The sequence below is a fragment of the Leucoraja erinacea genome, chromosome 1 (genome assembly GCF_028641065.1).
Source record: "Leucoraja erinacea ecotype New England chromosome 1, Leri_hhj_1, whole genome shotgun sequence".
Taxonomy (NCBI): Eukaryota; Metazoa; Chordata; class Chondrichthyes; order Rajiformes; family Rajidae; genus Leucoraja; species Leucoraja erinaceus.
The window spans coordinates 169,357,679-169,429,767 of record NC_073377.1 but is presented as its reverse complement, the minus strand read 5'-3'; the positions used below and the strand labels follow the sequence as shown (position 1 = coordinate 169,429,767).

Here is a 72,089-nt window from a genome sequence, read left to right as displayed (position 1 = left end):
TTCCCTCATGGTCTTATACCCCTCTGTAAGATCACCCCTCATCCTTCTGCACCACAAGGAATAAAGTTCTAGTCTGCTCAGCCTCTCCCTACAGCTCATGTCCTCAAGGGAGTCAACATCTCCAATGACCTCTCTTGGACCCACAATACCTCTACTCTGATCAAGAAGGCTCATCACCGTCTCTTCTTCCTGAGGAGACTGAAGAAGGTCCATCTGTCTCCTCAGATCCTGGTGAACATCTACCGCTGCACCATCGAGAGCATCCTTACTAACTGTATTACAGTATGGTACAGCAACTGCTCTGTCTCCGACCGGAAGGCATTGCAGAGGGTGGTGAAAATTGCCCAACGCATCACCGGTTCCTCACTCCCCTCCATTGAGTCTGTCCAAAGCAAGCGTTGTCTGCGGAGGGCGCTCAGCATCGCCAAGGACTGCTCTCACCCCAACCATGGACTGTTTACCCTCCTACCATCCGGGAGGCGCTACAGGTCTCTCCGTTGCCGGACCAGCAGGTCCAGGAACAGCTTCTTCCCGGTGGCTGTTACACTACTTAACTCTGCACCTTGGTGATTGCCAGTTTGGTGATTTTGACCACTCTATCTACCTGTGACGCCACTTTCAAGGAACTATGTACCTGCATTCTAAGATCCCTCTGCTCTACCACACTTGCTTTTGTGATCACCTCTTGTAATAATGAAACTCTTGAGCACTAATATCGCTAGAGAAATGTGCAAGGATGTTAAAGTTATGTCTATAAACTAAATGTGAAAGAGGTTTCTAATGCATTTAGAGAGTGGAACTGGAAGATCTCACTTCTGTCTCAAAGCCATTGCTTATTGAAAGGATAACCTTCATCACACAAGGCATCTTGGCCATTTGCAAATAAGATATTTATTGCATTAACACTTTTAAATTGGGTTGAGATGTGATCGTGGGGCTCCTGCTGTGAGGAAAAGTATTTTATCGAATAAATGAGAAGGTGAAAATGACCTGATTGCATTAAAGGATTAGCGTGTCAGATTAAATCTTGAAGAGCATTGTATCCTAATGTTCAACACCTTCTCATTGACATTTTCTGTGAATGATTGTAAGTGCTCAATTGTGTACATTGTAGAACCTGCAAAAGATGCAATGACAGACAAAAAGCAAATGAGACATGAAGCATCTGGCACAAATACCATGAAGAATGATACGCAGGGTACACTCACAGTGTTGAAAGATGAGTCCGTCAGTATACTTGTTTATTCGTTTAAAGAAAAAGCAACCGGTGAATTTTATCACCAACGTAGCGTAAATTATGTAGAAACAAAAAACTGCAGATTCTGGTTCATACAAAAGAGTGAGAAAGAGTGCTGTAGTAACTCAGCAGATCAGGTAGCATCTCTGGAGGAAAAATATATCCATTTCTTCAGTCTGAAGAAGGGTTTTGGCCCGAAACGTTGCCTATTTCCTTTGCTCCATGGATGCTGCTGCACCCGCTGAGTTTCTCCAGCATTTTTGTCTACATTCGATTTTCCCAGCATCTACAGTTCCTTCTTAAACATACTGCCTTATCTGTTGAGTTACTCCAGTATTTTTGTCTATCTGTGGAGTAGGTTACGCTGGTCCAACTATTGAGCTCAGGAGACCTTAGTGAGGCGGGATAATCATGCCATAAGAATTGTCTACCAGTAGCTGGAGAATGTTTGCGTGATTTGGATAGATCCCTAATTTCAGGAGTCTGATTTCATCTCACGCTGTGTAAAGTATTGAGCAGGCGTTTTGTGCTTTTAGTATATCACCAAAGTGCCACCTATTCATGTTTTCCTGAATTGCTGCCTGACCCACTGAGTTACACCAGCACCCTGTGTTTATTTGTGAATGAGCACCCTCAGTTCCTTGTGTCAATTATGAAATAGACAATAGGTGCAGGAGCAGGCCATTCGGCCCTTCGAGCCAGCAACACCATTCAATGTGATCATGGCTGATCATTCACAATCAGTATCCCGTTCTTGCCTTCTTCCCTGACTCCGCTATTTTTAATAGCCCTATCTAGCTCTATTGAAAGTATCCAGAGAACCGGCCTCCCCCGCTCTCTGAGGCAGAGAATTCCACAGACTCACAACTCTCTATGAGAAAAAGTGTTTCCTCATCTCTGTTCTAAATGGCTTACCTCTTATTCTTAAACAATGGCCCCTGGTTCTGGACTCCCTCAACATCGGGAACATCTTTCCTGCCTCTAGCGTGTCCAAACCCTTAATAATCTTATATATTTCAATAAGATCCCCTTTTATCCTTTTAAATTCTAGAATATACAAGCCCAGCCTCTCCATTCTCTCAACATATGACAGTCCCGCCATCCCGGGAATTAACCTGGTGAACCTATGCTGCACTCCCTCAATAGCAAGAATGTCCTTCCTCAAAATTGGAGACCAAAACTGCACACAATACTCCAGGTGTGGTCTCACTAGGGCTCTGTACAACTACAGAAGAACCTCTTTGCTCCGATACTCAACTCCTCTTGTTATGAAGGCCAACATGCCATTCGCTTTCTTCACTGCCTGCTATACCTGCATGCTTACTTTCATTGACTGATGAACAAGGACCTCCAGATCCCATTGTACTTCCCCTTTTCCCAACTTGACACCATTTAGATAGTAATCTGCTTCCTGTTTTTGCTACCAAAGTGGATAACCTCACATTTATCCACATTAAACTTCATCTGCCATGCATCTTCCCACTCCCCCAACCTGTCCAAGTCACCCTGCATTCTCATAGCATCCTCCTCACAGTTCACACTGCCACCCAGCTTTGTGTCATCTGCAAATTTGCTCATGTTACTTGTAATCCCTTCATCTAAATCATTGATGTATATTGTAAATAGCTGTGGTCCCAGCACCGAGCCTTGCGGTACCCCATGAGTCACTGCCTGCCATTCTGAAAGGGACCTGTTAATCCCTACTCTTTGTTTCCTGTCTGCCAACCAATTTTCTATCCATGTCAGCACTCTACCCCCAATACCATGTGCCCTAATTTTGCCCACTAATCTCCTATGTGGGACCTTATCAAATGCTTTCTGAAAGTCCAGGTACACTACATCCACTGGCTCTCCCTTGTCCATTCCAGACAGACAGCATCTCTGGAGAGATGAAATGGAATGATAATGTTCTCTACAATCAACAACCTTGCTTTGCACGAATCCACCAACTGAGTGTGTAGGAAGGAACTGCAGATGCTGGTTTACACCGAAGAAAGACACAAAATGTTGGAGTAACTCAGCGGGTCAGACGGCATCTCTGGAGAGAAGGAATGGGTGATGGTTCAGACTGCAATCTGAAGAAGGGTTCCGACCCGGAACGTCACCTAGTCCTTTTCTCCGGAGATGCGGTCTGACCCGCTGAGTTGCTCCAGCATTTTGTGTCTATTTTCACCAACTGTGCATGGGATTGGTCATGCTGTTGGCAGCGTGAGACACCTGATTGCCTTTAAAGGGGGTTATTTTGAAGGAGGTTAAAAAACTTTTCAGTCAGTCAGCGAACTATGATACGGCACTTGTCTTGTGCACGTCCCTGCCGAACAAAATAAATCATTTGACTCTCCTCTCAATGATCGTGACCAGACCTGTACATGGTATTCCAGACAGTGCCAGTGCACCCACTGCATTAATGTAATGAATCAGCTATGATCATATTGAATGTCGGTGCAGGCTCGAAGGGCCGAATGGCCTACTCCTGCACCTATTGTCTATTTTCTGGTGTTGCCTTCTTCTGAGCATGCACCCTAAGATACTGCCACAGAGGGTAGTTGAGGCCAGTTCATTGGCTATATTTAAGAGGGAGTTAGATGAGGCCCTTGTGGCTAAGGGGATCAGAGGGTATGGAGAGAAGGCAGGTACGGGATACTGAGTTGGATGATCAGCTATGATCATATTGAATGGCGGTGCAGGCTCGAAGGGCCGAATGGCCTACTCCTGCACCTAATTTCTATGTTTCTATTAGCGTTACTTCTTACTGCCAAATATTATATTAGTTTCCCCAGTAGTAATTCCTCTGTCTAACACCACTCCAATCCTTCTCCTATGCTGTGCCTTGGAGAATAATATATTTGTGTTGTCACTGTTCATTATCCTTTTTGAATCTCATAATTTTACTGCTGTCAACATTAAATTACAAATGTCACTCATCTGCCAAGCGCACCAATCTGTGACTCTCATTCTGAATTGAGTCGACCAATTCCCTGTTTATTACCATGTCTTCCACTTTGACGTTATCTGCAGAGTTCCTTGTCGCCCAGTGTCCAAGTCATTAACGTATGTTGTTATGAGCAACACCTCAACATCCCGAGGCACCTTACTGCCTCCATCCATGGCTGTTTGGTTCCACATACGGCCGCTCATTGTGATGTTCTGCTTAATTTATGATTTTATTTTGATGCCCTCTCTCCGATGTCTCCCAATTCTGTGGACTCTGTACCAATTTCCCCTGGCACGGTATCAAAAGCTTAGCAGGAATTTAAATAAACAACATCCACTGAGTTCCCCTTGTCACCACAGCTTGTTATAAGCACAAATTCAAAGAGCTCAGAGAGATTTGTCAGGCATGATCTTTGTCCCATAAGGCCAGGCTAGCTCCTTATTAATGACCTGCTTGTCACCTGATGATTATCCATTCATTCTTTCAGCATGCCCTCCAGCAATGGAAGCCAGCCTGCCATCCCCACTGCCTTGTTTTGCTGTGCATATATTTAATCTGAAAATCTCTTCAGATTATTGTGTATATTCTTATTTCTGTCTTGATATTGACTCAGCACATCTCCTCACAAGCTTCGTACAATCCCTGATCTTGCCTTGGCATCTCTCCACACCCTTTTACATCTGGCTGTTGTCTTTGTTTTTGTCCCATGTAGTATCTAGTTCTATCTAGCGTACATTACAATATTCTGTCAGAGCAGGTGCTGCCTTAACCTTTAAGAGGAAAGTAGGGAGGTCTAATATCCAATTTATACCTTGTTTAAGAGGGAACTGCAGATGCTGGAGAATCGAAGGTTACACAGAAAAGCTGGAGAAACTCAGCAGGTGCAGCAGCATCTATGGAGCGAAGGAAATAGGCGACGTTTCGGGCCGAAACCCTTCTTCAGACCTTGCTGCCTTACAGCACTTGCAGCCCCAGAGACCCAGGTTCAATCCCGACTACAGGTGCTGTCTGTACGGAGTTTGTACATTCAGTTGTACAGGGTCTTGGTGAGACCACTCCTGGAGTATTGCGTACAGTTTTTGTCTCCAAATCTGAGGAAAGACATTCTTGCCATAGAGGGAGTACAGAAAAGGCTCACCAGACTGATTCCCGGGATGTCAGGACTTTCATATGAAGACAGACTGGATAGACTCGGTTTGTACACGCTAGAATTTAGAAGATTGAGGGGGGATCTTATAGAAACTTACAAAATTATTAAGGAGTTGGACAGGCTAGATGCAGGAAGATTGTTCCCGATGTTGGGGAAGTCCAGGACAAGGGGTCAAAGTTTAAGGATAAGGGGGAAGTCCTTTAGGACCGAGATGAGAAAAACATTTTTCACACAGAGAGTGGTGAATCTGCGGAATTCTCTGCCACAGAAGGTAGTTGAGGCCAGTTCATTGGCTATATTTAAGAGGGAGTTACATGTGGCCCTTGTGGCTAAAGGGATCAGGGGGTATGGAGAGAAGGCAGGTACGGGATACTGAGTTGGATGATCAGCCATGATCATATTGAATGGCGAATGGTGCAGGCTCGAAGGGCCGAATGGCCTACTCCTGCACCTATTTTCTATGTTCTCCCCATTTCTGCAACTGCCTGTTCCTTAATGTGATTAAAGTGTCTGAAACCATTTCTCTACACTGGGTGACCTCCTTGTTGAAATACTGGGTAGCAAATTGAGAGACATAGAAACATAGAAACATAGAAATTAGGTGCAGGAGTAGGCCATTCGGCCCTTCGAGCCTGCACCGCCATTCAATATGATCATGGCTGATCATCCAACTCAGTATCCCGTACCTGCCTGCTCTCCATACCCCCTGATCCCCTTAGCCACAAGGGCCACATCTAACTCCCTCTTAAATATAGCCAATGAAGTGGCCTCAACTACCCTCAGACTCCGCAGAGATCTGCTCCAGCAATTGGATAGATCCCGCAACAAGTACGTTCACAGTTGAGTCCACCTAGATCTCCCTGAGGAGAGCAGTCCACACATGAGAGTACAACAAAGTCCTCACACTATCAATGACATGGCTAATTTTTCTTAGCAGAGCCCAGATAGGAAGTGGCCTGTATTCACACCCTGTGAGCACAAACAAAGAATAGATTAGAATAGAATAGTTTCTTTATTGTCATTGTAACATGAACCATGTACAACAAAATTTAAAAATGTCAGCCAGTCAGTGCACCATTCAAACATTTCTAAAAGCTAACGATACATACAAGATAAAATATTAAAAGATAAACAACTAAAATAAATATCACGAAAATAGCACGCATAAACACCCAACCCTCCATCCTTCTGTCGATTTCACAGTGTACCACAGTCCCTTAGTATGTATCGCCCCTGCGTTCCTTGGTGGCTACATTTAGTGCTTTAGTTTCAGTGCTTTAGTGCCTAGGCGGCTACATTTAGGGCAGTAGAGTATATATTCAACCAAGTATATCTCTGTGTAGGAAGGAACTGCAGCTGCTGGTTCAAACCGAAGATAGACACAATAAGCTGGAGTAACTCAGTGGGAGAGGCCACGTCTCTGGAGCGAAGGAATGGGTGACGTTTCGGGTGGAGACCCTTCTTCAGACTGGTGAATCTCTGTATATCTCTCTCGTCATCTGAAGTCCCTGAACAACCCTTAGTGCTCAGTCAGAGTCTTAATGAATCCCTGAGAGACGCCACTGCTGAGATTTAGGTTTAGGTTTAGTATTGTCACATGCATGGAGGTACAGTGACAAACTTTGTTTAGCTTGCTATCCCATCAGATCAGATAATACTATAGATAAAAACAATCAAATCAAACTCGAGGTCAAGGGCAGCTCAAAGGCACAGCAGTAGAGTTGTTGCCTTACAGGGGCAGAGACCTGATTTTCGATCCTGACTGCGGGTGCTGTCTATACAGAGTTTGCACATTCTCTCAGTGACCGCATGAGCTTTCTCCGGGTGCTCCGGTTTTCCCCAACACCCCAAAGACGTGCAAGTGTGTATATAACGGGAAAAAAGAGAAAATGTTAAATAAATAACAAATATAGTGCAGATAACAAATAATAATAGGAAGATTAAACGAGAACTTACCAGTTTGAAGTTTGATCTGTATTTTATGAGGAGTTATGATGAGGGATTACGTGAAGAGCCCGCTCAGCGCGCATGCGCGGCATACTTCAAAGCAGCGGTGTGGAATCACAGATAGACACAGTTATTGAAGTAAACATAGTAAAGAAAAGGAGACATCAGTTTATCAGCTTGACACATATTATTGAGGGTGGGAGCGGAGGGCACGTAATCCCTCATCGTAACTCCTCATAAAATACAGATCAAACTTCAAACTGGTAAGTTCTCATTTAATCTCACTACTTTACTTCGGAGTCACGTGAGTGACTACGTGAAGATTTCAAAGCTCTGTGATTTCAAACCGTGTAACAGTTATTTGTTCATCACTGCCGAAGTCTTTGAGGGAGGAAGTGCGTTATCGTAATCAACCAATGAATCTGTTCATGAAAAACAAAACGGTATTTATTAACAATAACAACAAAAAATAATTGCTCCCCTGGGCTTATGCAGACTGCAGTCTGCAATATTTGCAAACTGTAAAATTGTTTCTGCAAATAACACAGGTTTTGCCAACGGCTTGTGATAAAAAGTCCTGAACGTGGTTTCCTTCGCCCATCCTGCTGTAGCCAGGGTGTGGTCCATCGGCACGTTCATTCTTACCGCCGTTGACGTGGATGCTGCCCTGGTGGAGTGAGATTTATACAAGTTAGTGTCAATCCCCGCAGCTTTTAGCACCTGCTTGAGCCATCTCGAAATGGTTTTGCTCGTCACCCGACCATGAGGTTTTTTATGACTGACCCACAAGGCGTTTTCACTCCCTCGAATATTGTTAGTTGTGTCTATATAAGATAGTTGGTGGGTCATGACACATAACCGTGGTTCTGGTGGGTAAGCCCGGAATATCACGACTGGACTAGGCGTTCCTGGCCTGCTCTGTTTGATCAGTCCCTGGATCATAAACGAGATCTGGTCTGGAGCTGTAATCATGTGGTCCAGTCGTAACCGATGTAGAGACTGGACCCTCTGCGGATACAAACGCCATTAACATGAGCGTTTTGAGTGTCAATTGTTCCAGGCTGAGGGATCTGGCTGGTGGGCATCCCCTGAGGTAGGTCAGGACCTCACTGACATGCCATATATGGGTGTACCTTGGTCTAGGGGGGTTGGTATTGTAGATGCCTTTCATTAATTTTACCACCAGCAGGTGAGATCCCATGGCCTGTTGTCCTGGTGCTAGTGTTAAGTAGGCAGACGGGGCACTTCTCGCTCTGTTGATGGCACTGTAGCTGAGTCCTTCTTCGTAGTGAAGTTTGGCCAGGAATTCCAGTACGTTGGTGACTGATGCAGTCGTGTAGATGGTCCCTGTATCCAGGCAGTACTTTTCCCATTTTCTGATATTGGTCAAGTACTGTTTTTTGGTGGATGTTCGGAGGGATGCTGACATGGTGTTGACGGTTTGTTCTGATAATCCCAGTCCCAGAAGTGGTTTGTGCAGCATCTGCAACCCAGGAGTTTGATTTTTTCATGGCATGGGTGGCTTATGCCTGACACTGGGTGTTTTAATAATTCTGGGTCACTGGGAAATATCATCGGAGTTCCAACAACCATGTCATGGGGTATTGGGAACCATGGCTGCGTAGGCCAGTCGGGTACTATCAAAATACCTGAAGTAGAGTCCATTTGTATTTTGCGTAGTACCCGACTAATGAGGCAGAAGGGAGGAAATGCATAGAAGAAGAAATTTCCCCAATCCAATGCGAACGCATCTACCGCTGCTGCCTCAGGGTCTGGTTCCCAAGCGACATACATAGCTACCTGGTGATTTAGCCTTGATGCGAATAAATCGATATCTGGCGTGCCATATTGCTTGACAATTTTTGCAAATATTTTGGGGTTTAACATCCATTCGATGTTGTCATTAAATTTACGTGATCTGGTGTCTGCCACTGTATTTAGCTTACCTGGCAGGTAAGTTGCTGATAGCCAAATATGTCTTTCGACACACCATTGCAAAATTGTGTTAACCAACTTGTCGCATGATAACGATTTTATGCCGCCCATATGGTTAATGTAGGCCACCACCGTAGTATTATCTATTTGTAACCGAACATGCAAGTGATGCATATTTGATGCATATGCTTTTAAACCATAGAAGGCACCCAACATCTCTAGGTAATTTATGCCCAGTGTAAGTGGTAATGATGACTCTGGGTTAGTCCATCTACCACCTGTGCTGGATATGGCGTTAGTTGCTCCCCAGCCTTGAGCACTGGCATCTGTTTGGATAACTAACGTAGGGTTAGTGACGATAATAAGGCTGAAACTATGCCAAACGTTTTCTTCCCACCACTGTAGTTCTGACATTGCTTCAGTGGGTAACTTCATGACACTATCATAATGACCTGCATGTCGTTTTAGTGCCTGTACCTTTGCTCTTTGTAAGTTTTGATAGTGCAAAGGTCCGAATTGCATAGCCGGAAATGCTGCTAGCATTTTCCCAATTACTCTTGCTACTTGTCGAATAGTTGGTCGTTCATTGACCATTAGATTGTTGCATAATTGTGCCAATGCAACTGTTTTGTCTCTTGGCAAAGTTACAGTCATATGGACTGAATTAATTGTGAAGCCCACGTAGTCCATGATTGTGGATGGCTTCAACTTAGATTTATCTGGATGTAAGACAAAACCCAGGGTTTCGAACAACTGTGTGGTAGCTGATACAGCTGACATAGTCAATTCCATGGTTTTGCCTACTATTAAGATATCATCAAGATATGCCATGACAATATGTTTTTGTCTTCTTAATATTGCCAAGGCTGGTTTTAGTATCTTGGTGAATAATCTTGGGGCTGATGTTAAACCATTGGGTAACGCTTTAAACTGCCATTGTTGCCCCATCCAGGTAAACCTCAGGTATCTGCGACGATCCTTGTGAATAGGTACTGAATAGTAAGCATCTTTAAGATCAATGCTTGCCGTGTAGTATCCTTTGGAAATTAATTGTTTGGCAGTAACAAACGTTTCCATTTTGAAATTTATATACTTAACAAACATATTTAGTAAAGTTAAGTCAATGATGATGCGACATCCACCATCTTTTTTGGTTTTAGTGAATATATTTGATACAAATTCCAAGGGTTCATGTTTTGTTTTTTCAATGATACCCTTTGTAATTAGTCTCATCAGTTCAACTTGTCCCTCTCGTTTTTCTTTCACTGAGATGGAAAGTACCCTTTGGGGTAAATGTTGAACTGGTGGCAATTTACCTGTTATGAATTGTATTTTGTATCCACTAATGCCATTGAGTATATACTGATCACTCATGATAGACTGCCATGCTGCTTTAAAATGGTGTAATCTCCCTCCTGTTAGTATTAAGCCCCTTCTTTCTATATGCTGGTAGGAACCAGACCCACCTACCTCCATGGTTATTGGTATTTCCTCTGGTTCCCGCCGGTCCCACGAGGCTTGCGTGTTGTCTGATGTGGCGTTGACGTTGGGGGGTGGCGCATTTTCCATGGGGTCCGCTCTGGGCCCTGGTCTAAAAAAGACTTACGGTGATAAAATGCGGACCCCGAGCTTTCACCAATCCTATATGGTGGACGTCGACTGGTGGACGCGACGGGGTGCTGCCACTTGATGTTTAGTGCTCTAGGTTTGCTCGTCCCGTGCCCTGCCTTCATGAGACCGTGAGTTTTTGAGGCTTCGGCCATATCCTTCATTCGCTTAGGTAGGTCATTGCCAAAGAGCAGTATGTCTGGCTCAGAGGCTGGGGTTTTGCACAGCCCCGCAAATTTAGGATTGATGGCAGGTTTTATTATTTCTTTACGCAGGTTGTTAATCTCAAATTGCGTATTACACAACAGCGTGAGAGTATCCTGTTGAGTGGTGGTCATCTCGGTGTTGTCCACGGAACGAGCAAACGAAGTGATGGCCGACGTCAGGAGCCTGAGGATCCGCTGCAGTTTTAGCTCGTGGTGTCGGATGTTTGGCCCAACGTGCCCCCAGATTTGGCTGTTTACAGCTGGCACTTTGAGGGACTCACAGTTCTCCGGCGCTGTATAAGTTTCCAAAGCATCATTGACCACCTGCTCCTGTAGAGCCCTGTTGGGGAGGTGGTTGGGGAGGTGGTTGATGCTGGCCGCTAGTTTGGCTTCTAACGGTCTTCCTGCACGTGGGGTTGGCACGTAGCGGTCCACTACACCAAGCAGCTCTTCCTGTTCCTGCACCCCTTGCATACTCCCGAGATCTTCAGCCATCTAGCCCAGTCCTGGTCACCAAAGCTACCCTCGGGTAAGGAGGAAGCAATGGACAGTGGACAAGGCACTGTGGAGGGAGTGCCTGACCTCCCTCTGCGAGAGCGCCCCTCCTGGGGGGCACCTTGCTGGAGCATCTGCTCCAGGAGCCGCTCCACGTGGCTCAGGCGGCTGTCTCTCCCCGCCCGGGTGGAGAGACGTCCCCGTCCGACGTGTCGGAAACCACCGGCCGGACGCTCTTCCTGGTAGCTTTACCTCCAGCCCGATGCTCAGGCGCTAGCGGGGCTGGGCTCGGCACGGTGTCGGGAATAGTGGAGCGCTCGGTAAGCGTTCCTACCGCCTGTTGCTGCCCCCCCCTGATGGAACGCTCCTCTGGTGGAGTCGAATGGGGGACAGATTTCTTTGAGAGTCTTGTCTTTGGTATACTCATTCTGAAAGAAAAATCAGACGGCTCTCCTTTCGCAAGGAAAGCCGACCTCAGTTCAACTTACCTGACGGTCCGTCTTTTAAATAGCAGCGGGAGCGCCTGACTCCCGCTGTAGCCGCTGCTGCACTGCTGGCGTAATGCCGCGCATGCGCGCTGAGCGGGTTCTTCACGTAGTCACTCACGTGACTCCGAAGTACAATGCTGGAGAAAGCATCCAACTTATCATAGACTGAAAACACTCCCATGTTCAGTGATTCCTCAGTATCAATCAGCAAAACAGTCGCTCTGTAATCACCTCCACATTGCTGCAATATGTGCCATTTTACCTGGAATATTTAACTCAACAGTCAAACAAACGCACATTTCCAGGTTCACCTTCATGAGCCATGGCCAAGAATTGGCCCTCAGAATTCAAGTTTCCTGTTAGTTAACCGTGTCAGAGGCGGGAGTAGGGGGGTGGGACTGAGGATAGAACGCGGTGATTTGAGGAGGGAGACGTGCCCAGGTCATGGGGTCACAACAGCAGCCCTGGACACAGACCCTGGACACAGACCCTGGACACAGACCCTGGACACAGACCCTGGACACAGACCCGTGCCTCATCCACAGCCAGGATCGATCCCAGCCGGCTCTCCTGTGCTGCAATCGCTGCCGAACCGCCAGTGAACCATCCTTGTCCCCACCCGAGTGCCACACGCCCAGGGGTGGCCAGAGACGCCGGGAGTCAGACGGGCGCGGTGCCCCCAGGCCCACAGCCAGCGCAGAGAAGCAGTGCTAAACCCAGCTCAACTCTGTCTGGTTAACCTACAGCCCTGCCTGGACTCATGGGAAATATGGCCCAGGTTTACAGCCACCGCGGGGAAGCAGCGCTACATCCACGGCTCCGGACTGGTGTCCCGTCGGTCCAGGCAGGGCTGTAGGTTAACCTGGCGGGACAGGCAGAGTTGAGCTGCATTTAGCACTGGATTGAGCTGTAATCACCATTCACAGGACCCACGGCAGAAGCCTTCGAAGCCTCGCGTGTGTGTGCGTGTGTGTGTGTGTGTGGGTGTGTGTGTGCGTCCTCCGTGCGTCCTCCTGTCCCCGGTCCACTCCATATTTTGATAGCGATTTCCGTCACTGGTTACGGCTCTGTTATAGTCTGACTAAAGTCAGTGAGTGAGACAGTGTAAAGCTACTGCTGGCGTTCCATGGTGGTCTATCTTGACCCACTGGATGTTTACTTCGATTGAGAAAGGAACATCCTTTCCATGCTTTAGTCACTTGCTACAAGTGACACAATACTTCCCCACTAATCCACAGCCACTCTTGTTAGTTTCATTTGTGATAAACAGCTTCAGGAGCTCAATGGAAAGGACACATAAAGGGTTTTAATCCCACACAAAATAGTTGTTGTTAAAAAAAAAAGTCAAGAAATTAATACAATAAAATCACCCTAAAATCAGGCAGTCACTTTTAGAAGTGACAAGTCTAGCAGCAAGCAATGTAAACATCCACCTGTGATTGACAGTGAAAGAAATGTTATGTGATATTTATAACTGAATGCATAAATAATTGGTGAAACGTCTGACAATAATAAGCTGACATTTGATAGTCTTCTTTCAATGCACTCAGCGTACACCCATGAATTATCACCAAAACAATCTGAGATACTTTGAAAACTTTGTGACAACTGTGTTGTGATCTGCTGAATAGAACCAGGAATTGTGATCGTGGAAAGGAAAGAAATGAGAGTTAGACAAGCAGTTGGACATAATATGGGAGAGAAAAACTCAGCTGCTGATGTAATTGAAAGTAAGATTCCACCCCATTCACATTATTGGTTCCACAGCCCAGGTTCAACCCTGACCTCTGGTGTTGTCAGTGTGGGCTTTACATATTCTGCCTATGACCATGTGATTTCATTGTCATTTTCCTCCCACATCCCAAAGACTTGTAGCTCAGTAGATTAATTGCCATTGTAAATTACCCCACAGTGCAGGTGAATAGTATGTCGATGGGGGGACAGATAGTGAAAGGCCTGGATAGAGTGGATGTGGAGAAGATGTTTCCACTAGTGGGAGAGTCTAGGACTAGAGGTCACAGCCTCAGAATTAAAGGACGTTCCTTTAGGAAGGAGATGAGGAGGAATTTATTTAGTCAGAGTGGTGAATCTGTGGAATTCTTTGCCACAGAAAGCTGTGGAGGCCGTCAATAGATATTTTTAAGGCAGAGATAGATAGATTCTTTAGTATGGGGGGTAGGGCTATGGGGAGAAGGCAGGAGAATTGGGTTAGGAGGGAGAGATAGATCAGCCATGATTGAATGGCAGGATAGAATTGATGGGCCGAATGGCCTAATTCTGCTCCTATTACATGACATGATGCTGGAAATGTTAGGAAGACTAAATAGGGTTAGTGTAAGAGTGTAATGTGGGTGGTGGAGTAACCCAGCAGGTTAGGCAAGATCTCTGGAGAACATGGATAGGTGATGTTTCAGCTCAGGACCCCTTCTTCACACTCAATACAATACAATACAATACAACGGTTTATTTGTCACATTGCACAAAAAGTGCAAGTGAAATGATACATCAGCAGCGATACACTGATAAAGGGCACACACAAAAACACAATAAAATTGTAACATAAACATCCACCACAGCATTCATCACTGTGGTGGAAGGCACACAATTTGGCCAGTCCTCCTCCATTTCCCCCCGTGGTCGGGACCTCAACCCTCCGCAGCCGTTGCTGCGGGCGTCCAGATGGTAAGGACAAGGTACGAGTCCAGGTAAGTCCAGAGTCGGCTCTTCCCCACCGGAGACCGCGGCTTTTAGTTGGTGTAGGCCGCAGGCTGGCGGCCGAAGATTTAAAGTTCCCTCCACGCCGCAGCCATAAGCACCGCAGTCTGCAGGGCCGGCGGTCGAAGCTCCCCTCCAGGGGTGATGTTAAGTCCATACCGGACCCGCGGTAGAAGTTGGCCGCGGGCCGGCGGTGGAAGCTTCTTCTTCCCCCCGGGTCCCCCACGAGGGATCCCGGGCTGTAGACGCCACGCCAGCTGGAGCTGTGCAGACTGCTTCAGGCTGCCGTCTGCTGCGGGCCAACGGAACGGAGCGCTCCCCTCCAGCGAGCCCCAGCTCCATGCTGACAGTCCACGCTGCACCCGGAGCCCCGAGCCCCGGGCGCGTCTCCGGGAAAGGCCGCGCCGATCCTCGCTGTTAGGCCACGGGGGAGACGACCTGGAAAAAGTCGCCTCTCCTTGGAGGAGGCGGCCGAAACGGTTTCCCCCCTTTTACCCCCCCCCCCCCCACCACCCCCCACACAAAACACACGAAGGAACTCCTGAGTTATTCTAGCACCTTGTGCCCTTTTGTGTAAAACAGCATCTGCAGTTCTTTGTTTCTACTATAAAGTAGGTGTTTGATGGTCAGCAAAGATAGACACAAAATGCTGGAGTAGCTCAGTGGGACAGGCAGCATCTCTGGAGAGAAGGAATGGGTGATGATTCGGGTCGAGACCCTTCTTCAGATCAGTGGTTCCCTCCCAATGGGCCAATTTCCATTCTCTGACTTCTCTGGACCAGTTTCACTATCCTTCTTAATTTTAGATCTCCAGAATATACAGTTTCTTTATTTTCAATTGACTCTTTATAACTCTGTATAACACTGGACCAAACATATATAAAATATATGAGGAAAAAACTGAGATGAGATTTACCGCTCGTGATATCAAAGCAATACAGTGTACGACTAAAAGTGGCAATAAGATGATGGGAGTCAAGATTAACTCTTTTTGCTTACTGGCCAAAGGAAGATGACTTTTGGGGGTTTATAATCTCAAGACCAGAACATTGCTTGCTGTTCCTTGACACAATATCCAAGGCTCTGCCTCCGTTCTGCATCATCCATGGTCTTCCTTCTAACATAATATTTCATTACAACTTCCATTACAACTTCTCAGATGTTGAAACTGTGGTCACAGCATTATAACACAAGATCTGGACACTGTTCAAACTTGGCTTGAAAAGTAACAAAGCCACAGTCACACAAGTTAAATGCAAAGCCATGACAATCTTGAATTAAATAAGCTCAAACTATCTTGTGTTAACATTCAGTGGCATTAATAAGGTTAAAACTTTTACCATCAACATTCTGGAAAGTTGCCACTGATCAGAAACTTAACTGGGTCGCCCATATGAATTTTGCAGCAGTAAAACATGAACAAATGTTGGATAATCTGTTGCAACAAGCTGACCTCTCAACATCCCAAAGTGCCTTTGACCAGGAACAAGGCAGAAATTACTAGCCGGGAGTGTGATGGTGGAACTCCACATTTGCCTGGATGATTGAAGCTAAAAGATGACCAAGGAAACTCAACACCATCTAGAGAAAGCAACGTGCCTGACGTTGGTGTTCTATCCACTACCTTCAATGGTCACTCCTCCTTTAATCAGGACATGGGTACAGTTTGTACTCCAACAACTTGCCGAAATTCCTTCAACAGCATTCCCATATCCACAACTCCTTCTCCCTGGAAGGACAAGGGATTGGGAATAATTCAACTTCCATTGCCGTCCAAATCGGATACCATTTTAATAGACAATAGACAATAGATGCAGGAGTAGGCCATAAGGCCCTTCGAGCCAGCACCGCCATTCAATGTGATCATGGCTGATCATCCACAATCAGTACCCCGTTCCTGCCTTCAGTTTATTCCTTCACTATCTTTGTGTTGACAAACTGTAATTGCATATTCAACGGGGTCATGAAAAGAGCTTTAATTCATAACTTTAGATGAAGAGTAAACAAAAATGAAAACAATTGTTGCAATTTAATGTATCAAGAGATGAATTAATATAATTTGATAAGAGACTGAGGAAAAGCAAGTGAAAGTAAAGGCATAATGTTGAAGTGGGTAGCTGAATGGAAAGATCTGGGATATGTGTGGATAATGGAGATATGGGAGATTTAAAAAAAAAACATTTGGGGCCCTGGACTTTGTAAACTAAAGTATGAAAAAAAAATAAGTTTACTAAACCATTACAGTGGCGCAACAATAGAGCTGCTGCCTCATAGTGTCAGAGAACCAGGTTCAAGTCAAACGTCAAGAGTGTTTTATTGTATGTGTCCCAGATAGAACAATGACATTCTTATTTGCTACAGCACAACACAATACATAAACACAGTACACTGTAAACAATATGATAAACGAGAGAGAGAAAAAGGTTCAGTGCGTATATATACACACATACTCACAAGTACATATATATATATACATATACACATATACATATACATATTATATATATATACATATTATATACATATACATATTATATACATATACATTATATATACATATACATATATAATATATATATATATATATATATATATATATATACAAACATATATACACATATACATATACACACACACACATATATATATATATATATATACACACACACACATACTCAAAAAAAAGCAAACAATAGTAGTGACTTCAGGTGCTGTTTGTGTGGAGTTTGCACGTTCTCCCTGTCAATGCGTGCGTTTTTCTCCAGATGTTCCGGTTCCCTCCCACATCCCAAAGACGTGCAGGTTTGTAGGTTAATTGGGCGGTCACGGTGGCGCAGCGGAATTTGCTGCCTTACAACAAATGCTGCGCCGGAGACCCGGGTTCGATCCCGTCTACGGGCGCTGTCTGTACGGAGTTTCCACGTTCTCCCCGTGACTTGCGTGGGTTTTCTTTGAGATCTTTGGTTTCCTCCCGCACTCCAAAGACGTACAGGTTTGTGGGTTAATTTGGCTTGGTCTAAATGTACAAATTGCCCCAAGTGGGTGTAGGATAGTGTTAATGTGCGGGGATCGCTGGTCGGCGTGGACCCGGTGAGCCGAAGGGCCTGTTTCTGCTCTGTATCTCTAAACTAAATTGCCCCCAGAGCGTAGTATACGAAAGTGGAATAACATAGAACTAGAGTGAACTGATGATTGATGGATGGCATGAGCTTGATAGCCTGTTTCCACGGCGTTTCTCTAAACTAAAATTTGTTATTTGGGTCTCGGAAGCAGTTCAGGATATAATTCTGCCATCGGCACATCACCACTATTGTTGGAGAAGGGCATGCGGAATTCAATAGAACCGTATCAGGGATGAGGAATCTGAGCCATGTGCAAACATTATTCTCCTTAGAAGAGAGACGTTGAAAGGGAGATTGAATTGAATTGTACAAAATTACAGCAAACTTTGGTAGAACGTATAAAGGGAAAATATCTCCATAGCCAGCGGCATTACTTAAAAAATTAAAGCAATTGGTAAAAGATTCAGTAGCAAGAAAAGATTGATTTTTTAACATAGGAAGATGTTATGTTCGGAAATAGATTGCTGATGTGGAGGTTGAAGCTGGTTCAAGGGTAATTCTTGGCTATGTACTTGTAAAAGGAATAGAAGCTGAAGAGAAATAGAGAAAGAGCAGGATTGTAGTGAGTTATTTCAAAGATGAACCAAATGGCCTTCCTCTGTGCTTTAACAATTTGTTCCAACGTGTGTCTTTTAACAAGCAGAACATCTCAGCCGACTCGTGTTACTAATCCTTTCAGTGGCACCTTGAACTATATCAATATTCAGGTTAGCGAAGGCCTTTCTGAGCATGCCCAGTGCTGTGCCTGAGCGGAGATGGGCTTGATGTCCAATTGAAGTGTGTAGCTCAACTTCCCAAAGGTCTCTGTTGTAGTGCAGGAGAGTAGTTCCCAGCCAAATGGAGGTGGAGTACTGTGAGGGCAGCATCAAGTGGATATTACCTGCTGTTCCATTTGCCTCTCACTCGCTGAGAAAACCCTATGTGACTTCTTTACAAATAGCAGGTGGATTAATCTTATAATAAAATGGCCCAATAACAGAAAGCAAATCAGTAAAAGTACACAGATATAAATAAGAAGGGTCTCGACATGAAACGTCGCCTATTCCTTCTCTCCGTAGATTCTGCCTCACCCTGAGTTTCTCCAGCATTTTGTGTCTACCCTAGATATAAATAAAATGATTATTTCTTAAACAATTACAGACATTTCCAGCAGGGTCCTTTGTAGCTGTTGTAGCCGCAGATGTTTATATCGTTCAAGAGATTACTCCCTCTAGCCACTAAATGGACAGCATGGTTAAGGGGAACGTTTTTATATGCTTGCGAGCTCTCCGTCAAAGACCTTCAGAGCTTCTTCACAGACAAATCTTCCAAAAAAGTCTTTTGATTCATAAATTCTTTATTGTTGATGAAAAACAATAAGGTACATCCAAACTTCTTCCGACACGTTACTATAATCTTCATCTAACTCCAACTTATCGCTTTAAACGTTACAAAACTCCTCGTGTCTCCATTACACTTCGCTTGGTCAAAGTGTAAACCTCCTCCATGCTGGTCCGAAACTAAACTAATAACTAAGCTTCTGCGCAAGAAACTTAACTCAAACCACGCCTTAAAGTACGTCATAAATCCCACCCACAATATAACGGGCAGTCTAAATTTTAAAGACGCATGCCATCATTAATGACACACTAAAAAAGCCAAATGGCCACTACAGCTGTATTCAATGATTCAATGTGTAGGAAAGAACTGCAGATGCTGGTTTAAATCGAAGATAGACACAACATTTATTTAGTTGCTTCAGGTGTGATAGAATTGGAGGGGCAAGAGGTGGAGGTGTTGCATTGCTTATCAGGGAAGATATTACAGCAGTGCTTTGGCAGGATAGATTAGAGGGCTTGTCTAGGCAGGCTATTTGGGTGGAACTGAGAAATGGGAAAGGGGTAGAACACTTATAGGGGTGTATTATAGACCGCCAAATGGGGAGCGAGAATTGGAAGAGCAAATATGTAAGGAGATTGCAGATATTAGTAGTAAGCACAAGGTAGTGATTGTGGGAGATTTCAATTATCCACACATAGACTGGGAAACACATTCTGTAAATGGGCTGGATGGGTTGGAGTTTGTAAAATGTGTGCAGGATAGTTTTTTGCAACAATACATAGAAGTACCTACTAGAGAAGGGGCGGTACTGGACCTCCTGTTAGGAAATGAGATGGGTCAGGTGGCAGATGTATGCGTTGGGGAACAGTTCGGGTCCAGTGATCACAATACCATTAGTTTCAATATAATTATGGAGAGGGACAAAACTGGACCTACGGTTGAGAGGATTTTTGATTGGAGAAAGGCTAACTTTGAGGAGATGCGAAAGGATTTAAAAGGAGTAAATTGGGACAGTTTGTTTTATGGGAAAGATGTGGAAGAGAAATGGAATACATTTAAAGGTGAAATTTTAAGAGTACAGAATCTTTATCTTCCTGTTCGGTTGAAAGGAAATCGTAAAAATTGTAAAGAGCCATGGTTTTCAAGGGAAATTGGACACTTGGTTCGGAAAAGGAGGGAGATCTACAATAATTATAGGCAGCATGGAGTAAATGAGGTGCTTGAGGAGTATAAAGAATGTAAAAAGAATCTTAAGAAAGAAATTAGAAAAGCTAAAAGAAGATATGAGGTTGCTTTGGCAAGTAAGGTAAAAGTAAATCCGAAGGGTTTCTACCGCTATATTAATAGCAAAAGGATAACGAGGGATAAAATTGGTCCTTTAGAGAGTCAGAGTGGACAACTATCTGCAGAGCCAAAAGAGATGGGGGAGATATTGAACAGTTTCTTTTCTTCGGTATTCACCAAGGAGAAGGATATTGAATTATGTGAGGTAAGGGAAACAAGTAGAGTAGCTATGGAAACTATGAGGATCAAAGAAGAGGAAGTACTGACACTTTTGAGAAATATAAAAGTGGATAAGTCTCCAGGTCCGGACAGGATATTCCCTAGGACATTGAGGGAAGTTAGTGTAGAAATAGCAGGGGCTATGGCAGAAATATTTCAAATGTCATTAGAAACGGGAATAGTGCCGGAGGATTGGCGTACTGCGCATGTTGTTCCATTGTTTAAAAAGGGGTCTAAGAGTAAACCTAGCAATTATAGACCTGTTAGTTTGACGTCAGTGGTGGGCAAATTAATGGAAAGAATACTTAGAGATAATATATATATAAGCATCTGGATAAACAGGGTCTGATTAGGAACAGTCAACATGGATTTGTGCCTGGAAGGTCTTGTTTAACTAATCTTCTTGAATTTTTTGAAGATATTACTCGGGAAATTGATGAGGGTAAAGCAGTGGATGTTGTGTATATGGACTTCAGTAAGGCCTTTGACAAGGTTCCTCATGGAAGGTTGGTTAAGAAGGTTCAATGGTTGGGTATTAATGGTGGAGTAGCAAGATGGATTCAACAGTGGCTGAATGGGAGATGCCAGTGGGTAATGGTGGATGGTTGTTTGTCAGGTTGGAGGCCAGTGACGAGTGGGGTGCCACAGGGATCTGTGTTGGGTCCACTGTTGTTTGTCATGTACATCAATGATCTGGATGATGGTGTGGTAAATTGAATTAGTAAGTATGCAGATGATACTAAGATAGGTGGGGTTGCGGGTAATGAAGTAGAGTTTCAAAGTCTACAGAGAGATTTATGCCAGTTGGAAGAGTGGGCTGAAAGATGGCAGATGGAGTTTAATGCTGATAAGTGTGAGGTGCTACATCTTGGCAGGACAAATCAAAATAGGACGTACATGGTAAATGGTAGGCAATTGAAGAATGTAGGTGAACAGAGGGATCTGGGAATAACTGCACAGTTCCCTGAAAGTGGAATCTCATGTAGATAGGGTGGTAAAGAAAGCTTTTGGTGTGCTGGCCTTTATAAATCAGAGCATTGAGTATAGAAGTTGGGATGTAATGTTAAAATTGTACAAGGCATTGGTGAGGCCAATTCTGGAGTATGGTGTACAATTTTGGTCGCCTAATTATAGGAAGGATGTCAACAAAATAGAGAGAGTACAGAGGAGATTTACTAGAATGTTGCCTGGGTTTTCAGCAACTAAGTTACAGAGAAAGGTTGAACAAGTTAGGGCTTTATTCTTTGGAGCGCAGAATGTTAAGGGGGGACTTGGTAGAGGTTTTTAAAATGATGAGAGGGATAGACAGAGTTGACGTGGAAAAGCTTTTCCCACTGAGAGTAGGGAAGATTCAAACAAGGGGACATGACTTGAGAATTAAGGGACTGAAGTTTAGGGGTAACATGAGGGGGAACTTCTTTACTCAGAGAGTGGTAGCGGTGTGGAATGAGAGCTTCCAGTGAAGGTGGTGGAGGCAGGTTCGTTTTTATCATTTAAAAATAAATTGGATAGGCATATGGACGGGAAGGGAATGGAGGGTTATGGTCTGAGCGCAGGTATACGGGACTAGGGGAGACTATGTGTTCGGCACGGACTAGAAGGGTCGAGATGGCCTGTTTCCGTGCTGTAATTGTTATATGGTTATATGGTTATATGCTGGAGTAACTCAGCGGGTCAGGCAGCATCTCTGGAGAGAAGGAATGGGTGACGTTTTGGGTCTGAAGAAGGGTCTCAACCCGAAACGTCACCCATTCCTTCCCTCCAGGGACACTCCCTGTCCTGCTGAGTTACTTCAGCATTTTGTGTCTATCTTAGCGTTAAACCATCATCTGCAGTTTCTTCCCAGACACTCCTAAAGATTTTCCCTTGCTGGCTAGAGGCATGAAGCATGAGGAGAAAATGGAAATTCTTTCAAAAGGTCCTCAATGTAAACTCTGATTTGCAGGCTGTTCCCAGAGACACATTAGTAGATGGACATCAAGTGTTGCTGGAAGATCATCAACCCGGTGAAAGGTGCTCTTGGATCGCCCAACACGTTGGCCTCCAGCACAGCAACTCTTCTGTGAAGGAATGTTACTGACTGGTCCATTCCAGACTGCAGGTGTACATGCTGAGGGACTCACTGAAGCTTTGTGCTGCCAATGTCAAGTCAAGTCAAGAGAGTTTATTGCCATGTCTCCCAGATAGGACAATGACATTCTTGCTTGCTGCAGCACAACAGAATATTGTGGGCCAAAATACAGAACAGATCAGTGTGTCTATATACCATAGACCATATATATACATACACATAAATAAACAGATAAAGTGCAATAGGCTGTTATAGTTTAGAGTTTGTTTGTAGCTGTGTTTAATAGTCTGATGGCTGTGGGGAAGTGGCTATTCCTGAACCTGGATGTTGCAGATTTCAGGCTCCTGTACCTTCTACCTGAAGGCAGTGGGGAGATGAGTGTGTGGCCAGGATGGTGTGGGTCCTTGATGATACTGCCAGCCTTTTTGAGGCAGAGACTGCGATAGATCCCCTCGATGGTAGGGAGGTCAGAGCCGATGGGGACTGGGCAGTGTTTACTACTTTTTACATTCTTTTCCGCTCCATGGCGCTCAAGTTGCCAAACCAAGCCACGATGCAACCGGTCAGCATGCTCTCTACTGTGCACCTGTAGAAGTTAGAGAGAGTCTTCCTTGACAAACCGACTCTCCGTAATCTTCTCAGGAAGTAGAAGCTCTGTGGGGGAGGAGCACAGTCTAGGATCCTTCAGCTGCTGAACATTGAGGGGCTGTCTGATGGGGACACTCCTCTAATAAGGGAATGGATTCTTTATCCATTGTTTCAGCAGCCAAGCAATGCTGGTTAATAACTTTATACAGATATCCATAACGGCATTGTAAGGTCCAAGACTTCTGTATCTGGAAGCCTTTTAACATTATGTGGCCCTCACCAAAATGCATCTCATGGCACACACTCTGTGCAGTTTCAGTGGACTGGGCCTGCTCAGCTAACCAATTTTGAGCAATAATGGACTGAAAATCTATGCCAGTTTGTAAATACAAATACAGCTTCTCATTTTGTTTGCACTTACTCCTTGCTTCAAATTGCCCAGGATCTGTCTTAGCTATCTCATTAATCACAATGCATAAACCAGAACATATTTCAGCCACTAGAAGAGACTCCACCCAGATTTAAATGCAGATCACCAACAATGCAGTATTTTGTTATTTGAATGTGAACAGTTCTTATTGGAGGCAAGTGGATGAAATAAGCTTCTTAATCAGGTCGTCTCTTTTCATTCTCAGAATGTTAGCATTAGCAACAAGGTCAACATGTATTGGCCACTCTCTGATGTTTATCTGAAGCAAGCAATCAGATTGTGAACAATTCACAGGGAGGTACACAAAATTGCTGGAGAAACTCAGCGGGTGCAGCAGCATCTATGGAGCGAAGGAAATAGGCGACGTTTCGGGCCGAACCCCTTCTTCAGACTGATGGGGGTGGGGGGGGGGGAGAAGGAAGGGAAAGGGGAGGAGGAGGAGCCCGAGGGCGGGCGGATAGGAGGGTGTGAGGAGACAGCTAGAGGGTTAAGGAAGGGGAGGAGACAGCAAGGGCTAGCAAAATTGGGAGAATTCAATGTTCATGCCATCCGGACGCAAGGTCCCCAGGTGGAATATGAGGTGCTGTTCCTCCAATTTCCGCTGTTGCTCACTCTGGCCATGGAGGAGACCCAGGACAGAGAGGTCGGATTGGGAATGGGAGGGGGAGTTGAAGTGCTGAGCCACCGGGAGGTCAGGTAGGTTATTGCGGACCGAGCGGAGGTGTTTGGTGAAACGATCGCCCAACCTACGCTTAGTCTCCCCGATGTAAATCAGCTGACACCTAGAGCAGCGGATGCAGTAGATGAGGTTGGAGGAGGTGCAGGTGGACCTCTGTCGCACCTGGAACGACTGCTTGGGTCCTTGAATGGAGTTGAGGGGGGAGGTGAAGGGACAGGTGTTGCATTTCTTGCGGTTGCAACGGAAAGTGCCCGGGGAGGGGGTGGTGCGGGGGGGGGAAGGAAGAATTGACAAGGGAATTCACAGGGAGCTCTGTTGTTGTAACACAAAGCCACATATCCCCTGATCTGGACAAAAACAGTTGGCTTCCTGCTATAAAAACAAAATAGCAGCTGATGGCTTCTTATTAGCTTCACTGTAGAAAATATATTCACATATTGATCTGCAATATCAACCAATAAAGCCTTTCAGGACTCTGGGGCCAGATAGCATGAATTTCGGTCTCACGGACTATTGAATCCTGGTCAGGATACACTTTCCACAACCGTGCTGGAGTTGAGAGGGAGTCCAGCTTCATGGTGCTGGAAGGAGATGACATTCTGTCAATGAGGAGTAGATCCACACATCTCACTGACAGGGAAACGTCATTGACTGTGCCATCAATGGTGATGTCCGTACAATAACCAGGTAAACAAGAGGTTTCACCCCATTACCGTACCCGTACTGGTACACAGCTCAGTGGTGAACTTTATTGGGAAACTTATTTCTAAAATAATTTGATCCGGGATTGAGCACAGCCAGGTTTAGTTAGCTACATATCAAAGTTTGCCTTGAATAACAGTGTGGTAGATGAGTTAGTGCGTATAACATACTGTTGTTCGTAGAGGCATGAGAGGTCCTTTCTAAAGGTCCCCAGTGTAAACTCCGATTGACTCTGTTCTCAGAGTTCTCAGAACAAACTCTGTTCCCAGAGACACATTTGGAGATGGACATCAAGTGTAGCTGGAACATCATCAACTTGGTGAAAGACGCTCTTTGGTCTGCCCAACACGTTGGCCCCCCAGCACAACAATGAGGGAATGTTGCTGCCTGGCCCATTGCAGATGTACATGCTGAGGGTCACATTGAAGCTTGGTGCCGACATCACCAAGGCTTTGTAGGGGTGGACCACAGTCTAGGGTCTTCCCGCTGCTGAATTTGAGGGTCTGGGTCTGATGGGGGCTCCCCTCTAACACCCTAGCAAGGCACAAGGAGTGTCAAGGGTGTTTTGTTTTGCTTCAAGATCGGTATGAACATGACTGAGTACGGCTAAGTACTGTATGTATATACACTGAGAATTTCAGAAGAGTTTCTGCACAGTTTGTGTTTTGTACATATTTTATAGTTTGAGTAATGTTTATCTTTGGAAATCAAATAAAGTTCCCCATTGTAAACAGATTGCTTTGTCGTGGCTGGGTCTAAATTCTGGTGCTCCTTGTACAAAGGTCTGTGGGAATACCCTCACCAGCATTCAAGAGCGGGAAATATAGATGGACAATAAAGGCTGGTCTGGACTCTTGATGTAAGATGTGAGAATTGATGTACCTGATATGATCAACTCTGTCTCTTTTTGTCTGTAATTAATCGAGAGTAATATCAGCTACTTCCTGTCTCCACCAATAACCCATTTACTGTTGGGATCATATTGTCCACATTATTTTTGATGTGGGATAAATTGCAGTTTGAGTCAATGAAATAGAAATAGACATGTCCCCTTATTGTTCATCTTAAATTGTAAAATTAATTATGTGTGCTAGTTGGAATGAATACTAAAGTTAAAAAATCGTATGTGTTAATTACTACAATGTAACGTCAAAAAAAATGACCCCGTGGCAAACGTTACAGCTTATTTTAATAAAAATATAATTCAGCTAATGAGATTAAGTCTTCTACATGATAGTTTTAAAAAGTGTCTTTCAGAAACATTTTAAAACTAAAAGTCACTAAAATCTTCGTAATGGGTTTTACTTGTTCTATTGGAAACTATAAAAAGAATAGATATTTCCAATTTTATTCTGGAGAAGTGTCTGTTGTCATTTAATACTTAATTTTGGTGCTGGACCCTGCCGTAGCAATTAAGTACAAAGTATTAAATCTCTCGTAATAAAAATAGCTTTCCACCATGCTAGCGAATGCCCCTGTCCCACTTAGGAAACCTGAACGGAAACCTCTGGAGACTTTGTGCCCCACCCTAGGTTTCTGTGCGGTTCCCGGAGGTTGCAGGTGGTTGCCGGAGGTTGCAGGTAGTGGAAGCAGGTAAGGAGACTGACAAAAACCTCCGGGAACCGCACGGAAACCACACGGAAACCTTGGGTGGGGCGCAAAGTCTCCAGAGATTTCCTTTCAGGTTTCCTAAGTGGGACAGGGTCATTAGGGTAACTCTGCAGTGTCGGGTCAATGTTCTAGAAGAGGGCATGAACCTGCAAATAAACACAAAATAATGCGTTAGAACAAACTTTTCCATGCTTTGTGTTTTGAACCTGGCCTGAGAATTCCCTCTAAAATATCTTACTCAATCCAAGTGTTTGTGTCTGGTTGCTGATTGAGTAATGATCCTGCTGCCATGACGATGAGACTGTGGGAGTCATCACTAACTATTCATTAAATATCAGTGTGGCTGCATAATCATGAGTTTGAGCAATGTTTGGATGTTTGGTTTTAAGATCACCTACAGTATGTGAGTAAGAGCATATGATTGCATGATAGAAACACTGCAGTCAACTGAGTTGGAAACAAATCACCAAAGCGTTCTGGATTACTGTAATCCCGTGCCACTGATACTCTGCTATAATCTACTGGAGGATTCGACCAAAAATAATGCTGTGATGTGTGTAGCGATTTTCTTTGAGCAAAATCTCCAAGTAGCTTAGTGTATAATCAGGATGCAGTATGTCGCTAAGCAGTGCAGACCAAGTTCATTTCTGGATTTTCATTGAATTATCTCTACACCAGCTTTAGAGAGATGGCACGGGTAAATTTAACCTCAGTGCATAGACTTGCTGAAAAAGTAATACATGCAGAAAGAAGATCAAGGTAGAAATAGCCATGTTTCCTGCATTGCCCAGCTAGAATCATAAACTAACATCTCACAAGATTACTGTGTGATTGAGATATCAGGGTATCTATAGACATGGTGGAGTCAAATAAACATTGGGAATAGTACAGTAAAACTGTTGTGAAATCAGCAGCCTCATTTACATTGTACTTACTGGAAAGCAACATTGGACACCTAAAGTTATCATGGACACTTGATAATAGTGTTTTGGTAGCATGCTCTTGAGGTTGGCCTGATGATGTCCCTGACCACTATGAACCAGGGCTTAGAGTACTTCTCAATACCAGTGCCCCACAATGACATGCTCTCAGTCTCCTAATACACTCCCTACACACTCACGATTCTAATTCCATCTATAAGTTTGCAGATGACACCACTGTGGTGGGCCGGATCACAAACAATGACAAGACAGAGTACAGGAAGGAGATAGAGAACTTTGTAACATGGTGACAGGATTGTAACCTTTCCCTTCGCAAGACGATGGAGCAAGTTATTGACCTCAGGAAGCATGAGGAAGAGGTTATTGTGTTGAATGGGGTATCTATGGTGACAAAGTGGAAATGGTTGAGAGTTTGAAGTCCCTTGACGTTAATATTGCCAGAGACCAAATACATTGAAGCAATAGACAAGAAAGCTCAATGGTTCAATGGTATATATCATCACATATACCGAGGTACAGTGAAATAGTTTTTGCCGTACAGGTCAGCAAATTATTACCATACATAAATACAATCCCAGATTAATTACAAAGTGTATAGAAATAGCCATGTGAGACCATATACAAGAGTCGGCAGGTTTTGGTGCCAGTTTCAAGGTCCAAGCACCAGCTGGCCATAAAAGGCCATTATAGCTGCCGCCTTGATGTGGATCGTCAAGTGAACCAGCCTTCCCCTCCTCACCAATGCCACTACTGACCTAGGAGACCTGACCTAGAAATTCAGCATCTTCAATGACTCTTACAAACTTCTACAGAAAACATTGTCGGATTGCATCACAGGTTCATATGAGAACATCTCTGCCCAAGACCGCAGAGAATTGCAGAGAGTTGTGGATGTAGCCCAGACTGACCATCATTGACACTATCTATACTTTACTCTGCTTCAGAAAAGCAGTTAACATAATCAAAGACTTCATTCCATCTTCTCCCAACTCCCGTCAAACAGAGGCTTGAAAGTGAGTGCCACCAGACTCAGGAATAGCCCCTTCCCGTTACTAGGCTTCTGGATTCATTAGCTCGGGTGCTATCCAATTCACTTCTACTGTACTGCAGACATAGAAACATAGAAAATAGGTGCAGGAGGAGGCCATTCGGCCCTTCGATCCAGCACCGCCATTCATTGTGATCATGGCTGATCGTCCCCTATCAATAACCCGTGCCTGCCTTCTCCCCATATCCCTTGACCCCACTAGCCCCTAGAGCTCTATCTAACTCTCTCTTAAATCCATCCAGTGACTTGGCCTCCACTGTCCTCTGTGGCAGGGAATTCCATAAATTCACAACTCTCTGGGTGAAAACGTTTTTTCTCACCTCAGTCTTAAATGACCTCCACTTTATTCTCAGACTGTGGCCCCTGGTTCTGGACTCGCCCAACATTGGGAACATTTTTCTGCATCTAGCTTGTCCAGTCCTTTTATAATTTTATATGTTTCTATAAGATTCCCCCTCATCCTTTGGGACATTGGACTTTGTTATTGGAAGTGGTGCACTACAATGCTGGGACTATAGTCTGCACTCTGTACCATTCCCGTTGCTCTATCTATTGTACTATTTATCTGATTGGACAGCATACACAATAAACCTTTCACTGTACCTCAGTACATGTGAGAATTTTAAACCTAAATCTAAACCTAAACATAAACCGAGGTGGAACAAGCATTTATGAAGGTAAGTGATAAGTTGACCTTTTTGGTGAGGTAGTCAGTCAAAGAATAAAGACTGAATGCAGGGTTTGAGACCATATTTGTGAGTGCCCCATGCAGTCTTGGCCTCAAGTTGGTTTTAGTTTCAGTTTTAGTTTTTAGTTTTAAAGATTGAGCATGGTAACAGGCCCTTCAGCCCACGGAGTCCGCACCAACCAGCAATCCCTGCATATTAATACTATCCTTCACACACGAGAGACCATATAACATATAACCATATAACAATTACAGCACGGAAACAGGCCATCTCGGCCCTACAAGTCCGTGCCGAACAACTTTTTTTTCCCTTAGTCCCACCTGCCTGCACTCGTACCATAACCCTCCATTCCCTTCTCATCCATATGCCTATCCAATTTATTTTTAAATGATACCAATGAACCTGCCGACACCACTTCCACTGGAAGCTCATTCCACACCGCTACCACTCTCTGAGTAAAGAAGTTCCCCCTCATGTTACACCTAAACTTCTGTCCCGTAATTCTGAAGTCATGTCCTCTTGTTTGAACAATTTGCATGTATAGAAAGCCAATTAACCTACAAACCTGTACGTCTTTGGGTGTGGGTCGAGACCCTTCTTCTGAAGAAGGTCTGACCAGTCTGAAGAAGTGTCTCGACCTGAAACTCCACCCATTCCTTCTCTCCAGAGATGCTGCCTGTCCCGCTGACTTTCTCCAGCATTTTTAAAGGTTCAAAGGTTCTTTATTAGTCACATACACCAATAGGTGGAGTGAAATGCAGATTGCCATTGCTGCACATAAAAAAGAATACAACATAACAATAATAAAGAAATGTAAAACTAAAAACATCCCCCCCACAATGATTCCCACTGTGAGGGAAGGCACAATGTCCAGTTCCCATCTCATGTCCACCCATCGCCTTTATGGAGGCCCGATGTTCCAGGCTCTTCTTGCCAGACGCTGGTGCTCATTTTGTGTCTACCTTCGATTTAAACCAGTATCTGCAGTTCTTTCCTACACTAAAAACTTTTTCAAATTGTTCTTCAGATTCTATTTCATTACAGCGTGCCAACAGCTTTAAAAATATATTATTTCAAAATAGACTTAATTCAGGTAATAAATATATATACAATACATGAATCGTGCAAAAAAAAATCATCCAACATTTTTAGAGGCTGTACAAATTGTTCAATACAGTCTACATACATCGCACAAATTTGTCCCCCACCCTTGCCACTCATGTGGCCCACTGGCATGGAATCCCTTCCCTTATTTTGAGGTGCGTCTCCACCACACCCTGCCCCCCATGTCCAGCAGCATGCCAACAACATTAGCAACGCCAGCATTTGATTGTCTCTAAGTGAAGATTGGCTCAAAAGTTAACCACAATGGTCAGTCATGAGTAATATTTACATCGGACTGGGTAATGGAGGCAACTTTTGTTCTCTGAACCCGAATGGTATTTGCAACAATCCAGGAGTGGTTACACATTCTGAGACTATTTATTTAAATAATCAAAGTTAAAATCTCAATATGCTGCTGCAGGACCCAAACACTAGACTGCATCAGTAGTCCAGACTAGAATAGAATAGAATTACCTTTATTGTCATTCAGACCTTACGGTCTGAACGAAATTTCATGCCTGCAGTCATACATACAATAATACAAACTATAAACAACAGTAAACACAAATTAACATCCACCACAGTGAGTCCACCAAGCACCTCCTCACTGTGGTGGAGGCAAAAACCTTAGGGCTGCAGTCTCTTCACGCCTCTTCTCCCTCTGCGCTGAGGCGATTCCCCACCGGGCGATGGTACAAACAGTCCCGCGGCTCACCGAACCCCGCAAACGGGCCGGCTCAAACACCGCGGCCCAGGGGGTGGTCGAAGCCGCCGCACCTCCAGTCCAGTGGACGCAGCCGCTGGCCCGCGGCTGAACCCCAGACTCAGGTCACCGCCGCCAGAACACCGTCCCAGCCACCGGAGCACCGTTCCAGCCCCGAGCCGGATCACCCTCACGGGAGTGCCGTTCCTCCCTCGAGCTGGGCCGCTCCAATAGGAGCGCCACAGCCCCTCACGGGAGAGTCTCAGCCCCGCGCCAGGCCGCCCTCACGGGAGTGTCACGGCCCCTCACGGGAGCGCCGTTCCAGCCCTGAGCTGGACCGCCCTCACGGGAGCGAGCCCAAGGCAAGTCCTGACTGGCTCTGCCTCCGGAGTCTCGAGGTCGCCAGCTCCGCCATTGGGCCTCAGCGCAGACGGACGCAGAGAAGGGGGATACGACAAAAAAGTCGCATTCCCCCGAAGGGAGAGACAGCAAGCCCCGTTTCAACCCCCCCCCCCAAACAGACGGACTGCAGGCGAGCCGCTGCTGCCAGGGCAACGCCGCCACTTCCACTACTGCCTGCTATTGCTACCACTCACCACTGTACTACCATATTCCAGAATACTGGGTGAAATAAGAAAATAAGATTAATGTCTACCAAGTTCTTCTACATCACATAGGGCTTCGTAGACAAGATCTTGATTCAATAGCAAGTGATAGGAAAGAATGAATAAGAAATGAAAGAATGAATGATTTGGGAGGGAGCTGGGAATGCAAACATGGGATCCACAGCTGCTCTTTAAACGCAGCTTCAGGTAATGTTGCTGTCATTGTCCTCCATTTGAAAAGCCAGGAAGGAACCTGGCTGGTTAAATTCATTTATTGTAATTAGATTAGTATAAACTTTCACACAGACTTTTGTTTTCATATTTTGCATGAATACGTTTTTTAGCAGACATATTGGTCTGCCCCATGAAGGGCAGTACAGAAGCGCAGTGGTAGAGTTGCTGCCTTACAACACCAGAGACCCAGGTTCGATCCTGGCTATGGGTGCTGTCTGTACGGAATTTGTACGTTCTCCCCGTGACCACATGGGTGTCTCCGGGAACTCCGGTTTCCTCCCACATTCCAAAGACGTACAGGCATGTAGGTTATTTGGCTTTGGAAAAAAAATTAAATTGTCCCTTATGTGTGTGTGTGTAGGATAATAGACACTAGACAATAGGTGCAGGAGTAGGTCATTCGGCCCTTCGAGCCAGCACCGCCATTCAATGTGATCATGGCTGATCATCCCCAATCAGTACCACGTTCCTGCCTTCTCCCCATATCCCCTGGCTCCGCTATTTTTAAGAGCCCTATCTAGCTCTCTCTTGAAAGCATCCAGAGAACCTGCCTCCACCGCCCTCAGGCAGAGAATTCCACAGACTCACCACTCTCTGTGAGAAAAAGTGTTTCCTCGTCTCCGTTCTAAATGGCCGACCCCTTATTCTTAAACTGTGGCCCCTGGTTCTGGATTCCCCCAACATCGGGAACATGTTTCCTGCCTCTAGCGTGTCCAAGCCCTTAATAATCTTATATGTTTCAATGAGATCCCCTCTCGTCCTTCTAAACTCCAGAGTGTACAAGCCCAGCTGCTCCATTCTCTCAGTATATGACAGTCCCGGCATCCCGGGAATTAACGCTGTACTCCCTCAATAGCAAGAATGTCCTTCCTCAAATTAGGGGACCAAAACTGCACACAATACTCCAGGTGTGGTCTCACCAGGGCCCTGTACAACTGCAGAAGGACCTCTTTGCTCCTATATTCGATAGTGTGTAGTGTGCAAGGATCGCTGGTCAGTGCTGGCTCGGTGGGCCGAAGGGCCTGTTTCCGCACTGTATCTCTAAACTGAACTACATATTAAAAGGAACATGTCTAAAAGGAAATGCTGTGGAATTCCAGGCCTATCAGCGTGGGCATTTGTGCATGTTGCTGCACAAGCAGATGGTGATCAAAGCCCGAGCAGCAGAGAAAAGTTAAAACAAGCTAATGATGCAATGATGGGGATTGGGTATAGGGAAGGTAAAGCTGGGACACAGGCTGAAGCTTGAGAGAAACAAGCTGCCAGCGAGGCTTTACATCAGAAAAACTGCACAAAGGGCTGATTGATGAAAGAAATGCTTCAGACAATATGAGAGTGGCTGACATCAGCAAACACGCCCTGGCTTGTGACAGGGACTGGTAGTTGGAATCGATCTTGCTTTGCACACCTGCCCAGCCAGACCCACAACACTTTCTGTGTTGCTCAAACACTGACAGTATCGTATCAATTAATCTCCTTGATCCCTTCATTGCAAGAAAATGGATTTCAGTGTCCTAATAACTATCATCACATTCGGTGTAAAATTGTAATTTAAATGTTCGTCCTCCGATTGTTGTCTGGATTGGGAATGTAAGGGATTATACTACTTACATTTGCAGAATAAACCATTGGCTGGATTTAAGCGTATATCCAGATTCTGGGATAGTTTCTTCCCAGCTGTTGGAGAGCAATCCTGAGCTACCATCTACCTCAATGGAAACACTCTGACTATCTTCCATTGGACATTTCTGGACCTAATCTTGCACTAAGCGCTATTCCTTTTATCTTGTAGCTGTACACATGTTTATGGCTTGATTGTAATCATGTATTGTCTTTCCACTGACTGGATAGCACGCAACAAAAAGGCTTTTCACTGTACCTCGATACATGTGACAATAAACTAAACTAAACTAAAGATGGAGCTATATTTAAGAGGGAATTAGATGTGGTCCTTGTGGCTAAAGGGATCAGGGGGTATGGAGAGAAGGCAGGTACAGGATACTGAGTTGGATGATCAGCCATGATCATATTGAATGGCTCGACGGGCCGAATGGCCTACTCCTGCACCTATTTTCTATGTTTCTATGGGTCTTGCCCCAAAACGTCACCCATTCCTTCTATCCAGAACTGCTGCATGTTCTGCTGAGTTACTCCAGTTTTTTGTGTCTATCTTCGGTTTAAACCAGCATCTGCAGTTCCTTCTTAGACTTATTTTAAATTAGTTTCAGTTTGCCATTACAGCTTGAACCTGTTTCTAAATGGAGTTTCTGACCAAGTTTTTAGTGGTGGAGCAAGCGGGAGCAGCTCTGGCAAAATTCTGGCCTTAATTTAGTGTTTGGTTTAGTTCACACTGAAGTATGTGGTCTATTACACAACAGTGTGGTGGAGACAAGGTAGAACTCCTGATATTCTGCTAAACACAATGGACCAGATATAGTTTTCAGAATTAGAGCACACCACTAATGGAGCAAGGTGACTTCTGCCGCCACAAAGAAGTGGCTTTAATTTAATCCACATTGGTGGTCTCCGTACCAACTGCAGTAGTCTTGGTTGGATTCCTTCATGACCTCCACCTGCAATCTTGTCAGACGTTAATTGTAAATTATCCCATCAGCATCCTTGCTTCTCCAGTGTAAAGGTAAACTCATTCTTATCCAGGTGCTAATGCAAGTGCAATAGATTGCTGAGGATTTGTGTTGAAGTTTCAAGTGATTTCTCTACTGACAATAGGAAGGTTCAAAACCTAATGTCTGAAGTTGGTTACGCTACAGACAATGAAGTGCCTGCTTAGCTGGCATTTATAGAACTCCTTTAATAGAATATGACAGTCGTACAGTAGCAGAGTGTGAATAAACAAAATAGGATCACCTAACAGTGTTATTTGTACATGATTCCAATTCGCTTGTCTAAATCAGAGCAAATCGCTTGGAAGGGGGCAGGGAACCGGAGGATTGATTCAGCTTTTATGTACAACAGTTCCTGTCTGGTTCCTCCAGAAAATTGGCAGAAAGCGAAGGTTGGAGCCCTGACTTGACTGCATTGGCAATTCATTGAATGCTGACTTAGTCCTTCTTCTGGTAGATTATTGCAGGTGACAGGACTCGTCCAATAAACATGTTCATAAGGACAGATGGGGGTTCCACTCAGAGAAGACTGCAGGTCACTAAAATAATTTAACCAGGTGAGAACAATTAGTTCTCCTATTGAGTTGTTAAGCTCATTGTGTTTTAACTCTTTCGGGATCAAGATTATGACGTAATCATGTAACATTCCATCGTTTCAATTTGACATATTGTCTCCTGATGTTTGAAGTTAATAAGGAACAAATGTTTACCAAAATAGTCTCATTTCAAAATGCTTGTTCTTATTCAAATCCTTTCCTCTCTTTACCTTTCTCATAATATCCTCCAGGCCTATAACGTTTCTCAAACTCATTATGCCTTGTGTATCCCTCCCCCTTCTCCTGTCTCCCCACTCTTCATGACTGTGGACGTATAAGAATATCATCCTTAAACCCATTTACTGCTCCATCTCATTCTCTTTTATGATTCTTCTTAAAACCCTATATTTAGTCCCTTCCGTTCATCTCAATCATCAACTGTTGATGCTTTAAATTATGTTTTTATGAAACAATTTGGCACATTTTCTAGAAGATCCAAGACAGCCATCAATTTGAGTTAACAGAGGGAATGTCATTCTCTTCCTTGGATGAATTGATGAACTATTATGGAATTTCTCCCTCATCCAATCTTTCAAATTTTATTTTACATTCTACTGACATTTGAGTGTGCTCTCGAAGGGATGTAAAAATAGGAAGTATATGATATGTTCAGCAGGCCAAACAGCATGTGGAAATAGAAGCAAAGGTAATGTTTCAAGTCAAGAGTCCTTCATCAGAACTGAAGAAATGATAAATCAAGCACATAAATAATAGCAAAAGGATTTGAGTATAGGAGCAGGGAGGTTCTACTGCAGTTGTACATGATCTTGGTGAGACCACACCTGGAGTATTGCGTACAGTTTTGGCCTCCTAATCTGAGGAAAGACATTCTTGCCATAGAGGGAGTACAGAGAAGGTTCACCAGACTGATTCCTGGGATGTCAGGACTTTCATATGAAGAAAGACTGGATAGGCTCGGCTTGTACTCGCTAGAATTTAGAAGATTGAGGGGGAGATCTTATAGAAACTTAAAGTGTGATTGTGATTTTTTAAACACTAATAACTCTTTTATTTTTAATCGATGGGAAAAATCCACTGCACATGATGAGCGGTGGGGGATTCTGATTAAGATGGCCAAAAATCACAACCGGACGTGGTAGTGTTTTTTCTACCAGGAAGTGGTCAAGATTAGACTTTTAATTATATAGAAGGCAAGGCAACTTTAATAAGGCAAGGCAACTTTAATTAGGCAAGGCAACTTTAATTAGGCAAGGCAACTTTAATTAGGCAAGGCAACTTTAATTAGGCAAGGCAACTTTAATTAGGGAAGGCAAATTTAATCAGGCAAGGCAACTTTAATTAGGCAAGGCAACTTTAATTAGGCAACACAGTTTTAGAATTTCCAAACCAAAGGCAACACAGCTTTAGCATTTCTAAATCAAAGGCAACACAGCTTTTAGCATTTCCAAACTATATTTTCAAACCACATTAAAGGCACTGACAGGTCAGTAAAACCACTCGCAGTTTAGGAGACATGTGTTCAGTGTTATTCACAGCTCAGACTGGGAGACGTGACCCTCTCGCTCCCCCATCTTGCAGAGACTGACTGAGGCACTCAACACTTCCGGGTTTTATAGTCCCTCCGGAAGCGGCGTGGCCTTCAGGAGAGAGAATCTCAACATTTTTTAAACACTAATAACTCTTTTATTTTTCATTGATGTGAAAAATCCTCTTGTCCTGCGCAGCGGAGAAGGACTCTGAGTAAGATGGCCAAAAATCACAGCGGTTACGTGGCAGCGTTTTTTCTAAAATCAATATACAGAACAACAGGAAGTGGTCAAGATCAGACTTTTAGTAATATAGATGAGTGACGTTTCTATTGAATCTCGGGAGGAGCCAAACTGGAATATCTACAGATAATCTTGGTTGAAAGCATTTGGAAGTGCTCAGCCTTGTCTTTACACCTCACATCCATCCATAGTGGATTTGCTTACTTCAGCCATTCACATGCTGCTCTAACTTCAGCATATACGTAGCCATGTGCTGTAGCTTCACTGTGTTAGCACTTCATTTGTAGGAATACCAGATGCTGTCTCTGACATTTTTTTTTAAACACTTAATATGATGAAACACAAAGATATAAAATGACCTTTAAGTCCCTTTGGTGGGGTTGGGAAACAGAATAAACTATTCCAATACAGACAAATGTTTCTAAAATTATATAAAATTAAAACCTACCTCCCATCGTGGTAATCCTTTCTCCAGAGAGAAAATCTTTTCCCCTGGGTGGAAAATGTCAATACTGGTGGGTGGAGGTTGATGGAAAGAGGGGAAAGGATTAAAGGAGATTTGCAAGGCAAGTTTTTTCACACAGGTAGTGGTGAATGCCTGTGACACGCTGGCAGGTGAGGTGTTAGAAGCAGTCATGGAATAGAGGGATATGGACCATGTGCATGCAAATAGGATGGTTTAGATTGGCATCATGGTCAGCACATACATGGTGGGCCTGTTCCTGTGCTGCATATATGTTGTATATGCCTATGTTGTATAGACATATATGACTATGTTGTATAGTCTGAGGGCATCTATATGATTTTATAGTCAAGCAAATTCTAATTGAAGTGGATATCATTGTTAAAATCTAGGAAGAGTGGGATACATTTGACAAAAGGCAACTTCCCACCAATGGTAGTGTGACAATGACCCGTCTATATATTTCTACAACATCGCCCATTCCTTCTCCTCAGAGATGCTGCCTGTCCCACTGAGTTACTCCAGCATTTTATGTCTATCTTCGATTTAAAGCAACACCTGCAGTTCCTTCCTACATATTTATTTCTACATGTTGTTTGAGGGATTAACAAATTCCAATACAACATGAATAACCTCTCTCAGCTAAGTTGGTAGACTGGGTCTCAGTCTGCCATCTCATCTTTGATTGTTGCGTTAAAGTGACAGCCCAGAATATGGGCTTGGAAGTTTGGGGTGGGATGTGAGCTATCAACCTTCTGATTCAGGGGTAAGTGAATGACCAGCCGATGCTGGTATTTAAACCCTTAATACAGATTCCCAAGGAATTCTTTGGCGTTGCAGATGTGCGCAAATGATTTTCACCAAGTATTTGGAGCAGATTGCATGAGCTTGGGAAGACTCATGGCAAAGATGTTTCGGTTTCAGTTTAGTTTATTGTCACGTGTACCGAGGTACAGTGAAAAGCATTTTGTTGCGTCCGAACCAGTCAACAGAAAGACAATACATGTACACCAAAGGCTTGCCTGTGCCTAACCATACGAACAAGGTTGCCCTTCCACTAACCCCCACTAGTTCTGATGGGGTCAGTACAGAAGGATATATTGGAAGTGATCCCAGCTTCAGTATGTGGACTGCAACATATACTCTATTTATTACTTGGAGTTATTGTTTAAAAGAAGCCCACTCTATTCATAACAAACTAGATTTGCATTGAATTCAATATCTAATGGATTCAAGAACTAGTAAAAGTCCACTCTGTAAGTAACTCTTTGTTGATACATCAAATGGAAGAATTTGGAATTATAATTAGAACAAATTAATAATTAAGCAACAAACTCCTTTTGGAGAAGTAAAAATTACCATTCTGAATTGAGGGAACTCACTTGAACTGAACAGGGCCTTCAACCCACAAACCTACAGTGTCTGTGCTGAACATAATGCCAACCAACTCGTATCAGATTGAACATAATTCATATGCCTATCTCTTAAATGCCACTATCATACCTATATGCTTCAACTATCATCTCCAGCAATTCACCAAAAAAAAACAGTCCTGCACATCTCCTTTAAACTTTGCCCCTCTCACCTTAAAGCTATGTCCTCTAGTATATGATGTTTCCATCCTGGGACAAAGGTTCTGACTGTCTACCCTATCTCTGCATCTCATTATTTTATATACTTCCACCGGGTCTCTCCGGAACCCCCTGGCATTCCAGAGAAAACAATCCAAGTTTGTCCAACCTCTCCCTGTAATACTCCTTAATCTAGGCAATTTAATTTCATGTTTCATGTATATTGTTGTGTTTTATGACTTTTGGCAGACCAATTTCCCAATTATCATATCGTATTTCCTGGTAAAAATCCAGGCATCATTCTGGTAGCTCGAAGAGAAATCCTGTTCTATTGATGGTCTGGGATGAAGTTTAAACCATCAAGCACAACATCAAAACACCAGGTTCCAGGTTTGTGCTGACAAATTAATTTTCAGTTTTACCTCCTTGACATCCCCGTTTGTAAGGGAATTTGTGTGGAATCAGCAAACACTAATGCCCACTTGGTGAGACCAAGCGTAGGCTTGGCGATCGTTTCGCCGAACACCTCCGCTCAGTCTGCAATAACCAACCTGACCTCCCGGTGGCTCAGCACTTCAACTCCCCCTCCCATTCCCAATCCGACCTCTCTGTCCTGGGTCTCCTCCATGGCCAGGGCGAGCAACACCGGAAATTGGAGGAACAGCACCTCATATTCCCCTTGGGGAGTCTGCATCCTGCGGGCATGAACATTGAATTCTCCCAATTTTGTTAGTCCTTGCTGTCTCCTCCCCTTCCTCAGCCCTCAGGCTGTCTCCTCCCATCCCCCAGCCCTCAGGCTCCTCCTCCTCCTTTTTCCTTTCTTCTCCCTGCCACCCCCCACCAGTCTGAAGAAGGGTTTCGGCCCGAAAAGTTGCCTATTTCCTTCGCTCCATAGATGCTGCTGCACCCGCTGAGTTTCTCCAGCATTTTTGTCTACCTTCGATTTTCCAGCATCTGCAGTTCCTTCTTAAACACTAATGCCCACATGTACCGGTAAATGGAATGCTTAACCAACCCAGTCAGATAAATGACAGGCTGCACCATCTACAGCTACCAGTTGTACCATCTGGCAGAGAGACTGTATTTCCAATAGTGTGAGCGAGAAACATATCTTGATTGGGATTCTATGCCACAAAAGGCAGCAGTGCCACATCATTAGCACCACAATGCTGCAGCTGCAATCAGAATTGACATAGTAGGGACAGTGCTGTAAGGTAAATGTAGCATTAGACAATCTTATTTTTCACAAGGCCCATTAGGCCTGTGTTATCATTCTTCTTCCTAATTAGATTACACGGATCATTGAAAGGACACTGTACTGAATTGTGTTCGATCACTGTGTTTTGGTAGACGCAGCAATTTCAGCATCAATTTCTCAGCAATAACCACTTCATCAATGTTTTTAGGCACCAAAGCCACATCAGCAGTTTTGAATCTCTGCGTAATGATGAGAGTTTTGAAACCCCTGATGTGAGATGTACTCATTGATAATCGCCACTCAGTGATGGACACAAAGCTGGAAATACTTCAAACACTGATGAGCTGGAATGATGTGCTAAACTACCAATGTAAAAGGGAAAATGTCTATACATTTTTACAAGAAAAACAATCACTTTTTAACTCCTTGCAAATGTTACATCCATTTAAACAGGTTGGAGTCATTAAATATTGCTGCTGTTGCACTGTTCATTTTATAATGTGGTTGAGAAGAAACTCAATATTACATTTCATTTTTTAATTCATTTATTGATTTTATGAGTTTCAAGTATTCATTTCTTATTTTAGTTAATGTGCATGATGATGGTTATAAGTCTTTCTGATACTTTTTCTCTTACGATTTGAGTAACTTTGCAATGTAATTCTCTATAATGTTCTCTATATCTGTAATTACAGATTGTATTTACATGGTACTGTTAATGGGAACATTTCCCAAGGGCAGCACAGTGGAGCGGCTAGCTCATGGCACCAGAGACCCACCTCAGGTGCTGCCTGTGTGAAGTTTACATGTTCTCCATGTAATCACGTGGGTTTCCTCCTGGTGCCCAGGTTTCAATCCACATCCCAAAGACGTGCGGGTTTGCTAGTTAATTGGCCTCTGAAAATTGCCCCTTAGTATGAGAGGTGTGGATGAGAAAGCAGGGATAACAGAACAGCTGTGAATGGATGATCGATGGTCAGCTTAGACTTGATGGGCCGATGGGGCTGTTTCCATGCTGTATCTCTAAACTAAACCAAACATTTAGGTCTGTAAACATAGTATTCATAGATAACATAGTAAAACAAAAAAAAAATGTTTTAAAAGCAATGTTAATGCAGAACAAAAGCAGAACGACCCTGCTGCGACCAAGGTTGCTCATGGCTGGTAGTACAGTTGGTGTTTGTAGTGTTCAAGAGCCGGATGGTTGTTGGGAAGAAGCAATTCTGAGGCAAAGTATTTATTTATCTGCATAAACTGATAAATATGCTGCAGGCACTGAAAATCTGAAGCAAAAACTGACAATGCTAGAATTATTCAGAGTCCGGCAGCATCGAGAATGACAACAGGCAAATGTTTTTGATGTTGACCCCTCCTTATAGTTTAGCTATCTGTTAATATTGCTCTACTGCTGCTCCTCCACCTGGGCCATCTTTACAAATGGAGGGTCTTCAAATGGCTGGGAATGGAAAAGTTGACTCTTGCACTGACTGTGATGCGATGGCAGTTAATAGACTGACTGAGCAGTGAAAATAGGAAATATATTGTCCTAGATAGACACAAAATGCTGGAGTAACTCAGCAGGACAGGCAGCATTTCTGGAGAGAAGGAATGGGTGACGTTTCGGGTTGAGACCCTTCTTCAGACATTGTCCCATTCATATCAGGAACTCACCATTTTCCATTCTGCAGCAGAAAGACAAGAGATTCGGCCACTGGGAAATAGTGGGCACTTCCAGAATAAGTTCAATGGGGCACTTCTACATCACATAGATTCTGGTCACGGTTTTAAGAGTTGGGTCAGGAGTTTAATTAAGCAATGAACTCATTGATTACATTTCACAAACTGACTTATAAGATTGGAAATTGCATTTAAAAGGGAACTCACCTGTAGGTGATGATGTTTCGATGCTATTTAGAATTGCCCGTTTTCCGATGAGTATTGTGCTTTCAGCTTCTGATTTATTTTTGGCTTTCCCAACTCTCGTTGAACACTTACTGATTAGTGTGTGTACTGATTCAGCTTCTTCCCTTTGGAAAGCAAGAGGATTAGCAGGGAAAACCTGAAGAATGAGGCTTAATTGGTCAGGCTTGATCAGAGCGGTTGGATCAGCAGACAGCATGTGTCACTGCAATTTTGAAACAAACTTCCAGATTCCTTAAACATAGAACGTAGAACAAGACTGGGCCCTACGGCCCACAATATTAGCGCCGAACAAGGTCAAGACATTGATCTCATCTGTCTGTGCATGATCCATATCCCTCGATTCCTTGCACTTCCATGTGCCTATCTAAAAGCTTCTTAAACACCACTATTATATCTGCCTCTTCCACCAAACTTGCAATGTGTTCCAGGATCCCACAACCCTCTGTATAAAAGAATGTGCCATGCACATCTCTATTAAACCTTTCCCCTCTCACCTTAAAAGACACCTTAAAACACTCACCTATAGTCCAATTAGCCCTCTGAGCCGACTTGGTCTATGGAACTGATACACTAAAATGTGCTACAATGCTGAGAATTATATATTCCACACTGTATCTTGCTGTTTGTTCCATCCATTGTACATGAGTTTGACGACTGTATTTTTGCATGGTATATCTGATTTGTTTGGATAGCATGCAAAATAACGCTTATTTATCTTGCTGAACCTGTACCACGATGTACATGCCAATAATAAATCTAAATCTAAACCCGAACCTACATCTAAAACAAATCCACCATTCAATTAGATCACAATGAATCAATACCACATTTACTTGTTTAAGAAGGAACTGCAGATGCTGGAAAATCGAAGATAGACAAAAATGCTGGAGAAACTCAGTGGGTGAGGCAGCAACTATGGAGTGAAGGAAATAGGCAAGGGGCAGAGTCCCCCTTGTCCTCACCTTCCACCCGACCAGCCGTCACATACAACAAATAATCATCCGACATTTTCGCCACCTCCAAAGTGATCCCACCACTGGCCACATCGTCCCATCACCTCTCCCGTCTGCTTTCCGCAGAGACCGCTCCCTCCGTAACTCCCTGGTCAATTCGTCTCTTCCCACCCGAACCACCCACTCTCCGGGCACTTTCCCTTGCAGCCCCAAGAAATGCTACACTTGTTGCTTCACCTCCCCCCTCGACTCCATCCAAGGACCCAAGCAGTCTTTCCAGGTGCGGCAGAGGTTCACCTGCATCTCCTCCAATCTCATCTACTGCATCCGCTGCTCTAGATGTCAGCTGCTCTACATCGGTGAGACCAAGTGTAGGCTTGGCGATCGCTTCACCCAACACCTCCGCTCGGTCCGCAATAACCAACCTGACCTCCTGGTGGCTCAGCACTTCAACTCCCCCTCCCATTCCGAATCCGACCTTTCTGTCCTGTTTCTGAGCAGCAGCTCATATTTTGCTTGGGCAGTTTGCACCCCAGTGGTATGAACATTGACTTCTCTAATTTCAGGTAGTTCCTACTTTCTCCTCACCTTCTCAGCTCTCCCTCAGCCCACTAGCTCCATCCTTTCTTCTTCCCCCCCCCCCCCCCCCCTTCCTCCCCACCCTCACATCAGTCTGAAGAAGGTTTTCAACCTGTAACGTTGCCTATTTCCTTCGCTCCATAGATGCTGCCGCACCCGCTGAGTTTCTCCAGCAATTTTGTCTGCCACATTTACTTGGTTTTCATTAATCTGCCTTGGTGCACCTAATTGATAACAAACTATCAACTTAAATGTTGAAAGCTCAAATTATATATTGCCCTTGTGAGAGAATGTTGTTCATTTATTTTAACCTCTGTGTAAAGAAGTGCCTCCTGATTTCACTCTGAAAGGCTTGGAAAATAATTCTTAAACATATTGCCCTTTTACTCATCATCTCCCAATGACAAATGCTTTCTCTATGTTTTTACCTTATTAATTGTTTTTAAATTATCTATATTACTAAAACTCTGATCTTGACCGCTTTTGGCCCACTGTGCTGCGATTTCCGACAGAACGCCGCCACCTACGACCGTCATTTTTCGGAGGATTTTTCCCATCGATGACAAATCAGAGAGATATTAATGTTTTTAAAAAATTCACCATTCTCTCTGCTGTCCCTGCTGGAGGGAGGGGGAGGGACTATAAATCCAGGAAGTGGTGTGCCTCACTCAGTCTCTGCAAGATGGATGAAGCCAAGGGTCACGTCTCTCTGAGTTCTGAATAACACTGAACAAATGTCTACACAACTGTGAGTCCCCTTAATGTGGCTTGAAAATGAAAATATGGTTTGTTTGAAGTAAAAAGGCACTGCCTGCAAATGGTTGTTTGGGTGCTTTGGCTTGAAGTTGAAAAGCACTACTTACTGCAAATGGTGGCTTGGGTGCTTTGGCTTGAAGTTGAAAGGCACTACTTACTGCAAATTGTGGCTTGGGTGCTTTGGCTTGAAGTTGAAAGGCACTACTTACTGCAAATGGTAGCTTGGGTGCTTTGGCTTGAGGTTGAAAGGCACTACTTATGGCAAATGGTGGCGTGGGTGCATTGGCTTGAAGTTGAAAGGCACTACTTACTGCAAATGGTTGTTTGGGTGCTTTGGCTTGAAGTTGAAAGGCACTACTTACTGCAAATGGTGGCGGGTGATTTGGCTTGAAGTTGAAAGGAACTTCTAACTGCAAATGGTGGCTTGGGTGCTTTGGCTTGAAGTGTAAGGAACTACTTACTGCAAATGGTGGCATGAAGTTGAAAGGCACTACTTACTGCAAATGGTGGCTTGGGTGCTTTGGCTTGAAGTTAAAAGGCACTACTGCAAATGCACTTACTTCCTGTTTGCACTCTATATTGATTTTAGATAAAACGCTACCACTTACGGCTGTGAGTTTTGGCCATCTTACTCAGTGCCCCCCTCCGCTGAGCAGGTGCAGAGAATTCTTCCCATCAATGAAAAATAAAAGTGTTATTATTGTTTTAAAAATGCTGAGAATCTCTCTCTCCTGTCAATCATGCCATGAAAGCCACACCTTTTCCGGTGGGAGGGGGAGGGGTTATAAAACCCGGAGGTGTGGGTGTGGCGCAGTCTCTGCATGATGGGGGAGGGAGAGGTCATGACTCTGTCTGAGCTGTGAATCAGCTGAACACACTGAATGTCTACTGAACTGTGGGTTTGGTGTTTTGTGTGGTTTTATGGTGGTTTCACCCTGCATGAAATGGTATGAAGTTGCATTTGAATTTGGTGGCCTTAGACCCTGCTTGAAGTGGAATGAAACTGCACTTGAATTTGGTGGCCTTGCACCCCCCTTGAAATGGTAGGAACATGGATTTTAATTTGGTGGCCTTGCACCCTGCTTGAAATTGAATTTCAAGGAATAGTCATGAGTCAACTGCCAGCCCACCAGCCATGAGTGAGCTGACAGCAGATCAGGCTTGAGGAACTGAGCTGCCACCCCAAGAACCTATACCAGCACTCCAGAAAGCCCCCCCACTGACCACCAATATTGGAATTGGTGGAGAGGTGGAATATTGCGTCGGGGGACCAGCCCTCCCATGTGAACATGGGACCCAACGGGTCCCACTTAGTCTAGTAAATACTATAATCAGATTACTCCACAACAGAATACAACATAAATCCTAAACTCATAGGTTCCAGGAGCAGAATTAGGCCATTTGACCCATCATGTCTACTTTGTCGTTCAACCATGGCTGATCTATCTTTCCCTCACAACCCCATATTCCTGCCTTCTCCCCATAACCACTGACACCCGCACTAATCAAGAATCTGTTAATCTCCACCGTAAACATATCCATTGACTTGGCCTCCAAAGCCGCATGCTGCAATGAATTCCACAGATTCACCACACTCTGACTAAAGAAATTCCTCCTCATCTCCTTTCTAAAGGTACGTCCTTTTATTCTGAGGCTGTGGTCTCTGGTCCTGGACTCTCTCACTAGTGAAAGCATCCTCTCCACATTCACTCCATCCAGGCCCTTCACTAGCTGGTGAATTTCAGAGGTCCCCCCTGTCCTAAACTCCAGTGAGTACAGGCCCAATGCCTTCAAATGCTCATCATATGTTAACACAATCATTATTGGGATTATTCTCGTAAACCTCCTCTGGACCCTCTCTAACACCAGCACATCCTTCCTCAGATATGGGGCCCAAAACTGCTCACAATACTCCAAATGCGGTCTGACCAGTGCCTTATAAAGCCTCCGATTTCCGAATTCACTCCCCATTTAGAAAATAGTCCATGATTTTATTCTTATTAACAAAATGCGGTCTAACTCCAAACTTTGCTATGCTGTTCATTATTCTTATTCATAATCTAACACAGCAACCCTGATATAATTTTGGAGAATTTGTGGTGCATTTTCTCCAAAGCCAATCTCTCCTTTACTGAAGTGAATGTAGCATTGTCAGATCGTTCAGGAACCAAGAACATAGAACACAGAAGAGGCCTTTAGCTTACAATGTCTGTGCCGAACCTGATGCCAAGATCAACTCTTTTCTGCCTGCATATAATCCACATCCCTCCATTCCCTGCGCCAATCTAAACGTCTCTTAAATGCATTATCATATCTGCCTCGCCCACCGACAGCCAGTCACAGGCACTCACCACTCTGTGTAAGAAACTTGCTCCAATACATTAAAGGAGATGCTGGCACCATAAAGCTATGCCCTCTAGTTGGGACAAAAATTCTGACTCTTCCCAGAGAAACGATCCTAGTCCATCCAACCTGTCCCTATGGCTAATATCCGCTAATCAAGACGTCTGTCAAAAGTCTAAAGTGTTTAATTGTCATGTGCACCACAACCAGAAAAATGAAATTCTTACTTGTGTGAACTTTACAGTCACGGTAAATGTAGTGTGTGTGTGTGTGTGTGTGTGTGTGTGTGTGTGTGTGTGTGTGTGTGTGTGTGTGTGTGTGTGTGTGTGTGTGTGTGTGTGTGTGTGTGTGTGTGTGTGTGTGTGTGTGTGTGTGTGTACGTGCTCGTGTGTGGTAGCTCAGTGCTGAGGTACAATTGTTGTTCGGGTTGTGTACAACTCTGAACTCAGTGAAGTTTAGGAGAATACTCTTTGACATGCGAATCCCCATAATCTTCTTAGGAAGTAGAGTGGCTGATGTGCCTTCTCTATAATTGCATCAGTGTGCTGGGTCCAGGAAAGATCTTTGGAAATGTGCACGCCCAGGAATTTGAAGTTTTTGACCCTCTCTTTGGGGTTGAGAAGGAGTTTCTTCCCAGAGGCCATTCGGACTGTAAACGTAAACGCCTATCTCACCAGGGACTAACTCTACTGCACGTTTTTCCTTCCATTATTTATTATGTAAAAGAATATGTGTGTTATGATTGTGTTTATAGTTTGTTTGGTTGTTTGTCTTTTGCACAAAAGTCTGCGAGCATTGCCACTTTCATTTCACTGCACATCTCGTATGTGTATGTGACAAATAAACTTGACTTGACTTGACTTGAGAGGGAGAGAGAGAAATATGTTCTTCCTATAAGGGGAATTCAGAGGTGCGTTTTGTGCAAAGTGAGAAGAAATAAGAATTGAATTGCCGATTTTAAATTACATGTGTGAGGTGAAGAAGGTGCTCTGAGAGATGGTTCCGACCTGTAACATCTTACATAAAGGAATCCGTCGTATGAAGATAAGCTTTCCTGTGACCTGTTCGATAGTTTGGTCCAGAAATAATTCTGCAATATTCCCTATAAATAATGAATTGTTTGGGAAATATGATGGTGATCTTATAATGTGGCACTGGAATTAAAATGTCCTAATACCACAGCAAGTGAATTGAAACTCACCTGCAAAACATTAACCAGGGATTAAAATTAGGGCACAATGGTATCTTCTGATTTTTCGATAGTATCTACTGACACCTTCTGTTCTATACAAGTAATTACACAATCATGTCATCATACAAAACTATTTAATCTGTATAATCTCAAATGTAATTGATTTTTTTTTTGGTTTGCATAAAACTAGAAAAGTAGCAATATGCTAATCTCAAAAAAGTAATTTGGAATTGGCAAACTCAATTTGAGCATATATTAAAAGCAAGTACAGAACACTTAGTGTTATATTTTCATACAAATGTTGCTATACCTATCACTGTGCTAGGTTGTTCATTTCCAATGTGTAACGTTTATCTAGGCATGCCAGTATGAAAGCTTAGTCCAAATGTCTTCATTAATCATAGGAACGCCTTCATAACAAGACTATAAGAGCAAAGAGGTCCTTCTGCAGTTGTACAGGGCCCTGGTGAGCCACACACGGAGTATTGTGTGCAGTTTTGGTCTCCTAATTTGAGGAAGGACATTCTTGCTATTGAGGGAGTGCAGCGTAGGTTCATGAGGTTAATTACCGGGATGGCGGGACTGTCATATGCTGAGAGAATGGAATGACTGTGCTTGTATTCACTGGAATTTATGAGAGGATATCTTACAGAAACATATAAAATTATTAAGGGACTGGACACGCTGGAGGCAGGAAACATGTTCCCGATGTTGGGGGAGTCCATAACCAGGGGCCACAGTTTAAGAATAAGTGGTAAACCGGATTTTGAACTGAAAGATGAGGAAAAGCTTTTCAAGAACCCAGAGAGTTGTGAATTTCAGTGATCAATTCTCTGGCTCAGAAGGGCAGCGGAGGCCAATTTTCCATGTATCTATGTACAGTTTCAAAGGATAGAGTAGTTTAGATAGAGGTGTACTTGGGTCAGTGCAGCTAGTGGATACATCAAAAGATAACAACTGGGCACGCATAAACAGGAACCCTCCATCGGGTCCCTTAGTATGATGCGTGTGGATGATCAGCAAAAACTGATTTTTAGTCTATTTGTCATCTGACCGTTGCCTGACGGCAACAGTGGGAGTGTCCGGGGTGGGAAATCGAATTTCTGGGATTTTTTGGTGCGAATGTGTAAGTCCTCCTAAGCGCAGCAACAATTTGGGCGTTGTCCATGTACTTTCCTATGTGCAGCTGGTGTACAGTATATAGGAGCACCGATAAAAGGAGACAGGAGTGATGTTAAGAGCACCCTAGGAACAACCTTTTTCAGACCAAGCACGTGTTTATGCGTGCCATTCACACAAGAACATGTGTACCGATCCAATATTAGGATGAACAGCATCTTCCTTCTTTCTTTATACACCTTGAATTACACTGCCAGTTGTAATCCCCACTCCCACAAAAACACTGCAACATGGCATTCTCTGCAGAGTGACTTCATTGTGTGTTATGCCAGAACAACGATTTGTGGGCACATTCTGAAGGGAAGACCAAGAAAGCATGATTCCCAGAGCCAACGCTTCTCTGAAACAATAAGCTGGGAGAAATGTTTTAGTGGGAAGGAAGAGGAGAGGCAATATTAATTACCACTGCATGATATTGAAGAGAGTGCAGGATCTGATATACCTCATGGCGTGTGGAACTTTGAGTATCGTAAAGTAAATACTTGGTGCCACGGTGGTGCAGCTAGTAAAGGCATTGCTTGACAAGGCCAGAGACCTGGCTTCAATCCTGTATATGTGGACTTTGTGCATTCCCCCTGTGACCACTGGGGTCCTCTGGGTGCTCCATGTTCCTCCCACATCCCAAACAGGGACGTGCGGTCAGGGGAGGCAGGGAGAGGCAGAGCCTCACCTGTCATTATTCCCAATGAAAACGGCTGTTAAGAAAAGTAAAGAAAGATAATAATACAATAAATATAAAGATTTTTCCACTGATCTGATGTATAAGAGTCCACATCTTGACAACCAGGCACAGTAGATGAGGTTAGAGGAAGTGCAAGTGAACCTCTACCTAACCTGAAAGGACTGTCGGGGTCCCTTGACAGAGTTGAGAGATTAGGTACAGCGACAGGTGCTGCATCTTCTGCGGTTGCAGGGGGAGGTACCAGGGGAAGGAGTGGTTTGGGTGGGGAGGGATCAGTTAATCAGGGGGTTGAGGAGGGAACAAAGGCGGAAGGTGGGAAAAAAAATGTGGCTAGTGGAGGGAACCCATTGGAGGTGTGGGAAATTTCAGAGGATTATGTGTTGTATGCGACGGCTGATTTGGTGGAAAGTAAGGGCTAGGGGGACTCCGTCTCTGCTACAACTAGGGGGAGGGGAAGAAGGGCAGAGCTGCAGGGTACTGAGGGGCACAAGTGAGGGCCTCACCTATGATGGGAGAGGGGAACACACGTTCCCTAAAGAATGAGGACATCTCGGATTTTCTAGTATGGAACACCTCATCTTGGGCGCAGATGTGGCGTAGACGGAAGCATTGGGAGTAGGGGATAGAGTCTTTGCAGGAAGCATGTTGGGAAGAAGTGTAGTCAAGATAGTTGTGGGAGTCAGTGGGTTTGTAATGGACATCAGTCAATAGTCTATTTCTTGTGATGGAGACTGTGAGATCAAGGAAGGGGAGGGAGGTGTCGGAGATGGTCCAAGTAAATTTGAGTGCAGGATGAAAATTGGTGGTGAAGTTGACGTAGTCCATGAGTTCTGCATGTAGTACTGATGCAGTCATCAATGTAATGGGGTTAGAGTTTGGGGATAGGGCCTGTGTAGGCCTGGAACAGAGATTGTTCAACATACCCCACAAAGAGGCAGGCACACACACACAAACACGCAGCGAATGCCATACCCATGCTTCAAGTCACACGACAAAGGCCATAGACAAGAACCCAAATTGACACGAGGAGATCGTTTTTTTACGTGGCAACGTTTTCATGATGTGGATTTTTTGTTGGTGCAAGCAGATTAATTAATAATATTCAGAAGAGAATTGGATGAATAGTTGAAGGGAATAAATTTATAAGGCCACAGGGAAAGAGCAGGATATTTTCATTAATGTAATAACTGTACAAAAGAGCTGGCACAAGCACAATGGGATAAGTGTACTTTCTTCTGTCAACCTCTGATCCCATGATCTTAAATTTAATATGGAAGTGATGACAATATATATTTGCCTCTTAGCAACGCTCAGCATATGTTCTGATTAAACACCCCCCAAACCTACAAATTGAAATCCAACAAAAGTTGATCCATTTTTAAATGACCTGAAGCGATTGGTTGTGTGTGGTTCCTCCCAGTCACTGTCAAAGGTCGAGGCTGGCAAATCTGTCAAAATTGTTTAATTGACATTAAAACCAGTTATTGGTCAGAGATGAATCCTTGAGATCATATAACCATATAACAATTACAGCACGGAAACAGGCCATCTCGGCCCTACAAGTCCGTGCCGAACAACTTTTTTCCTTCAGTCCCACCTGCCTGCACTCATACCATAACCCTCCATTCCCTTCTCATCCATATGCCTATCCAATTTATTTTTAAATGATACCAATGAACCTGCCTCCACCACTTCCACTGGAAGCTCATTCCACACCGCTACCACTCTCTGAGTAAAGAAGTTCCCCCTCATGTTACCCCTAAACTTCTGTCCCTTAATTCTGAAGTCATGTCCTCTTGTTTGAATCTTCCCTATTCTCAAAGGGAAAAGCTTGTCGACATCAACTCTGTCTATCCCTCTCATCATTTTAAAGACCTCTATCAAGTCCCCCCTTAACCTTCTGCGCTCAAGAGAATAAAGACCTAACTTATTCAACCTATCTCTGTAACTTAGTTGTTGAAACCCAGGCAACATTCTAGTAAATCTCCTCTGTACTCTCTCTATTTTGTTGACATCCTTCCTATAACTGGGCGACCAAAATTGTACACCATACTCCAGATTTGGTCTCACCAATGCCTTGTACAATTTTAACATTACATCCCAGCTTCTATACTCAAAAGATGGAACTCTGTCTCCAGATTATTCCCCTTGGTTTCATTGGTGAGCCAAGGTACTTGTGACAATAAGGAATCGATCATTCATTCATTTATTCATTTTCCAAAGATAAATCATTTACTGCTTTCAAAGGCTTTTCAGCCTGTCCGATGTGGACATACACCTGCTGCCAGATCATCTCCAGTCAGGCCATTTCAGTATTCCGTCTTCAGTCCCCTAATGTGTAAAAACTGGAAGGTAGCATGGACACAAAAAACAAACACAAATCAATCTGCTGGTAATTCTAAAAGATGTGAAGAATAATTCCATGTTTATCTCTAATTGCGTTATTGTTGGAGTAACTCAGGCAACATTTCTGTAGAACATGGATAGGTGGTCTAGACTTTTCATAAGAAGGGTCCCGACCCAAAACATCACTTATCCATGTTCTCCAGAGAATGTTACCTGGTCTGCTGTTACTCCAGCAGTTTCCTCCTTTTTTTGTAAAAAGTTAATCCATTTTCAAATTACCTGAAGCCATTGTTGTACTTGGTTGCTCCCAGTTATGCTCAAACATTGGGGGTGAGGAATCTGCAAAATTATTTAATTGACATTAAATTATCACCTATCCACATTCTCCAGAGAATGCTAAAGGGCCTGTCCCACGAGCATGCGACCTGCATGCGGCAAGCGCGACCAAACCGGAAGCGGGGGCCGCGCGGAGGTCAAGTGAGTGACGTGAAGTTCGAGCGAAGTTCGCGCGTGACGTACGGTGTCAAGACGTGCGTACGGCATCGAGACACTGCACACGCCCGTCGAGGCGGTGCGTATGCCCGTCTAGGCAGCTGCGGGCCGGCAGGCCGTTGGCGCGCGGAATTTTTGAACACGGTCTGTTTGTCGTAACCCCGCTCGATGTCGGGACCAGCTGCGCACAACTCCATACGGCTCCGGTGATCGAAGTGGGACCAGCCCCGCGAGGCCGTACTGCTCAAGCGACCACGTTAGGTCGCGCTTGCCGCATGGAGTCGCATGCTCGTGAGACAGGCCCTTAAGGAACTATGTGGGAAGGAATTGCAGATGGTGGTTTAAACCGAAGATAGACCGAAAATGCTGGAGTTACTCAGCGGGACAGGCAGCATCTCTGGAGAAAAAGGAATGGGTGATGTTTCTGGTCGAGACCCTTCTTCAGACCCGAAAAGTCACCAATTCCTTCTCTCCGGAGATGCTGCCTGTCCTGCTGAGTTACTCCACCATTTTGTGGCTATCTCTAACTAAATTCTGCCGGATCCGCTGAGTTACTCCAGCACTTTGTATCCTTTATTGTAAACCAGCATCTGCAGTTCCTTACTTCTAAGTACAGGAGAGCTAGTATAGGGAGGTTTCACGGCATTCGGGTCATGACCCATGACACATACTGTTGCTATGCTACGCCAACTGGAGTACACGGGATGAACTGCAGGTAGGCACTTGCCATTGTTTCCAGCGGGCCCGTTAAAACCCGCCGAAATGTTCAATTTTTGCACTGTAAATAATTATGGAAATCGGGATAAGCATGAGAGACATTTTTCCTACGTCAGAATTCCAAAAGTGAGGAGAAATGACGGTAGATAGAAGCGAGAGCTGAAGGGGCAACAACAGCCAAAGCGCTTGGCGAACATTGGCCGTGCAGATATAGAGATTGAAAATATTGGGAATTATCGCGTTTGCTCACTGCATTTCATCAACAGCAAGGCATTATTTGTGTTTTTCTGTTCCTTTGGCATCTAAAAAGTTTCAGAAGTGATAAATCTGGCTGTAAAATGTTTAAATCGCCCATGGTTCTCAAGTGGGTTTTTACATACAAAAAGAAAATGCCTCTGAAGCAAAATTTATTTCACGTGCAACCCGTCATATATTGTTACTGTCCAGAATAAAAATATCACTGGACTATCTAGGCATTTAGCCTACCATGTCCTATTAATTCAATGCATTAAATTTAACTTTGCTCTTCCTTACAAAATAGTAGCTTTAGAGTGAGCAAAACTGTTCAAAAGGAACACTAGTACATGAATTTTAAATTATTCTTACCAATTATGGTGCAATTTAATGACAAGGAAACGGAAGTACAAAGCTTTTTCTATTTAACTCATTTTACTCAGCCATTAGTTGTAACCTTTAACCAGTTTGCTGAAGAGGAGAAGATCAAGTATCAAGGTAGCAGGTACAGTTTTAATTATTCATTGCTGAGCATCCTATTCAGTTTAACTCAGATCCACAGCAGCTCACTTTGAGCTCGTGTTTGATGGTTAGGACCAACTTAGAAAGCAAATCATGGATCACGCTGAAAATCTAGAAGAGGACAACACCTTCACAACTATTTCTCTGGCTGATGACTCAGGTAAAGTGTAGTTAATGGGTAACCAGTAACTCAAAGTACAGGGAATTGACAAGCATTGGTCCTTGTTTTCAATTCCTCTCAAAGCACACACATTGAACCTTGTGCACCCAGGACTTAAGATCCACCCAGGAATTAGTATGTGGGGCATTGTTAGGATGCTGTGCTATTGTATCAAGAACCATATGAGACACATCAAATGTATGTGCATTGGGGAAAATACTTTTTTTTTTCATAGCCACAAACCTCTGTAACTATTTTGATGTGGAAAATGTTTTTTTCACACTAAGCTCCCATTCAAAAGCTCTGTCGTATCACAAAGATAGACTCCTTGATCCCATATCTTCATTACAGCCCCATTCAGCTGCTCTTGATTCATGACTGTGAAGCTGTATTCTAGCCTTTTATTACGCCACATTTTTAGGATTGAAGAGATGGGTGGAAAATTATTTGCTCGGACATTCTCAAACGTTTAAAACCCGTGGCGCGATGGTGACGTGGCAATAACATTGTGTAGTATGATTGCCCACTATAGCTGGCTTGAGTTGGCTTGCTGATGAAAATAAGTTTTTAATTCAAAGAAAAAGTTGTGGAAAAGAGGGGTAAGATTAGATTTTTAACTTGATGCTGCTGTATGTTTGTAATTGCAGTGAATAGTAAGGAGAGAATGAGTGCGTGTGAGAGAGAGAATGAGTGTGTGAGAGAGAATGAGTGTGTGAGAGAGAATGAGTGTGTGTGAGAGAGAATGAGAGAGAGAGAATGAGTGTGAGAGAGAATGAGTGTGTGTGTGAGAATGAGAGTGTGTGTGAGAGAGAGAATGAGTGTGAGAGAGAGTGAGTGTGTGTGAGAGTGAGTGTGTGTGAGAGAGAGAGTGAGTGTGAGAGAGAGTGAGTGTGAGAGAATGAGTGTGAGAGAGAATGAGTGCGTGTGAGAGAATGAGTGTGAGAGAGAGAGAATGAGTGTGAGAGAGAGAGAATGAGTGTGAGAGAGAATGTGTGTGAGAGAGAATGTGAGTGTGAGAGAGAATGAGTGTGTGTGAGAGAGAGTGAGAGTGTGAGAGTGAGTGTGTGTGTGAGAATGAGTGTGTGTGTGAGAATGAGTGTGTGTGTGTGAGAGAGAGAATGTGTGTGTGAGAGAATAAGTGTGTGTGGGAGAATGAGTGTGGGTGAGAATGAGTGTGTGTGTGAGAATGAGTGTGTGTGAATGAATGAGTGTGTGTGTGTGAGAGATGAGTGTGTGTGTGAGAATGAGTGTGTGTGTGTAATGAGTGAGTGTGTGTGTGAGAGAATGAGTGTGAGAGAGAATGAGTGTGTGTGTGAATGAATGAGTGTGTGTGTGTGTGTGAGAATTGGAGTGTGAGAGAATGAGTGTGTGTGTGAGAGAGAGCAAAGAGGTTGAGAGGGTGAGGGGCCTGTGTGTGTGTGTGTCTGTGTGCGGGGCCCAGCGCCTCCCTCCACTCTCTCCCTGTGTGTTGTGTTGTGTTGTGTGGGCCGGGCCGGGCCTCCCTCCCTCCCTCTACCGGCCGCCTGGGTGATGGCAGCTCCTTACCTCCCTCCCTCCTCCCCCTCATTGGGAGCCGCTCGTTGGTCCTTGCACCCGGAGACACGGCTCGGGCAGCGGCGGCCGGTGGTGGCGGCGGCGGCGGCGGGGAGGTGAGTGGATGGATGGGCCGGGGTAGGCAGGGAGGGAGGCGCTGGGCCCCGCACACACACACACACACACACACACAGACAGAGGCGGCCACGTGTCGGCGGGGACGGGACGGGAAGGCCCGGCCAGACCAGACCAGACCAGGCCCGCAGGCCGGCACCGGACACTGGACACCGGGGATAGAGGGAGGGAGGTGGAGGAGGTGGTGAACCGGGATACAAGGCCTGGATCCTGGATCCTGGATCAACCCCTGACCAGCGACTCCCTAACCCCATCCCCAGGCCCAGTTTCCATCCACCAGACCATAGTGACCTGTCCGGATTTAACAAACCCCCTTCAGTGGAGGAGCAACAACAGTGCATATTTGGAGTTTAGATTTGCACAGCGAGATATTTAGATTGCACATTGATTTACACCACTCTTTTCTTCAGCAAATTGTGAAGAATATTCCATTTGTACCTGCCCAAGAGTACACACCTACACCATGCCTCACTTCTGGAACTGTTCAGCATCGTTGATGGCATTTGGATTGTAGATTTGTGAAGTCAAGTCATAGTGTAGCATCATGCTCCAGCAACATCCACGTAAGGTGCAAGATTCAAGGCTGGCAACTGGCTGGATTGACATCCACAGAAAGAGCAGGTCACCATATCTTGGTTTCTTGGCCCTCCAAAATATTCCAAATTGAATTTAAACTGGAGGTGGTGGAGAAGCCAGAAAGGGTTATTGGGAAGAATGAGCTACTTTACAATTTAGTTGCATCTGGTTGGGTAACTATTCCATGCTTTAATTGTGCGGGGGAAGAACAAATTGCTGTACACATCTGTCTTTGTAGCTGGGATCACAAATTGGATCGAATGCCCTCATCTGCTCCTAATTGGTTTGGGTTTGGTGTAGGTCTTGTAATCTATGTCGAGCTGACCATTTAACATTTTGTAAAAACATGTCAAACGGTGAGCTTCACGTCTGTCTTGGAGAGGGTTCCACCCCAGTGAATTCAGAAGTTTGGTAACAATCATTTGGGTCCCACTGGAATGGCTGTTTGATGGCACTCATCTGCTTGCAGCCACTTTTGAATGTTGTTGGAAGCTCTGCTTGCACAATATCAATAGTTCAGCAGAGACTTCATATAATCCTACATCATGGAAACAGGCCCTGCAACAGCCCACCAAATCCAATCAACACCTAATTCTACACAAATTCTACATTAACTCAATTTCTTTATACTCCCAACATTCCCACAATTTCCCCCAGATCCCACCATTCACTTGTATAGCATGGGCAATATACAGTGGCCCATTAAATAATCAACTGACATGTTTTGGGGACGTGGGAATAAAGCAGAACACTAGGAGTAAGCACATAAGCTAACAGAGAATGTAAAAATTCCACACAAGCCATATCTGAGGTCAAAACTGAACTCGGGACTCTGGCACTGTGAGGCAGCATCTCTACTAGCTGTGCAACTGTGTCATCTTATTTCACCCTATTTAAGCTTAGTTTAAACACAAATTTTTAGTAGATATTTACCATGATCATACCACTGGCAGTGGTTTTTGATTTAGAACTTTTCTAGGAGCATTGCATCTGTAGTTTTAGGCTTATCAGACCAGAAATCACTGAGGTATTTGACAGCATCTACGCCTGTACTTTCTAACAATGGGTCATGACCCTACCCCAGTAGTATTTCAGGCTTCTGTGTTATGCATCAGTTTGCGGCTCACTGGTGGTAAAGAGATGACTGATGTATAAAATAAATAGCAGTGTATTTTGGACAGAATGCAGCAATGTATATCTGTGGATCTGCTACCTTAACCAAAGTACACGCTGTCAATGGCAGTGCTTCCCTGATTAAGCAGTAGATGCCATGGCCAGTAAACTCAGTTTGATGTAATGAGTAACCGGAATAATACCCAGATTAGGGGCCTTTAACTACAGGGAGGGAGAGGATGGACAGACAAATTGTTTTCTCTGCAACGCCAGAGATTGAGGGAAATCTGATAGAAGCATTTAACATTATGAGATGCATAGATATGGTGGACAGGAGAGCTAGTCTATTGTTACTGTGCAGAATAATAAGAATCAGTGGACTGGCTTGAGATTTTACCAATACTGTTATTTCAATGCAAACTTTAACTTTGCCTTTCCTTACTAAAATGTAGCTTCAGAGTGAGCAGTGGACAATCTAGAATTGTTTTCTCTGGAAAAGCAGAGGTTGAGAGGAATGTAATAGAAGTACATAAAAGTATCAGAGGCATAGATAGGGTAGACAGTCAAAACCTTTTCCCCAAGGTGGAAATAGCCGATACTAGAGGATATAGCTTTAAGAGAGGGGCAAGGTTTGAAGGAGATGTGCAGGATAAGTATTTTTACACAGAAGGTGGGTAGCGTCTGGACCACACAGCTAGGGTTGGTGGTGGAGGCAGAAAAGTGTTATTTAAGGGATTTTTTTATGGGCACATGGATATGCAGGGAATGGAGGGATATGGATTATGTGGAGGCAGATAAGAGTTGACCTCGGCATCATATTTGGCAGTGATGTTGTAGGCCAACCGGCCTGTTATTATGCTGAATGGTTCAATGTTCTATGTAATCTTTTGAGATCTGATATCCTTTTTGGGTATGGTCATTGTTCTGTGTTTCTGTTTTTCACATTGTTAGAGGTCAGAATTCCCTGCTGCCCCAGTGTGTATGTCTCGGTCTCCACTCCATGGTGTTTTTCCCGTTGGCTCCCATTAGAAATGAGGCCCTGCAGTGATGGCCGCCAACAGCTGAGTGAAACATTGGGATTCACACTGCTTTCCCTGGATGGAAGCATTTGCTAGGTTTAACACACTGGCACTTCTGCACATTCATGACAATCTTTCATAATGGACACAAACATGCGTGGGTGTTCCAGGCCAACATGTTTAACCCCCTGAAAAAATAGAACTATTGACCTAGGTTGTGGTGCTTAGTCTTTATTGAATCTTGAAATCAGAGAACAGCTGACTCACTAAGGCCGAAGGTTCTGTTAATAAATCCCAGCCAAGGTTAAGATAAATCAGGCCTGGCATTCTCAGAATTCTTGGTAAAGTAATTGCAGAAGAATGTGTTGCAGGTGTCGAATGCTGGTGGTAGAACCAGGCTGTGTTATGAATCTGGGATATTTGCTCTCCTTAAGTCATAGAGTCATACAGCATGAAAACAGGCCCTTCAACCCAGCTTGCCCACATCGACCAAGATGCCCCATCTACACTAGACCCACCTGGCTGTATTTGGCCCATATCCTTCTAAACCCTTCCTATAGATATAGATATATAGATATATAGATAGCTATGCCATTTATTGTCACTATACATGTACAATGAAATTAAAAGCTGCTCGTACTCGGTGCATACATATAATTTAGTGCAAAAAACAAGAAACAGAAAACAAAAACAGAAGGGGGGGTAGGTGCACAATTCTGCGGCGCTATATACATATATACAGATGGAAGTCCGGGTGTTGGGCTGTGAAGTCAGTGCATGTGTGAATTAAGAGTAGTTATAATTTTCGGAAAACAACTATTCCTGAGTCTATTTGTCCTGGATTTGATGCACCTATAGCGCCTTCCAGAGGGCAGTAGGTCGAACAGTCCAAATGCAGGATGGGAGCTGTCTTTGATGATATTCTTTGCCCTGCTAAAGCAGCGGGAGGTGTAAATATCCATCAGGGAGGGGAGAGGGCAGCCAATGATCTTCTGTGCTGTCCTAGTTACCCTCTGAAGCCTCTCCCTGTCTGCCATGGTGCAGCTGCCATACCATGCTGTAATGCAGTATGTCAGCAGGCTCTCGATGGACGAGCGGTAGAAGGTCAGCCGCTGCTGAGCCTTCTTGATGACCGCTGTCGTGTTGTCTGTCCAGGAGATATCAGCAGCGATATGGACGCCGAGAAACCATGTACCTGTCCATGTACCTGTCCAATTGTCTTTCAACAGTAACCATGCAGGTGGTGCTCCATGCACTTGGAGCAGCAACTCTCTCTAGAAGTGATGCTGCTGCAAGGGAGAGGTGGAAATGTGTAAAGTTATATGTACTTTCTAGTGGAGTTGACGGAAATAGAAGCTTGGAATTTCCAAAGGCATTTGTGCAATTTCTGCTGCCCGGCCAGGGACTCAGCATCTACTATTTTGTCCCATTCTAGCTCCCGCCCTCCTTCCCCCACTTCCCTTCTTCCAATACCCTCATGTCCTTGTAGTGGCCTTCATGATGGTTCCCTTGGGAATTTAATTCAGCTGCTGCCAGTTCTCACAGTTATCACTGCAGGACTACATCCTTAAAAGACATCTTCTAATGGGAGTCAACAGGAATAACACCATGGAGTGGGATCAGAGATCTACATACTGGGGCAGCTGGGAATTATGTCCTCTAAACCAGAAGCATGGACCAATTGCTCTTCATGATTGAGAAACTACAGCCAAAAGTATGATGAGGTTGAATATTGCAGGCAAATTTGACAAGACCAGTAATCTGCCTATGGGTGACTGGTCTCCATTGGAACAAATTACCAGCTTGGCAAGGCAGTCATTTAAAAAATAAATAAAAGATTCCTTCCTTGCTTCCTCTCTCATTTGTCCAATGTGCCTTTGCTGCAATTAGTATTTGGGTTTGATGTTTGTGTTAAATGGATACTGCCTTTCTGAATACTGGGTGTAGATATAGTTCCACTATAATCTGTGCTTCCATAATACTAATTAGTTAATACGCAACATGATGAATTAGGGACTGCTATTTGTATTAGGTGGATCAAATTGGTTTTGATGCGATTTTGATTATGAATTAGACAACCACTTAAAAGTTACTTTGGAAGTTGTAAAGTGGCAAAAAAGCTGTCTTGAGAAAGAACAGTCCAGGTGGAAAGATTTTCTGTGTAACGTTTCTGCAGTAATCGTACGCCATTGTCTATTCGGAACGTAGCTGCTAGTTTCACTCTGTTGTTGTGAATCTGAGTATCTCTAGCCCGTTTTCTCCATTAACATTTGTTTTAATAACATGACTTTCTATATTGTGAGGTATAATGCATTATAGCAGAACTATGTATTGACTTCCCAATTGTATTTTTTAATTTGTACTATTTATAAATAGTAGAATTTACTTTAATTTCTCCACAAAACCTGAGCAATATAATTGAATATAAAATGACTGTTGATGCTGGAAATCTGAAATAAAAACAGAAACACTCACCAGGTCAGGCAGCGGCCATGGAGAGCAAAACAGAGTATTGGCCCAGTCCCACGATGCGAGTTCATTCAAGAGCTCTCCCGAGTTTTAAAATAAATCAAACTCGTGGTAAGCACAGAGAATGAAAGTAGCGGGTACGTCGGAGCTCGGGGACGTCTCTTAGCGGCTCGTAACGCTAACGGCAGGTACTCGGGAAGACTCGCTAATGGCAGGTAAGCTCAGGAAGACTCGTGAAGAGTTTTCAACATGTTGAAAAATGTCCACGAGAGCCCCGAGTACCGACGAGTGGCCGTTATCGTAAATCTCCGAGTTTGAATCAGGGCAAACTCGGGAGAACTCTTTGAATGAACTCGTATAGTGGGACAGGGCTTTTAGTGTTTCAGAATAGAAATCTGCAATTAGCTTGACACTTAATATCATTGGTTCAAAAGTAAATAAACAATACCAATCACTACACTGCCTTCTCGAATTCATCCAAAATATTCTCCTTACTTTTAAAGAGGATTTTTATTGATTTTAAATCTGGTTCCTTTGCTGGGGAAAGCCTTCTATTTGTTGAGCAGCCATCTCTTAGATGGTATTCCTCATGGTTTGAACATGGTATTTTCAGGCTTTTAGACATTAACTGTGCATCATTGTTGAAAAATCCTGTTGTCACCTGATACCACTATACTTACACACTGTCCAGCAGGTCATTAGATCGTGATCAGGAGGGGGGGAATCTACGGTACTGTTCCAACCAAAGATACTAGAGGAGCTCTAGTATCTTTGGTTCCAACTGATATTGAGTAACAATCAGTACTCAGTACAGTGTCAGTAACAATCAAGAACCAGAGGACATAGGTTTACCAGAGGAGGTAGTTGAGGAAGGTACTTTTGCAACTTTAAGAAACATTTAGACAGTTACATGGATAATATAGGCTTAGAGGGATATGGGCCAAACGCAGGCAGGTGGGACTCATGTAGATGGGACATGTTGGTTAGTGTGGGCAAGTTGGGTCAAATAGCTTGATTTCACACTCTATGATTACATAACAGATTTCCACCACTGCTTTGTGTTAAAAATGTATAATTTACCAGATGTTTGGACATTAGACCGGTGACTTTTGTCTATATTGGGTGTTGTACTTACCAAGTTTTTTTCATGAATGTTTCTGAATTTGGGCGTTGCTGGAAAGGCTAGGGTTTATTGGCAGCACCGAATTGGCTTTGGTGGTGAGTTGCCGCCTTGACCTACTGCTGTCCTTCTGGTGAAGGTACTGTCAGGGTTCCGATGGTAGGGAGCTTGTGATTTGGACCCTGGAAGGATTAAGAACAACAACATATTTTAGAATTGGGACGATGCACGTCTTGCACCAGAAAATGCAAACGCTGCCCTTGTACTTCCTGTTGGTAGAGGTCATGGACTTTGACATCGTGATGGATTAGTCAGTCAGATACAATGAAGCTAGATCTTTTACTGGTATCTTTTGTATCCACAAGTAAACTTTTGCTTTTGTATTTCCTTTCAGTGGATTCTGGATCAACAATCTCTGATTCAAATCTTGACAGTGAGCTGCTTACAATGAACGCTGATATGGAAGGTATATAAAATCCACAATGACTGTAATAACTTTCAAAATGTAACTTCTCCCCTTTTCCCATTATTATTTTTCATAGAAAGAAATGTGTTTACTGTTCCCTCTCCACCAGGGAAAGTGGAGATTGGAAAATTCTACTCTAGTATTACCTGTGACCTGGTGACCACATTGCCACAATATTATCTTTCCGTCACCAGGTTTCCAGTCTCGTGCTAACCATTGGAGCTGTTAGAACTTACATTTTATCTCGGAAACATTTCTATGTCTACACAGTCAGCGGTTGCATGCTTAATTAATAGTTCAGTTTAGAGCTAAAGGGAGGAAACTGGAGCACCCGGGGAAAATCCACGCAGGTCACAGGGAGAATGTGCAAACTCCGTACAGAACCAGGGTCCACAGTTTAAGAATATGGGGAAGGCCATTTAGAACGGAGACGAGGAAACATTTTTTCTCACAGAGAGTGGTGAGTCTGTGGAATTCTCTGCCTCAGAGAGCGGTGGAGAGAGAGCTAGATAGGGCTCTTAAAAATAGCAGAGTCAGGGGATATGGGGAGAAGGCACGAACGGAGTACTGATTGGGGATGATCAGCCGTGATCACATTGAATGGCGGTGCAGGTACGAAGGTCTCTGGCGCTTCTTCTTTTCGTGTCCATCTTGTTACAAATGTTGACCTCTGGCGCTGTAAGGCAGCAACTCTACCGCTGTGCCACCTTGCCGCCCGTTTAATCAGCAGTTAAGTGAATGACTAGTTAATTGTTTTTCTGACGTTAGTTGAGAGAAGAGTTGCCCAAGACCCCCGTGCTGTTCCTTAGTCAGAGAATGCACGGCGGGGCACGAGTTATTTTCAAGCCCATTCTACCTCGAAGCACAACGTGCTGGAGTAACTCACAAGGTCAGGCAGCATCTTTGGAGGAAATAGGTGACATTTTGAGTCAGAACCTTTCTTCAGCTGAATTAGTCCAGCACTTTAAGTTTTGCTCACGATTCCAACATCTACAGATACTTGTATGAGCCCATTCTACTATTCATCTGACCTTCTACTTCAGCTTCATGTTACAGCCCTGTCCATGTATACATTGAATCTTTTTCACACTCCTCTGGGATAGTGAAATCCAAAGACTTGCAAACCTTTTGACCCTCTTTTCCACCACAGCATCTGTTTCCACATAAGTAGCAGCACCCAACTATTTCTTGGCATCACCACCTTTATCCTCTCCATTCTGTTCAGATTATCGGATTGTTTGATGACCTCTAGACCTAGAGGAGAGGAAATATTTTTTCAACTAAACATCATCAAGTTCAAGATAGACACAAAATGCTGGAGTGTCTCTGGAGACTGGGTGACGTTTCGGGTCGAGACCATTCTTCCGATTCTTCAGTCTGGAACCGAAACGTCACCTATTCCTTCTCTCCAGAGATGATGCTGCCTGTACCGCTGAGTTACTCCAGCATTTTGTGTCTATCTTCGGTTTAAAACAGCATCTGTGTTCCTATGTGTACACATCATAAAATTCAAAATCATCATCATAGGTCCATGGCACAAAATATATTCTTTAGCAATCAAATCTATTCCATCCTGTTTGCATCTTGAGATGAGCTAGAATAGCTAAGAGGATGAGTGGATATGGTGTATTTGGATTTTCAGAATGTCTTTGTTAAATTCCCACACTGCATAAACTAAAGCACGTGGCATTGGTGTAATGTGTTGGCAAGGAATCAAATTTGTTGATGGGGAATGTGAAAAAGATAAAAATGGGTTTTGTACAGCTGTACCATGACTTCCTGACTTTTACATTCTGTGCCTTGATTGATGCAAGCAAGCATACTATGTGCCTTCTTGTCCATGCTATGAACTTTTAGGGAGCTATGGATTAGCACAACAAGATTGGCAGCACAGGGGCAATAGTAGGGTTGTTGCCTTGCAGAGCCAGAGTCCTGGGTTCGAACCTGATTATGGGTGCTGGCTGTCTGTCCTGAGTTTGTCCATTCTTCCTGTGACTGCATGGTTTCCTCCCACACATCAATGATGTATAGGTTTGTAGGTTAATTGGCTTCAGTAAGTTGTAACAATTGTCACCAGTGTGTGTAGTTTAGTGTATGGGGTGATCACTAGTCGAGTTGGTGGGCTGAAGGCCCTGTTTCCACGCTGTATCTCTAACGTCTAAATATCTCTCTCCATCAATGCTCCTAAGTCCTGCCATTTATTGTTTAATTTCCTCTCCCATTTGTCTTCACAAAATCCATTCACATTTGTCCAGAATAATCTTCATTTGTTATTTCTCCACATAAATTTACATCTTGCCTGTATCCTGCTGTATAATTTGATACCTTCCCTCATTCCACCAATTTTTGATTCATCTGCACTTATTAATTAGACCACATTATTTCCATTCAGAAACAACTGGGGTCCCATCACTGATCCTTACGAATACTATTGGTCACACACTTCCAGTGAAATCTCTGTCTTCAAAGATCTGGCTAATATTGTATCCATCTTACCAACTCTCACTGTGAGTTCCATGTGATTTAATCTTCTGGACCAGCCTATCTTAACAAGCTTTGTCAAATGCTTTACTAAAGTCCATGTAGACACCACCCCCTGCCCTACACTAATCAATCATCTTCATCACTTCCTCTAAAACTCAAATCCAATTTGTGAGACAGAATCCTCCCCTACCCCCCGTACAAAGCTATCCACTTTTACAAATGCGAATAAATCTTGTCCTTCGGAAGTTTGGAAGCGTGCACCACCAGACTCAAGAACAGCTTCTCCGCCTTTGTTATCATACTGAAGGGTCCTTCCATAAGCTAGGGAACTGTCTGATTCACCCGTATCCCATCATAAACATTGGATTTTGTCTATAGAACTGATTCTTTACTATGGTGAGAACAATATTTTCCACTCTATCTCCTCCCCTTTTCTCTATCAACTGTACTTGAGTTTGGCTTGATGGTATTTGCAAAACAAAGCTTTTTATTGTACCTCGGTACATGTGACAATAATAAACCTAGACCTAGGAATCGTCAATATTTTTCCTACCACTGATGTAAGGCTCATTGACCTATAATATATTGGTTTGTTCGTGTTACTCTCCTAACACAAGAGCACAATGTTGGCTATTCTTAAATCTTCTGACACCTTGAGCATGGGGGGAAAGCATATAAAAGATCTGACAAAGCCCCAGCAATCACCTCCCTTGCCTCCCTCAGTATCCTGCGATATTCCTATTCCATCAGGCCCTGGGAATGTAGCCACCTTAATGTTTCTCAGCACACACACATCCTTCTCTTTATATCAACATGTCCTAGAATATTAACGCACCCTTGTATGTATAAAATACATGCCCCCATATGTATGTATAGTATGCTTTGGGATTCTCCTCAATCCGACATGCCAAAGTCATTCCATGTCCCCTTTTAATTCTCCTAATGTTTGTGTACTTTCCTGTTTTCCTTATCTACCTCAAGGACCTTGCCAGATTCCATCTTGGTAAACCATGAATTTCTTTTATTGTCATTCAGACCTTACGGTCTGAACGAAATTTCGTGCCTGCAGTCATACATACAATGGTACAATAATAAACAACAATAAACACAAATTAACATCCACCACAGTGAGTCCTCCAAACACCTCCTCACTGTGGTGGAGGCAAAAATCTTAGGGCTGCAGTCTCTTCCCTCTTCCCCCTCTGCGCTGAGGCGATTCCCCCCCGGGCGATGGTACAAGCAGTCCCGCAGCTCACCGAACCCCGCGAACGGGCCGGTTCAAACACTGCGGCCCGGGGTGGTCGAAGCTGCCGCACCTCCAGTCCAGCACACACAGCCGCCGGCCCGCGGCTGAACCCAGGACTCTGGACACCGCCGCCAGAAACCTTACATAAACTCATATAATTCCTTTTTATTTTTGACTAATTTTACAATATCTTGTCATTCCAGAATCCTGAACCTTGCCATCTTTATCTTTCATCCACACAAAACCTGCTGGTTTTGAACCTGCTGGCCTTAAACCCTCTGACATTCTCCATAACCAGTAATGCTACCCCCCTCTCTATCACATTTGAAACTTCAGACTGGAACGTTATGTTGTTAATCCTGACATAGAACTAGCAGCAATAGTGATTAAAATGCCTAAATCTTCCTGGCTACCACTGTTTGCTATTCATACATTTTAAAATATATCCTTCCTTTTTAATAATATTTTACAAAGGGGGAAATACCAGCGATGCAGTGGGAGTCCCCTACAAAGAAGTAGGAGCCATAATGTAGATTTTGGGCTGTTGGTGGGCATCTTTTGTTCATTCATTGGTAATTGCAAAATACTATTGATATGGCAGGAATATTTTGATAATTTGGAAACATTAAGAGCTTTGATGTTCTGGTCCCCCCCCCCAATCAATAGCATTTGAGGTATTTATGGAAGAATAATTCCGTAAATATTTGGAATGGATTTACAAAAGTGTTGGAAGGAAAACTCTCTAGATTTCTATACTGCACCTGGCTGAACAGGCCAACAGACAATCTGCTGTGGCTTCTGCTATTGCTATTCCAGGACTGTCTCTTAAAAGGTGTGGAAACAGGAGACACACTTTTCCTCTCTGTGTAGAGAATGTTCACTTCCTCCTTCAGCTTCCACTTCAGATGGCATCATTACGAATGCAAGCTTTTAGTTGCCACGAACAACCCTACAAGGTGGAACTTAAACTCCATAAATAATCTTATTCAAAAAATAAACTTTACATATAGTTATACTTTTGCAACTGTCCCCGTTATTAAATAACAAGGTTTAAGAAAGCGGGACAATGCTGTTTAAACTGCTTTAACTATGATCACAACATTGAGTATTACAGTCTTTTAACATCTAAATTTTTATATGGCTCGTTTTAATATGACCATTTTCAACATTAATCCAACGTATGGTGCCAGTATTATCTGTCGATCTTTCACTGGGGTTAATTATTTTATCTAAAGACATATTGCAACTTTAAGGGAGACAAAAATGCTGGAGAAACTCAGCGGGTGAGGCAGCATCTATGGAGCGAAGGAAATAGGCAACGTTTCGGGTCAAACCCACAACTTTAAAGTGGTTATAATTTTCTACAAAAGGTTAGGCTTTGGCCTTACTATAAAGTGAACCCAAAAATATCTAGTTTCTCTGCTCTCTTTTTACCCAGTAGATTTGAAACTACAGTTGTGTTCAAGGAAGTGTAAAATGGAGGCATGAGTAACTGCAGATATTGGAATCTTGAGCAAAAGTCTAAGTGTTGGATGAACTCAGCGGGTATGGCAATATCTTTAGAGGTGTAGGAAAGAACTGCAAATGCTGGTTTAAATCGAAGGTAGACACAAAATGCTGGAGTAACTCAGAGGTAAGGGCAGCATATCTGGAGAGAAGGAATGGGTGACGTTTTGGGTCGAGACCCTTCTTCAGATTGATGTCAGGGGAGTGGGCGGGACAGAGATAGAATGTAGTCGGAGACAGTAAGACTGGTGGGAGAACTGAGAAGGGTCGGGAGATGGAGAGAGGGAAAGCAAGGGCTATTTGAAGTTAGAGAAGTCAATGTTCATACTGCTGGGGTGTAAGCTACCCAAGTGAAATATGAGGTGCTGTTCCTCCAATTTGCACTGGGCCTCATTCAGGACAAAAAGGTCAGATTGGGAATGGGAGGGGGCGTTAAAGTGCTGAGCAACTGGGAGATCCGGTCGGTTAGGGCGGACTGAATGGAGATGTTCAACATACGATCGCGGAGCCTGTGCTTGGTCTCGCGGATGTACAGGAGTTGACATCTGGAACAGCGGATACATTAGATGAGGTTGGAGGAGGTGCAAGTGAACCTCTGCCTCACCTGAAAAGACTGTTGGGGTCCTTGGATGGAGTCGCGGGGGGGTGGGGGGTAATGGGATTGGTGTTGCATCTCCTGCGGTTGCAGGGTAAAGTACCTGGGGAGGGGATGGTTTGGGTGGGAAGGGACGAGTTGACCAGGGAGTTGCGGAGGAAACAGTCACTGCGGAAAGCAGAAAGGGGTGGAAATGAGAAGATGTGGTTAGTAGTTGGATCCCGATGGAGGTTGTGAAAGTATTGGAGGATTATATGCTGAATATCTTTGGAGGGACTGGTCAAGCGACATTTCTGATCAGAACCCTTCTTCAGACTGATTGTTTAGTCCAGCACCTTTGTATTTACTCAAGTATAAGACCAGTACGTGTCTAAAAGCAAGTAGTTCCAATTGTGTGAGGTTTAGAAAGCCTTGCAGCGTGAAATCCTCTACAAACAGTGATCTCCACATCAAGGGCTGTGTTCTGGGGAGTCCTTAGATCCATTGAGTAATTGAGACTTGTCATGATAGTTTCTATCGACTGAGGGAGTGTTGGGGGAAACTCCAATTCTTTTTGAGGCAGTCTAAACTAGTAATTAGTGTTCAGACCTGTCTTTTTCAGAGCGATTTTATCTATACTGAGGACTTCATAGCAAGCTAGACAAATGATGTTTTCATTCAGGCCACCCACTGCAACAGCATCTGTATAAATGATTCTAGCCAAAGACTACCGCAATGCTCATTATCTAGATCCAGCCTTGGCCAATTATACAATTTTGGTTTTCATCTTGAAAACATTTGAAAAATTAGCTATAGATGTCTTCATAATTATGAGAGGAATGAGAGGAGCGCAACATGGCAGCGTTTATTGTTGAAGTAACTGAATATGTTGGCTATTAGTTGCCTTCAATCCCATTTGATTTCTAGTTTGCAGGATGCTTTCTGTGTTTATAACTTGTAAATCTGTGTAATCTTCCCATCCCAGTCATCGACCCAGAGAGTCAAGTGGAACTAGAAGAGAAGACGCGACTGATTAACCAGGTTTTGGAACTACAACATACATTAGAAGGTAAATGTAATATATCTTTGGTGAAACCAATGCTTTGAATCTTCCAGAGTCTTCAGTGTAAAGGCATTCCCTCACCTTTCTATCTCCAGATGTTTGTCCAGCTGTTTAATTATTGCCGTTTCTACTACTTTCAGACCCCCTCCAACAACTTTGCATATGTTAGAGGCCAATCAAATGAACTGGGGACAGGTGTTGGTGAAGGGAACTGTACAGTGGAGAGATTAATGGACCAACAAATATTGATGTGGGCAATGTAATTAAAGTAGTCTTCATGGACTTCAGTAAATGCAGCATAATATAGATTGGTTGGTAATGTGGGTACAGCAGTGGCAGCTGTTAAATGTGAGGTGAAGCACTTCAGGAGGACACACATAATGAATGATGAAGCCTGAGGAAAGGAGAGACATACCTGTCCAAGGGTCCCAGAAGGTTGCAGTACAGGATGTGTAAATTGGTGAAGAAGGGCATGCCTTCATTAGCAGGAGCAAAGATGATAAAGGCAGGGAGGTGATGGGTAGATTTTACAAGCCATTGGTTATGCCACAGCTGGAGTTCTGTGTATAGTCCTGGTACAACAGGAGGAACGTGATTACACTGGACAATGCAGAAGAGATTCACCGGGATGGTGTCTGGATGGAGCATTTCAATAATGAGGAAAGACTGGATCGCCTGTGTTTGTTATATTTGGAGCAAGGGTGGCTGAGGAGGGATATGAAATGATGAGCACAGATAGATGGATAGTGGGAAACTTTCCTCTGTACCAGTAGTAGGGGTAAAAGGGATCTGAGGAAGAACTTTTTCACTCAAAGAGAGTGGTCCAAATCTGGATTGCACTGCCAGAGACGATGGAGGCAGAGACCTTCACAACATTCACAAAATAGCTCGATGATTACTTGAATCTGGAGGCACAGAACATTATTAACAAAGTGTTAGTTTAAATAGGGTTAGTATAAATAGTACACAATGGTCAGCGTACACACGGTGGGCTGAACAGCCTGTTTTTGTTCCGTTTGACTCTGAAAGCATTGTCCTCGATCCTCATCCTTCAGTGTCATAATACCATCACTTTAAATCTCAATGGGAAAACTGTATACAAAGGAGAGATCGTTTTAGAAAATGAACCTTTTGGTGTTGCTTTCATTTTATTTTTGTCCCCCTCACCCGAACTGAGAATATAAAAAAACCAATTGCCTGTAGTGACTGGCAGCAGAGTTGGCAACGTTTGTTTCTGCATCAATTTAAAATATTGCAGTACATACAATGCCACAGTTTTGCTGTTTTGTATTGCAATCAGCGTGTAAGGCTTAATATTTTTCATTTTTCCTACTCAGAGCTGTCTGCACGTGTGGATGCTGTAAAAGAAGAGAATCTGAAACTAAAATCTGAAAACCAAGTTCTTGGACAGTACATAGAAAACCTGATGTCAGCTTCAAGCGTTTTCCAAACTACTGACACAAAAGGCAAGCGGAAGTGAGGGCTTGCTTGATGTACACGTTATATGTTCTGGATGTGTCTGGAATTACATTTTTAAGACGGTGTATTCTTTCTAAAATGACCTCCATAACCTGAATTAACTGAAGATTAAATTATTGAAAACCCTGCAGATCACCGCTGGTTAGCCCCTATTAACAAGTTTAACCGTAGTAACATGTGAAGCAGAATCCTTAACATTTAAATGTTTCCATAGGTATCTTTTGGTTGGAAATACTCACTAGGCAGTATCTGTGGAGAGAGGGAAAATGTTCCTGACCTCAAGAGTTCCAACATTTTCTGTTTTCAGATATCCATCATTAACAACTTCACATTTTTAAACTTTTTATAACTGTGTTCGTACAGCAAGTCCACATTTTTAGGACTGGAGCCCTGGAATCAAAGTAATTTATATGTTGCTGTTACGTCTAGTTTTTTTAACTTGACATGCAAAGTGTAGTTTAGATTAAGAGAGAAAAGAAAGTGCAATATCATATTAGCATTTAGTAAATTGAATTGTCTTAACATTACATATGCTGAGCGGAAGTTGCATGAATATTTAAAAATTGTACAATGGCCTTTTGTGTATCGTGAGATAATGCGTATAATTCTATGGTGTTGTTTGTATTTGTCATATTAAAATGTGAGCTTATTTTTTACGTTACAAGGGTACGATGCTTCTTTCAATTCAAATTAAGTGGCTGACTCTGTCATGTTAATTAGCATTTAACAAATGTTTCCAAGAAACACATTGCCACCACCATTGAAAAATGATTTGGCTGCCTCGGTCTGAATTTGAAGCATATGTTATACAGAACTAAATCAAAGGTTAAGGAATGCAAGAATTAATTTAAGGGCTATCTCGCAGATTCCCTGTCGTAGTTTTCTCCCATGCCTGTGAGACAGAATTTACACTTCTGAAAAAACAATATGTAGCTGCTGTGAGCAGGCTGGAGCCTGCATCCTCTGTGATTCAGTCTGCA

General features: G+C 43.7%; 1 protein-coding gene and 1 long non-coding RNA gene across 4 annotated transcripts; one reads left to right on the top strand and one right to left on the bottom strand.

The window, feature by feature from the left end:
- Positions 1 to 40,128: 40,128 nt before the first annotated feature.
- Positions 40,129 to 52,542, bottom strand: LOC129704669 (uncharacterized). Of its 2 annotated transcripts, XR_008724757.1 has the most exons (4): positions 52,481 to 52,542; positions 52,092 to 52,200; positions 42,133 to 42,275; positions 40,129 to 41,276 (listed from the first exon to the last, which is right to left on the bottom strand). It is a non-coding gene; the product is annotated as an uncharacterized LOC129704669 (long non-coding RNA). The 2 variants fall into 2 exon arrangements; XR_008724755.1 differs by lacking the exon at positions 40,129 to 41,276 and having other exon boundaries at positions 42,045 to 42,275.
- A 1,702-nt stretch (positions 52,543 to 54,244) lies between these two features.
- LOC129704657 (short coiled-coil protein B) lies at positions 54,245 to 71,773 on the top strand. 2 transcript variants are annotated; one of them, XM_055647935.1, is made up of 4 exons: positions 54,245 to 54,326; positions 62,686 to 62,757; positions 69,553 to 69,636; positions 70,968 to 71,773. In XM_055647935.1, the coding sequence occupies exons 1-4, from the start codon at positions 54,260 to 54,262 to the stop codon at positions 71,108 to 71,110; spliced, it is 366 nt and encodes a 121-aa protein (XP_055503910.1). In that variant the 5' UTR covers positions 54,245 to 54,259; the 3' UTR covers positions 71,111 to 71,773. The 2 variants fall into 2 exon arrangements, with proteins under 2 accessions (XP_055503910.1, XP_055503920.1); XM_055647945.1 differs by lacking the exon at positions 54,245 to 54,326 and adding an exon at positions 56,524 to 56,557.
- The last annotated feature ends 316 nt before the right edge of the window (positions 71,774 to 72,089 follow it).

Bases quoted from the DNA above. Each gene is read 5' to 3' on its own strand.
- LOC129704657 (XM_055647935.1), top strand. From the start codon at position 54,260: ATGGATCACGCTGAAAATCTAGAAGAGGACAACACCTTCACAACTATT. The intron at 62,758-69,552 runs GTATATAAAATC...TTCCCATCCCAG, and splicing joins AATGAACGCTGATATGGAAG to TCATCGACCCAGAGAGTCAA. The intron at 69,637-70,967 runs GTAAATGTAATA...TTTCCTACTCAG, and splicing joins ACTACAACATACATTAGAAG to AGCTGTCTGCACGTGTGGAT.